Source organism: Rhineura floridana, chromosome 1 (assembly GCF_030035675.1).
Source record: "Rhineura floridana isolate rRhiFlo1 chromosome 1, rRhiFlo1.hap2, whole genome shotgun sequence".
NCBI classification, from domain to species: Eukaryota; Metazoa; Chordata; class Lepidosauria; order Squamata; family Rhineuridae; genus Rhineura; species Rhineura floridana.
In genome coordinates this window covers 180,963,120-181,035,208 of record NC_084480.1, presented here as the reverse complement: position 1 = coordinate 181,035,208, position 72,089 = coordinate 180,963,120, and the positions used below count along the sequence as shown (strand labels likewise).

At 41.5% G+C, this 72,089-nt stretch overlaps 1 long non-coding RNA gene across 3 annotated transcripts; it reads left to right on the top strand.

Annotated features, from left to right (window-relative positions):
- Nucleotides 1-51,484: 51,484 nt before the first annotated feature.
- On the top strand, nt 51,485-69,463 carry LOC133389997 (uncharacterized). 3 transcript variants are annotated; one of them, XR_009764299.1, is made up of 5 exons: nt 51,485-51,613; nt 57,477-57,597; nt 60,371-60,409; nt 62,923-62,984; nt 65,899-69,463. It is a non-coding gene; the product is annotated as an uncharacterized LOC133389997 (long non-coding RNA). The 3 variants fall into 3 exon arrangements; XR_009764272.1 differs by lacking the exon at nt 60,371-60,409; XR_009764290.1 differs by lacking the exon at nt 60,371-60,409 and having other exon boundaries at nt 57,477-57,608.
- The last annotated feature ends 2,626 nt before the right edge of the window (nt 69,464-72,089 follow it).

Genomic DNA, 72,089 nt, shown 5'->3' with positions numbered 1-72,089 from the left:
TTGCATGCAGAAGGTTCTAGGTTCAATCCCTAGCAACTCTGGGTAGGGCTGGGAGCCTGGGAGCGATCCTTCTCTGAAATCCCGGAGAGCCGCTGCCAGACAGTTTAGGCAATACTGACCAATGGCATGATTCAGTATAATACAGCTTCATGTGTTCTAACAAAATCTGGAGGGCCATATGTATTACCACATGACTGGAAGAATCTAGATGTAATGAGGAGGCTTAGAAATGGCATGTGAATGGCCTTTGTCCCCTAATTCATGCCTCATACCCCTGAGTTATTGGGGTGCTGATTGCTTTGCACACTGTAATTGTAATGTATTGCAGTTTAGAAAGCTCAAAGCACAGGCTTTGTGATATCATTTAGAAGAAGCTGGAACAGAAGTTCCAACTCTGTCTGTACTCAGAAACAGCCTGTGAGAAGAGCTATTTAGTTAATCAAAACAATGCAGCTTGTCCCACACTTCTGCTCTCAGGTAGGATTGTTTATGACTTTCTCAACCTTTGAAGGAATGGTGAGATAACTGGCTTACAAATGTTCTCACTTGGCTAATGTAAACAAGTAGCCTGATAATCAAACCAAGCAAATGACCTTGAGAATGCAGCTGCATTCTCAGTCCAAGATGTCACAAGGACAGGATCAGGAGACATCAACTGAGGTGGAAACCATCAATCTCAATGATGGGAAGATATTGATCTCATAGGTACAGGGTGCTCCTCCCAGGGGGGGATTGGGATATAAGTATGGGACCCCTAGGTCAGGGAGATTAAGACTTCAGGGGGCTGAACAAGCCCCAAGATACCAACAAGATCAAACCTTCGGGGGGGAGGCTGATATAGCCTCGGAGAATCATCAAGAAGCAACATCCAGAAGACAGAAGACTCAACCCCTCCCAGGCAAGAACTATAATTGTGCTGAGGCTTCTAGCCAGTGAACAGGGGGGAAAGCATAGGAGTAACTAAAGACAGGGGGGAAGCAGAGACACATTTGCCATTAGCTTCAGTTTAGCGTTTTATTACTTTTATTAGCTGTTTGTAAATCCTGCTGTAATAAAGCCTTTAATTTCTTCACTGCCAGCCATGTTCATGATCCTTTGAAATTCCGAACTTATTAGTCTTGTGCTTGGCAAGGGGCTAGGCATTTGGTGTTACACCTTAGGTTCCCCATCACTACAGAAAGATACAGAAAGGAGCAAATAAATGACCAAGGTGATGAAGCCCCTTGTTTATAAGTAAAGAGTAAAATATTTGGAGCATTTTAGTTTAGGGAAAAAAATAACTGGAGTGGACCTCATAGTGATTTATAAAATTATAAAGTGAATAGAAATAAATCTTTCACTTCCCTAAAGCTCCTTTGTTACTCCAACTTGGAGTAAGGCTCACCCAATGAAATTGTTTGATAGTAGGTTCAGGACAGACACAAATAAGTACTTCTTTACACAATGTGTAATTAGCATAGAATTTGCTATCACAATGTGGACTGTGGGCCAGAAGCTTTTTCTTTCTCTCTTTTTTATGATTTGGCAAATTCATAGAGGATAGGTCTGTCAACAACTGCTAGCCATGATGGCTACATGGAACTTCCAAATACAGAAGCGGTATCCCTCTGATGCTGGCAAAAGAGGAGAGCTGTTGCCTTCATACAGGGCTGATAAGCTTTCCAAAGGCATCTGGTTGGCTAACGATAATAGAATGCTGGACTAAATCAGTCTTTAGTCTGATACAGCAAGACACTTGTCAACTTATGACATGGGGGATTACAGTTCTCTTCTGCCCCCACTACAGCTAGGATTGCCAGCCTAGAACCCAGAAGTCCACGCTGTCCCTTCAAAACAATGAACTAAGCAGGAGATGAAGAAGCAGTCACTTCTCCCACACATTCTGCTTCTGGTCATTTCATCTCACCCTCTGTCCTACCTACTATGGAACAGTTATGCTCACAGCAACAGGCAAATGACGGGAGCAGATGGAAAGGTTGGGAAGAAAAGAACATGTAGAAGAAGCCATGGCTGCTGCATTGCTTGGGTAATCAGTAGTCTTAAAGACAGAGAACAGTTATTTGGGTAGGCTTCCAATCTAGCAACCCTGTCCATTGCTCTTTGGATCTATACAAAGAATCTTTACCTGAGTGAAGGCAGGAGGTAATCCCTTTCAAGGACAAGGAGAGGTTGGCAGAATTTGTGGCCTCACTGACCTGCAAAAGACATGGGGACATTTATAACATGAACAAAATAAACAAACCAATGCTGTTTACTTCTCCAGCATGCAGTTTTAATTGGCATGTCCTATCCGGTCAAAGTAAATGGAAACTCATTTTCACTGTATAAATTTTAATTGTATGAAAAATTGGGAAGGAGGATGCTTAAATTATGTGAGGAATTCATTCCCCAACAACAACAAAAAATACTGCCAGACCTCATATTGGGACAAAAATAGGGGCTTTATAGACAGTTAATTCAATTTGCTATAAGAAGTTCAGTTGTCTGCATTTCCCATAAGCAAAACTATTTAGTCTTCCACAGAAAAAGGCTGTCTAGTCACAATAACCCTGTGGCATAGTTTATGCAAGCATGTTTATCCAGGGAAATATTGTTTTGCTATACTGTCTGTGAACTAACCATATAGATAAGCACAGCATAAATTAAACCTTGTTTGCTTTGTTTTGCCAGTGAACACAACTGCCGGAACACTTTAGAAGTACAGCCTACAAAAAGGCTGACACTGTTCTCTCATTTGCAATGAACATCTTAAAACATAAAATGAAAGGCATGCTTCTTTAGTGCTACCTCTGTGTTTCAATTGATGTCTACATTTAAATTAAAATTTGGTAGAGATCTCCTGCCAAACCTCTAAAACACAGATTAAGTGAAAATGTGAGCATGTGCTGAGCTGTTCAGCTCTATACACTAAATCACTGTAAAAATTAGCAACCACTAAAAAGGTAACTAAGGAAAGGGGAGGAAACCTGACAGACCTCAGCAGGGAGCGCAGGAGTCCTGGATCAGGGCTCCCTCTTTGGGTAGAGACACCCTATTCTGTCAATTTTGATGCGTCTTCACCTCTCTTTTCTCAAAACAGGGACACATGATTCTAGTCAAACCCTTCTCTGTTTTACTGTAAAACCTGATAGGATCAGCTTGAGCGAGCTTTTTAAAAAATCAGCTTTACACAGATTTTGCAACTGATTGACAGATCAACCCATTGCCCCTCCAGGTGTGGCTAATGGAAACTCTTTGCTGTAGGTGAATAGTGTGCCTCAGACAGAGGCACGGCGGCCAGGTCGGGCCCTGGCTCAGGGCCCCTACAGCCCAGAGGGGCCCCTGAAGGGCCCCTCATTAGGGTGGTAAAGTAGTGTTCCCCTTCTGTGATCCGCGGGGGGGTCCATGCTGCAGATCTCAGAGACAGAACTTCCAGGCCGGTCGCCCGTTCACATGCTCCACCTACCTCTCTCCTGTGTTCTGCTGGTGTGCACGCTGCATGCGCAGGACTGTCATCAACAAAGATGGCAGCAGAGGCTTATTTAAGGGGTTGATGGCAGGCATGTGTGCGCACGTTTCTCTCATTATTCATCCTAGAAATCTGTGTCAAATTTATTTCTATTAATTTCCAAGTCTTTTTATTGGTCAACGTCATATGATGGTGAAGACAAGACTTTTGTGTTTCAAATTGGAGGTTATGCTTTATTTCCATTTTGGGTGCATTAACAGCTGAATCTGAAACTGCAGTTTGATGGGAAATCAGACTGATTACAATATGTTGCTACTTCAGCAATGACTCTAGCTGTTGGAAAAGAACAAACTTGGCCTACCCAAGATGCATGTTTTCAGACTGTTATGCTTAAAACACTCCACTTAAGGAAAGGTGGGCATGGTCAGTTAAAAACATAAAGCACACCTAGAATTTTGCTAGAATATGTTTCACCTCCCATTGTTTTATCTTGTGCAAACTGAGACACTCCTCATGCGCATTGGAAACCATTCTGCAGAGTAGAAATATCTGTCGGCTATAGGTACATTCTTAAACCACAAGGTTTTTTGCCTATTAACAAATTTATCTGCTTTTTAATCCGGAAGGTAAGAAATGGGATCCTGTGTAAATTTGCTGAGAATAGATTGATCATTTGCATACTTATTGAGTTCAGTGGGATTAACTCCCCTGCAATCATGCTTAGGATAGGTGAAACTGACCATGGGGAGGGAGGGGGAAGGGCTGGAGTGGACAGGGGAGGGGAGGGAAGAAGGGAGGAGGAAGGGAGAGGAGAAGGGAAGGAGGAGAAAGGCAGGTCTGATCATTTGTGTACTTATTGAGTTCAGTGGGATTTACTCCTGTGCAATCATGCTTAAGATAAGTAAAACTGACCATGGGGGAGGAGAAGGGAGACAAGAGAGAAGAGGGAAGAAGGAAGGAAGGGAGAGGGGAGCAGAAGGAGGGGGAGAGGAAGGATGGGATTGGAAGGGGAGGGGAGAAGTGAAGGAAGGGGTAGGGAAGGGACAACAGGGAGGTGAGAGGAGGAGGGGAAGGCAGGTTTGAACATTTGCATGCTTATTGAGTTCAATGGCATTTACTCCTATGTAATCATGCTTAGGATAGATAAAACTGACCATGGGAGGGTGGGAGAGGGAAGGAGGGGATTGGAAAGGGATGGGGAGGGGGTGAAGGAAGGGAGAGGGAAGGGGCAAGAGGGAGGGGAGGAGGAGGGGAGGACAGGTTTGATATTTTGCATGTTTTTTTGAGTTCAATCGGATTTACTCCAGTGCCATCATGCTTAGGATAGGTGAAAGTAACCTGGAGGGGCAAATAGGGGAGGGGGAGGGAGGAAGAGGAGGGAGGGGAGGAGATCAGGTGGGTGAGCACTGGGCAGAGGGGAAGCCCTTTTCCTTTCCAAAAGGAAAACATTGTGAACAGTATCGTTGTTTTTCAGGATTTCCCTCACCTTTTTATCCTACAGCAGGCACATGTAGCCTTCCTCCCAAATTTAAACCAAAGCTGTCCATGGCCACATCCACACCAGACCTTTATTTCACTTTGGACAGTCATGGCTTCCCCCAAAGAATCCTGGGAAGTGTAGTTAGTGAAGGGTGCTTAGAGTTGCTAGGAGATGCCCTATTCCCCTCACAGAGCTTCATTCAGAGCGGTTGACTGTTAAACCACTCTGGCCACTGTGGCTCTGTCAGGGGAATAGGGGTCTCCTCTCAGCACGATTCACAAGCTACACTTCCCAGTATTCTTTGAAGGAAGCCATGACTCTGTAAAGTGAAAAAAAAGGTCTGGTGTGGGTGCGTCCCCCTGATTAGCCAAACCAAACATCTGTGAGTCTGGCTTTCAGAACACTGACAGTTCTTACTGAGCATGCCCAACGTTATCACTCAGTTCAGTGCTAAATTTCTTAAATTAATTAAAAATTAGCCAGGCATTTTTTTAACTTTTAAACTGCAGAAGATGAAGGTCAGAGTATTGGGCAAGGTCAGTAATAGGATTACAGGTACTCTGTGAACATGGCTGATTTTTAATTAATTTCAACAAATTATGAGAACTCTGACAGTAAAAAGTCCAAAAGGGGTGTTTTCTTTCTCTCTCTTTTTAGACTTTGAACTCTCAATTCTCTCTGACTGTTTTGTGTATCGCCATGAACATTTAGAGGCTTGTTAAGCAAGCGTTTCTGAGTTCAGGACTATAAGTTTTGTAAGGTTTTGTTTTGAAATGAGCTTATGGGAAGCATCAGAATGATATGGGGGTATTTTCAATTTAACATTGCAGAATGCGAAAAATCCTTGCTGGCTATAGTATACAGCCACTGTTGTGACAGGAGTGTCAGATTGCCACTGCTGCTGTGCCCACACTTCACTGAGCTCCCCTTGCCCCTCCTTTCTCGGTAAGTGGCAGTGATGCTTGCCATTTGGAACCCAGGTGTGCAGTGCTGCCCTGCATTCAGCGCCCCACCAACTGCTACTGCAGATGACGTGACTGAGGAAAAACAAAGCCATTAGAGTGAGGGTAATGTTTCTTGGATCACCATTTCCCTCACTCTAAATATTGACACTTTTGCACTAAAAAATTGCTGAAAAGGGAAAAAACATTTCTCTTTTCTCCAAAATGTTTGCGTACAGCAAAATTTGAAAATGAGTTTGGAGATTCTGCTTAAGGGCAACATCATAGTCATTTCAAGAGAAATAAAAAGAATTTTAATAGAACTACATTTTCCCCCAGGACAGGAGTTTATCACATTTTTATCTGGAAATAACAAAAAAAATTAATACTATGGGTGTCACTTGCCTCACAATAGTAGTGGGTGTGTTGCTGGGAGTCCAGGGCTGGTGAAGATACTGACAACACTGTCACAGGTCTTGGCAGGGTGGTTTTCTTTTCTTCTTTTGATTTCTGAGGCAGGTCCCTACAAAAAAAAAAAAACCTAAAAAGACCAATCCTCCACAAACCCCATAATCCTTACTAGAAAGGTTTGTTAGCATTCAAAGGTGACATAACATTAAAATAGACATTACATCAAAGGCAAAGGTTAAACTCTACTACATTCTTTGTATATAGTAACAAAAACTCCATTATATCCTTTGAGCACTTGAGCTCACCTGTTGGAAACATTACACCTTCTTCTCCTGCCCCCACTATTTTAAAAAAATGTTGAACTGCCTTTTCTTTCCAAACTGGATGAATTCTTGACAGGCTTAAAGGCATTAACACCTCTAAGGAATGTCCCCTCCCACCTTTGCTTGCTAGTGCAGAAATTGGGTAATTTCCCATGTGATACAGAAGAGAGAGGAAGAACATGAAGAAATGGGAAATGATATATTGTACGGATGTGAACTGATACAACAACTACACCTTTGTACGAATGGGCTGGTCTTCTCCTTTGTCTTGGGAAAACTCATTATTAGAAAGCATTGGCATTCCTGCTTGAAGCTCTGCTCTTTGACTATCTAGATCAGGGATAGCCAAGATGTGCCCTCCAGATGTGCTGGACTCCATCTCTCATTGGTCCCAGCCAGCATGGCCAATGGTCAGGGATGATGGGAGTTGTGGTCCAACAACATCTGGTAGGCACCATGTTAGCTACCCTTGAATTAGATTCTAGTAGCAATGTTCAGTTCATGATGTGATCATCTGCAAGCGTACATAGGATTCACAATCCAGTGAGGATTGTGTGAAGACACCAGCTGTATAAACTAGCATCTGAGGGGTGGTGGGTGGTGGTATTACACATGCTGATGCAATTTGCTAGGAAAGCCCTCTCCAATGATACAAATCATTCTAGCAGTGTGTAAAAACCTCCACACTGTATCTTCATGAAATCTGAAGTGGGCAATATGCTGGCAGCCCCACATGTTCCCTCAAGAGATCACATCGAGGCTACCAATAATCTGAACTGGGTCTACATTATTCATAATGTTTCCAGAATGAAATAACGTTGGCTCTAGTGATGGCGCAATTGTTGTTACTGATCTCTAGAGTTGGAATAATTTATAATATAAAAGGATCTGTAGATAAAAGAGCAAATTCTTGAATTTATAAATGTAGTTAGGCAGTTAGATTAAATTGGTGATATTTAATTTGATTTAAGACAAAAGTGCATGAATATAAGGATGTTAAAAAGCTGGTTTGTGCTAATATGTATGCAAATCTGCATTCTACAGTCATGTATGAAATGTGGAAATAAAGCATAGAACTGCTGCTGATTAATTACAGTGTCTTTGGCAGTCATGATACTATGTCCCTTGTTCTTCTTAACCTCAAAAACATGGGATTGAGCATCGTATTAACTGTTTTATGTGCCATATTTCATATGGACTTTTTAAAATGGTGCTGTATAATCCCTCTGCAACTCCAGTGCATGATGGGAATTTGAGGGGGAAACCTTCTCAGTTAGGACAATTTACCTGCCAAACATCATCCATCATGGGAATTCTCCTATGAAGTCACTTTATTTGTCATGTGTCTGGCCGTAATAATAAAACATTCATAAACCATATTTATGTTAGGCACTTATAGCATGTTTAACGTTAGAGAACAGTTACTATATAAGTTTGTAAAGCTTTTGTCAATTGGAACTAAAAGATGTGGTTTTAACCTTGGTCTTCACAAATTATCTGACCTGAATCTTGATCCTCTGATGTTCCACAAGTACCTGCTGGAGTAAACATGAAACAGTGAAAAATGGGGCATTTCCAAATATGCTATAGGCATCCAGCAAGAAGATATGGTCACTCATAGCACCCCAACACATGCCCATCATGTATCCTTGAGTATTTGGTGATGTGTGTCTTTTTTTCATGCTTTATAACTATGTATTTCAGAAAACAAATTGGTAGGATACTTGTGCACATGGACTAATACTCAATGTGTGAAGGTGTGCATTTACATCCAGAACTTTGTACAAGTATTTGAGAACCTCACACAAAAAACACCATGTAAATCCATGTTCATTATTTTTATGTAGGACACAGTTGAAATCAAGGCAGATTGCACACACACACACAAAGTTCCCCAATGAGCAAGGCCACAAGGATGAAGTCTATTGTTGTTCCTACATCAAGAAAACTGTAATTTTAATCACAATGTCTTCTGAGGGTCAGGCCATTTCTTAACATTTTGGTATCATCATTTGCGACATTTATGCTAATATGCCAACTGCTCCCAATTAACTTAATTTCCAACTTCAGTGAGAGATTTTTTAGGCATCATTCAAAAATGGAAGGTCTTAATTAAAGAGTTTTATTCTTCTGCGTAAGTTTTCACACTTAGATCAGATAGGAAATAGTCACTTGCTCCTGATACATCCATTCACATTTTGATGTTTAATGTTACACAGCTCTCCATACAAAGCACATAATTACCTTTTATATGTCATTGTTGATAGCGTCCTTGAAAGAATGTTCATTGAGAAGAGAACATTTACATGGTGACAAAGGCATTATCTTCCACAAGTTAATCTAACAGGATTCAGGAGGAGTAGTATTCTATTCAGCACTGGTTAGGCCTCATCTTGAATACTTCATCCAGTTCTGGTCTCCACACTCCAAGAAGGATGCAGACAAACTGGAACAGGTTCAGAGGAGGGCAACAAGGATGATCAGGGGACTGGAAACAAAGCCCTATGAGGAGAGACTGAAAGAACTGGGCATGTTTAGCCTGGAGAAGAGGAGACTGAGGGGAGATATGATAGCATTCTTCAAGTACATGAAAGGTTGTCACATAGAGTAGGGCAGGGATCTCTTCTCAATCGTCCCAGAGTGCAGGACATAGAATAATGGGCTCAAGTTGCAGGAAGCCAGATTTCAACTGGACATCAGGAAAAACTTCCTAACTGTTAGAGCCACACGACAATGGAATCAATTACCTAGAGAGGTAGTGGGCTCTCCGACACTGGAGGCATTCAAGAGGCAGCTGGACAGCCATCTGTCACGAATACTTTGATTTGGATTCCTGCATTGAGCAGGGGGTTGGACTTGATGGCCTTATCGGCCCCTTCCAACTCTACTATTCTATGATTCTATGATTATTATATTGTATTCCTATTACTTTTGGAAGTCTGGGGAAGTTCTCTTACAGAAGCACCACTGAAATGAATGGAAGTTACACAAAAGTACAGAAATGTTCCATGCAGCTCCCATTCATTTCGCTGAAGACTGCACAGGAGAATGTGCTAATGGATTATGCCCTTTAGTGTTTTAAGGTTCACCATAAGATCTCCCTTGTCCATGATTTAATTGTGGACGAGGCTGCCGACCTGGTGTGTATAACTGAGACCTGGGTGGGCGATCAGGGAGGCGTTGCTCTTTCCCAGCTCTGCCCACCTGGGTATGCGGTTCAGCATCATGGTAGAACCGAAGGACGGGGAGGTGGGGTTGCTGTGGTCTATAGGAGTTCTTTCTCACTCACCAAGCACCCTGTCCAGGTGACGACTGGTTTAGAGTGTCTCCACCTTGTGTTGGGCCAGAGAGACAGACTGGGAATTTTGTTGGTGTACCGCCCGCCCTGCTGCCCAACAAATTCCCTAACTAAGCTGACAGAGGTAGTCTCGGAGGTACTGTTGCAGTCCCCTAGACTTTTGGTACTCGGGGACTTCAACGTCCATGCCGAGACTGCTTTATCTGGGGCGGCTCAGGACTTCATGGCCTCCATGACAACCATGGGACTGTCTCAGGTTGTTACCGGCCCAACGCATGTGTCGGGACATACTCTTGATTTGATCTTTGCCACTGGGCATGGAGATGGTGATCTGGTGGTTGGGGATTTGTCATCTACCCCATTGTCATGGACAGATCACTGCTTGCTGAAGTTTAGGCTCACAGTGACCCTTTCCCTCTGCAAGGGTGGGGGACCTATTAAATTGGTCCGCCCCCGGAGACCAATGGATCCTGAGGGTTTCCAAAGGGCTCTGGGGGATTTTCCGACTGAGAAGACTGGCGCTCCTGTCGAAGCCCTGGTTGGATTGTGGAATACGGAGCTGACCCGGGCGGTTGACACGATCGCTCCCATGCGCCCCCTCCTATGTAGAGCTCATACAGCTCCATGGTATACCGTGGAGCTGAGAGTGATGAAGCAAGAGAGGAGGAGGCTTGAGTGCAGATGGAAGCAAACTCCTGACGAATGCAATTATGCTTTGGTAAGTGCCTCTTCTAAGCGGTATATAGTAGCGGTGAGGGCAGCAAAAAAGAGATATTTTGCTGCCACAATTAAGGCATCTCTCTCCTGCCCGGCGGAGCTTTTTAAAATTGTACGAGGCCTTTTACATTCTGGCCGTCGGGATATTATGGATTCATCTGTAGCCCGCTGTGATGAGTTCACGAGGCACTTCCAGGATAAGATCGCATGCATTCGCCGGGACTTAGACTCCAATGTTATGACAGTGAGTTCCAACGAAGCATCCAGAACGCGGTCTTGTCCTTATTTATTGGATGAGTTTCAGTTTGTACAGCTTGAGGATGTTGACAAGATCCTTGGACTGGTGCGGGCGACCACATCTGTTCTGAACCCTTGCCCCTCTTGGCTGGTGAAAGCTGGCAGGACCGGAACCGCCGGCTGGGCCAAGGAGATAATAAACGCCTCTTTGAGAGAGGGAGTGGTCCCTGACTGCCTAAAAGAGGCGGTAGTGAGACCGCTCCTTAAGAAATCCTCTTTGGACCCAGATAACCTGAACAACTATAGACCTGTGGCGAATGTTCCGTTCTTGGGCAAGGTACTGGAACGGGTGGTTGCCGGCCAGTTCCAGGGGCTCTTGGATGACACTGATTATCTTGATCCATTTCAATCCGGTTTTAGGCCCGGTTTTGGCACCGAAACAGCCTTGGTCGCCCTGTACGATGACCTTTGTCGGGAGAGGGACAGGGGGAGTGTGACTCTGTTGATTCTCCTTGATCTCTCAGCTGCTTTTGATACCATCGACCATGGTATCCTTCTGGGAAGACTCACGGAGTTGGGAGTTGGGGGTACTGCTTGGCAGTGGCTCCGCTCCTACTTGGTGGGTCGCCACCAGAAGGTAGTGCTTGGGGAACATTGCTCGATACCCTGGACTCTCCATTGTGGAGTCCCGCAGGGATCGGTACTGTTCCCCATGCTTTTCAACATCTACATGAAGCCGCTGGGTGCGGTCATCAGGAGTTTTGGGCTGCGTTGTCATCAGTACGCTCTATTTCTCCTTTTCATCCTCCTCAGGTGAGGCTGTTAACATGCTAAACCGTTGTCTGACCGCGATAATGGACTGGATGGGAGCTAACAGACTGAAGCTCAATCCAGACAAGACTGAGACGCTGTTGGTGAGTGCCTTCTCTGCTCAGATGGTGGATGTTCATCCTGTTCTTGATGGGGTTACACTCCCCTTGAAGGAACAGGTTCGTAGCTTGGGAGTTCTTTTCGATCCTTCCCTGTCCCTTGAGGCCCAGGTGGCCTCGGTGGCAAGGAATGCTTTTTACCATCTTCGATTGGTAGCCCAGCTACGTCCCTATCTGGACAGTGACGACCTCGCTTCAGTTGTTCATGCTCTGGTAACTTCTAGATTGGACTACTGCAACGTGCTCTACGTGGGGCTGCCCTTGAAGACTGTTCGGAAACTACAGCTAGTTCAGAATGCAGCGGCCAGATTGTTGACGCGGACCAGAAGGTCCGCTCATATAACACCTGTTCTGGCCCGTCTGCACTGGCTTCCTATTTGTTTCCGGGCTAGATTCAAAGTGCTGGTTTTGACCTATAAAGCCCTACACGGCATGGGACCGCAATACCTGGTGGAACGCCTCTCCCAATATGAACCTACCCGTACACTACGCTCAACATCTAAGGCCCTCCTCCGAGTACCATCCCATCGAGAGGCTCAGAGGGTGATGACTAGAACCAGGGCCTTTTCAGTAGTGGCCCCCAAACTGTGGAACAGTTTCCCTGATGAGGTGCGCCTGGTGCCGACGCTACTATCTTTTCGGCGCCAGGTGAAAACCTTTTTATACTCCCAGGCATTTTAAAGTGTATTTTAAATAGCATTTCCGTATTTTGGATGTTGTTTGGTTCGTTATTGTTTTTTTTATTATTATTATTTATTGTATTTATTGTATTTATATATTGTGCTTGTTTTTATCTTTTTGTACACCGCCCAGAGAGCCTTCGGGCTTAGGGCGGTATATAAATTAAACTAAATAATAAAAATAAATAATAAATAAATAAGGCCATGAAAGTTACACTACACAGGGCACTACAGGTCAGCCTTCCCCAACTTGATGCCCTCCAGATGTTGTTTGACTACAACTCCCATCATCCTTGACTATTGGCCAAACTGGCTGGTGCTGATAATATCTGTAGTCCAAAACATTTGGAGAGAACCCAGTAGGGAAAGGCTGCAGGGTGGTGGTAGAAGGCAACAGCCTTTCATGTGTTCTGCCTCTCTTGCTTCAGCCATTTCCATCTTTCTCACTCCTCAAAAACATAATGCCTTCACCCAAAATGATAGTTACTCTGGGGAGGGGGCTAATACGTACCTGGTAGAGTCGTGAGCAAATAACTTCCTGAAATTCTCCACTCTACTTGTGGGAAGAGAAATTGTGCGCATGTTGGGGGGGGTATCACCAAATTTCTTTAAGTGGGAAAAAAAAATCTGGCAGTTTCTCAGGGATGGGACCGGGAGAGCGGGGCTCACCATAAGCAGTTCCACAATTTATTTTTTCTTGTAGTGTTTTGGCTGCTGCTGCTGCTAAAACGTTAGCAGCCTAGCCACCATTTTGCATCCTTTAGTCATCCCATAATATTGCAGTGAGGGGAGTAATAACAACAACAACAACAACAACAATAATAATAGTGGAGAATGGTCTAATAAATTCCTGCAAAATGGCCTTGTTTTTCTAGAGAATAAACTCAACTTCTGTAAGAAAAAATGTCATCAGCTCTAGATGGATTCAGGAGCAGCAGCAATTGATACAATACATCTATGAATGGGCTCTTTGCCCTCCCACCAGTATGTAAACATCTCCTGGGATGAGGGCATAAAGCTTCAGAAGCACATCTCACACCCCTCTTAAAACTAGGTCTAATGGAGCTGCTGCTACTTCAGTGCATTGCCTCGTTCAAGGAACACCTTGTTCTTTTAACATGAGCATGGTGGCGCAGAGCATAATAAAAAGGTAAAGTGTTAGGAAGTGGCTTTTATATTATTGTGAGTCTGAGGGTTGAAATGGATAATTTCTATGAGTCCCCTTCGGGCCTCCAATCTGGAATCCTGTGCCTTGGGGTGAGAAACTCGCTCTGCTGGTCAGATGAGTTTCTTTTATTAAGCTAATAGAATGGCCAGGTGGGTTAATGGGTCTGTCAGGTGTCCAACAACTGGTGAATGGGCCAGGGAGACCCGTTTGTCATTGAAACTCTTCAGGAGAGCCTCCCCTCCTCCTGGGGGCTTAGGAGAGGCTTGTGTTTTCAGTTGTGTCAGAGAAAAGGCTGGGAGCTGTAGGCAGGCGGAGAGACTGGCTCTCTGCACCATGGCTTTAGGATGCCTCCTGTAACCCTGATGGAAAAGCTGGATATTAGACTGCTGATGCCTTGAACCCCTCCATCCTAAACTCAAGTTAGAATGTGTGTAAATAAATAAACCATATTTCATAAAGATACCACAGTATCCGCTGACCTTCTTCCCAAGGAAACCAAACCCAGGACAAGCGCAGGGACCCCTGGAAATTTCACCACTTGGAGATTGGGGTGGCGCACAACACTTGTGTTAGAAGTGGGATTGAGTTTCCTGGAAGAGGCACTGGGAACAAAGTGTGTCTGAGTTAAAATGGAGGGAGGAATAGCAATCCTCCTGGAACAGATGAACTTGATGTTTCAGCAGCAAGCAGATCAAGAAAATTCAGCAGCAAAGGCAACAAGAGCACCAGGAGGACCAGCAGCAAAGGCAACGAGAGCACCAAGAGGAACGGGAGCACTGGCAATGAATGAGGGACACATTGGGAAGCACCTTTGGAGAGAAAAAGGAGACCCTATGTGAGGAAGTGACAGCACTGTCTGATCAGATGCTACAAGGGGTCCAGAGTGACCTGGGAGTCCAGCTGCAGAGCACCCAGACTGGGGTGGCTAAAGAGATCCAGAAAGTGGATGGGCAGCTGGTGGGTTTGGATTGTAAGGAGTTGCAGTCAGTAGCGGAGGAGGAAGAAGTTTTGATTGTCCAGGAGCCTGCCAGGGGAGAAGGCAGCAGAAAGCTGGAAGTAAAGCCCCAAGAGCTGAAGGAGGACAGGCTGGAAAATGAAGAGGAAGATGCCTCAGAATAAAGTGGGATAGAGCCTAGAGAAGAGATGCTGCTGATAGATTTCTCTGCTCCATGTGTGCCTGCTGTTAAAGAAGTAATGCAGGAGGAAGAAAAGGCCTTCGAGAAAGGTGAACTAGAGGCTAGTGAAGAGCAGCTGTTGATGGACTTCTTCGCCCCATGTGTGCCAGCTGTGGAAGAAAAAGCACAGGAGGAAAAGTTGGAGGCATGTGTGCGAGAGGAGCTGCCAGCACCTGGAAAGATGGCTGTGCAAAACAAAGTGCAGGAGGAGAAGCCTGAGGTGGGAGTGCAAGTCCAAATGGAGCTCCCAGTGCCTGGAGAGATGGGTGAGATAAAATCCCCAAGTGACTTTGCCCCTTGGGTGCCCCATAATGGTCTTATAGGATGGGATGCAGCTCCTATGATGGGTGCAGTCCCTGAGCAAATTCCAGTAATGAGAGGCACACAGCACCCTGTGAGTTTGGAGGGCAAGAGAAACTGGGAGGGTTACCTGCCTCTGTTTGGGCCCATGAGTCACACTGGAGATGGCGAGGGAGAACAGAGATTTCTTTCTGCCAACCTGGGTGGGCTAGGCCAGCTATTCCTGAAGAAGATGCCCCCAGATAAAGACTTGTGGAAGGACTTTGATTTGGAGTTTGGGGCAGGAGATGAAGCAGACTGGCTTAAAGAGTTTTTTTTTGTTAAGCTAATAGAGTGGCCAGGTGGGTTAATGGGTCTATCAGGTGCCCAGCAACTGGTGAATGGGCCAGGGAGACCCTTTTGTCATTGAAACTCTTCAGGAGAGCTTCCTCCCCTCCTAGGGCCGAAGAGAGGCTTGTGTTTGAGTTGTGTCTGAGACAGGCTGGGAACTGGAGGCAGGCAGAGAGACTGGATCTCTGCACTATGGCTTTAGGATGCCTCCTGAAACCCTGATGGAAAAGCTGGATATTGGACTGCTCATGCCTTGGACTGCTCATGCCTTGAACCCCTCCACCCTAAGCTCAGGTTGGAATGTGTGTAAATAAATAAACCATATTTCATAAAGACACCACAGTCTCTGCTGACCTTCTTCCCAAGGAAATCAAACCCTGGACAAGCGCAGGGAACCCTGGAAATCTCACCACTTGGAGATTGGGGTGGATTGCAACAATATGTATACTTGCAAAATCACTATCATTATGATGGATAGAAAAAAGTGTTTGATAGGGCAGCCTGTATGGCAGAAGGACTCCTTAAGGCACAGTATTTCCTGGCATAACCCACATGGTAACCCCTTGCAGGATCCCCATAAGTGGAGACCAGGCCATCCAAAGTGAATGGTGTGAAGGGCAGGTTTTGTCCCCACTGCATCATCGTCCCCACTGCATCATCATCCCCAAGTAGGGATGGACAGTTCTGTCAATTTTGTTTCTTTCAGTTTCTAATTTTTTTCAATCATAAATTCAGTTCTCCACATTTCTGCACAATTTGAATTTTTTTTAAAAAAAACTGTCATGAAAATTCTTCAGGATTTTAGAGCAAATTTCTCAACACATTTTTGTAGGCAGTTTTGACTAACGTACACATTTTTGCAAGCAATTTCTCATCATATAAAGCACTTTTGTATGTTATTTTCATTCATATATTCATTTTTATGCACATATACATTTTTGTGAACTATGTTTGGTTGGCAAACTGCACTGCAAAATTCGAATAAGTGCAAGTTTTGAAGGATTGTTGTTTTCAGTTCTCATATTGTTTCAGAAAGTGCAGCTTTGATAGATTTGGCTTCAAATGTAAACTGAATTAAATTTCTCACTGGTCTCTCTCCCCAAGTGTAGTGCTTTGCCTTGCCCCATAGGAATCAATGGAAACCATTCACTTTTATGCAAGAAAGGTGAACACTCAAAAACATCACTGGGTTGGAGACTAAACCAGCTCCTTGTTCCTGGTCAGTCTAGTGTCTTGGCTGAGGATTAGATTTCGACTCTTCCTAAACTGGATTTTATATAGATATTTTTGAATAACACACTTTTAAGGCAGAAAGCACTTTACAATCTTCATTTTATTTTTATCTTCACATTTATTCTGTTAGGTCACTATTCTTCCCATTTCACAGATTAAGAACTGGGACAGAGAAACAGTGACTTGCCCAGCTCCTAGGCACCTAGTGAGGATATTGCAAAAGTGAACACCTGTTTCCCAGATTGATATAATAGATGTTCCTATTGGATCATATTTATTTCTTTTTAGCTTTCCTGCTTGTGGTATGTGCCATATGTTTTTTAAAAAATATTAATAATATAAAACCAATAGATTAATCACCTATAATAATATATGATCTAAACAATAAGGGCTGTATGCAGTCTTCTTTGAAGTCACCCTCAATATTATATTCTCTTGTACAATATTATTTTCCAGCTTCTTAGTGAAATGTAATACAAGAGAACCCAGTCTGTCTCCTAAAAACCACAGCCCGCTTGATACCTTTGTGGAACATTAATCTTTTAACCCCTTGAGGCACACAGAACATCAATTATACTGTACTACAGCCCAGGGGTGAGATATGTGAGCTGGAACTGAAGACAGGCTACAACAGAGGCATCTCAAACAGAGATCATGAACAATCAATCTTCTTCAGGGTGTGGGGGCAAGACAACTTCAGAATGCCATTGGTGGGTAATGTGGTATTTGAGTGCAGTTGCAACTTGCACTGACTTGTCGCACAAGCCAGAGCTCGCAAATCATGCTTGACCCTCTTGACCCTCTGCAATGTGCTGCTGAAGAACGGAGGCTATTAAATAGCATTGTGAAGTCTTTATATACAGAGCTGAATAAGAATCCATACCATGGCCTTATGGTTGGGTTTTCTAAAATAAAACACATTATTCACATGCCTAGATTAGCAGCAGGATGGAAGTTGTAGCATTTAACTCCCCTGACTAAAAATCACCATTCGTCAGGGTGCTCAACCGACCTAAATCCTCCTTTAAATTTCCACTCATTGGAGTCTGATGCAGCCCTGTAGTTGATTCACAGTCTTATTCAGGTCTAGTCCAAGACATTTTGCTGCATGAGGTGAGGGACAAGATGCCACACACAACCCATTCCATGTACACTACAGTAGCTGATTGTACTGACATTTGAACCCTACTGCAACACTAGGCCAGGACAGTGTCCACCATCACACCTGAGGTCAGCAGGCTAGCTTTGGGGGAACAGGGGAGATTACATGATACATATAGCTTACAGCTGTTTCCTGTCCCTCAGCATTTTCTGTCTGAGGTGGCCACCTCACTCCACCTAATGGGAAGGTCACCCCTGCTTTAAATGAGGCCTTTCTGCAGCAGATGTTCAGGAAACAGCAGGAATATATAATAAAGGAAAGCTTGCAAGGGAACCCAGCTCTATGAGCTCAAGGGGAGCCCCAGGCTAAGTGAAGAAGTATTTTAGATGCAGTGTCAAAGCAAAGAGGTAAATGATTAAGCCAGTGGTTGGGTACCCGTTGCTGTCCTCCACCTTCCATGAACCCCAGTCAGCATGGCCAATGGTCAGGGATAATGGGAGTTGTAGTCCAGTAACATCTGGAGGGCTGTAGGCTTCCCAACCCTGAGTTAAGCAGACAGGTGAGTTAAGCACCTGTGTGAGTTTAACAGCAGGGCAAGGAGGCCAGCACAGTCAAAACTGTCCCCATTTTATTTTTAAAACTACAGCTTTCTAAACAAGCCTAATAAAGAGAAGGGGAGAAGAGCTATGAAGGAAGAATGTCATCAGGAAATGATTCAGTGTACTGCACCAACTGTCACATCTATAATTATCTTCCTATTGGTCAGAAATCATGGGCGTGTTGGTGCAAGAAGCCCTGGCTCTTAAGGCATAAGTCCATTCTCCTGAGGTCACAGTAGCTGACTAGAGAAGCTGAGAGAGGCAGAGAAGGTTGTGGGTGAGGCCTTTGGGGATGATAGTAACATCTCACTCCCAGGGTGACTGCGCCTCTGCTATCATGGAAAATTAGAAAAAGAACACCTCACTCCAAGGAAGACTGGTCCATGAGAAAGTGCTATTCCTTGGAGGATAAACTCTCATTCCAAAGACTCGGGGGGCAGGGGGAGTCCTAGTAGAGGGTAATTTCATCAGGAAAGACAAGGGGGGGCACAGAAATAACATGAAAAGGAGAAGTTAGGTCTGAAAAGTCTTCCATGTCGTAACAAATAGACAGCAGTATTTGTATAACCTATCTCAGATATTTCTGTAAGCCGTTCCAGAGAGTCCAAGATTGTTCCTGAAGAAGAACATTCAGTTATGAAATATGTTGAGCTACAATAAGTTTAATAAGTTGCACTTTTGAGACCTAATTTCTTCTTTTTCCATTCTTTCTCAATTTGATCATTAGAAACATAGAGAGATGGGATTGCGATGGGCATGCACTCCACGTAGTGACTTGCCTATCTGGTGCCAAGGGTAGCTATATCATACTTCATCTAGATAGGTTGGTAGGTAGTGGTGAGAAAGAGTCAGTGGTCATTGTGTGTGTTGACACCAATCATGTGGAGAAATGTTATTGTGGAGGCCTAGAAACAAAACTTAGGATGCTTCATAGGAAGTTTGAATCCAGGACCTCCAGGATAGCTTTCTCTAAAATGCTGCCGCTTCCATGCACAAGGCCAGATACAGTTGGAGCTAAGAGATCTCTATGCATATGGAAGAACAAGCCTTGCTGAAGAAGAATCAAACATGGCTTCTGTGGAGGTAAGTCTTGCAGAGTTCTTTGAGAGAGTTAATAATCATGTGGATAGAAGTGATCTGGAAGATACTGTATACTTGGAGTTTCAAAAAGCATTTCACAAACTTCCTCACCAAAGGCTCCTGAGTAAATTTAGCAATCGTGAGATAAGAGGATGGGTCATGTTATGGATTGGTAACTGGTTAAAGAAAAGGAAACAGAGAGGAGAATAATTGGACAGTTTTCACAATGGACGGTTGTAAGAAGTGGATTTCCCCAAAGATCTGTATGGCAACAGATGCTTTTAATTCGTTCATAAATTACCTCAACTTATGGGTGAGCACTGAGTGGTCAAGTTTGCTGATAACACCAAATTATTCTGTTTGGGGGACACAACAGAATCCAGCCTTCCTTGTTAGGTGGGGGAGCCACATTTCTAGGTGGGGCATTTGGTGGAGAGGTGCATGGTGCTACACAATCCCCCCCTCACTCACTGGTAGAGAAGATGTGAGGGCCAAGCTAGAGGAAGGGGAAGGCAGTGACCTTCCCACTCACCCCTCCTCCATGCAAAGAGTGTGTTAACTTACACAGTGGGCTATCTAATGTAGGACTGTGCACAGCCCTCTCTATCTGCCCCAAGACTCTGATCTGTGGCCCCAAGGAGGATCAATCTGCCCTGTCCTGAAGATGGGACCACCCACCCCACCCCAGATCCATCACCGAAGTTATTCAAGGGACAGGGGTGAGAGGTTTTTTTTAATTAAAAATATGGTTGGGGGGAAGGAGAAGTCACTACATCTCCTTCTCCTTCTCCCCTTCCCCCTGACTGAGAGCAGGTGGGTGCAAATAGCCCCACACAGGATGGAATTTTTCTGCTTAATAGCAAACAAATAAGCAGGACAATGTCATCCTTCATGTTGCCGGTTGCTGTTCCTTCACAAGCAGCTGCTCTGCACGTAGACGAGCCACCCACAGACAAGCAGCGACCAGCACCACACAGAATTAATCTTCCTGCTTATCAGCTGATAAGCAAGAGGATTCCTACTGCAAGGTGCTGCCCCTTTGCAAGCAGCTTCCCTGCATTCAAGGGATTTGATGTGGGGGACTTGGGGAGGCCTGGCAGGAGAGAGGTCAGGCAGGGAAGGCACCTACCTTCTCCCATGAAGCAGTGCCTTCTTTTCCAAATTGCTCTTCTATCTCACACGTGCCTGCCTCTTCTTTCTGCCCCACGCCCTGACCTCTGATAGCCATGGATCACTCTGGGCTGCCGTGCCCAACCCATAGAGATCTGAGGCAATCTGAACACAACTTGGCTGAGGCTCAAATGCCTCTGAAGAGGCCCAATTTGGCTTGGTTGTTAGCTGAATACAGAGCACAGCCCTAATGTAAAGGTCACATTAACTGAACATTCAGTATGAACACTAGGAATTGGGCATACTTTCTGTTTCATACGAAAAAAAGAATGTTAAGGATGCAGCAAAGAAGGATACCAAAAAGTGTTAACTCCTCCTTGAAGCTCCCTCCTTCTAGTCCTGTTCCTGATCTTTAGAGTTTCCTTCCTGTTGTACAATCAAGGGGAAACATTTTAACTAGGTGTTTTATAAAGGACTAACTAAGCAATTGGAAACTAATTGTGGAAAGCAATTGGATTTTTTTTATTGGTTGCCGAGTTGAGGCCTCATGCTGAGCTGCACACATTGGGAATATCAGAAATTAGGCCTGAATTACAGCCTAGGTGACAAGCCAGCCACTAACCGTAGCATGCACGGCATGCACAGAAAACAGTCTATGGCTGTTTTCATCCTTTGCCATCAAGTACTCAAAAAAAAGAAGGAAAAAATAGCCATTATGATTGTGACTATAGTGAGCTCTTTAAAAGAGTAAAGGGTAACAATAAGCACCCGATCCTGCTCTACTCATTATAATAACTGCAGAATAAACTCTTTTCTTCTTCTTACTGCAGGCAACAAACCTGCTTCTTTATTGCTGGCTGGGCAGAGAACAAAACTGAAAATGAAAATGAAAAGCAGAGCAACGGAAAGTCCAAGTGGTGGAGTCTAACCCTAGCACATAATACAAACTCCTAATATTTAATTATTCAAGGGTTATGTTATCATACAGGCTGTTTCCCCCCCCTTCAGGATCACTTAAGTAATTACAGGGTGATTGTGATCATGAATAATCCACCCTCAGTCAGGGAAAGTCTTGAGTGAGTAGACTTTGGGGAGCTATTCCAGAAGAAGCTTTTGTTGTATACTCACCCTGCCTTACTCACAGAAATTTTCAGAGGGTCCTATTCTTAAATTGCTTCTGTTCTTTAACTGGAGGCTGTCATTGTCTTCATGTCACAAATTAAAAAGATATTTTTTCAAAAAAAATCCTGGAGTGGGGAGCACAGCTCGGAGGGGTGCAGTACGGTAGGGGGAGAGAATGTGAAGTGCTCCCAAAGGACCTCTACTTGAATAGGTATTAAAATAGCAAATGCAGTTCAATGGGCTGCATTCAGACAGCACTTTATTCCATTGTTTCCTTACCTGTTAATATTCACATTTTATGTAATCTTCCCACAATGTAAAAGCCACTTCTGGATATTTAGCGGAATCAAATTCTACTAAATGAAGTTTCACACTAATTTCTGTGTTAATTTAATTGCTCCCCCTCAAAAAATCCGTTTGCAACCTCGTAAACTTGGAGGTTGATGTTTTATTTTCCCCACAGTATTCTTGGTATCATGCCACTTACACTCACATAACAAAATTTGGGTTGGTATTCCAGCAAACCAACATACATATTAAGAGTGGAGTTTGCATACACGTAAAGGGTGGAGGGGGTGACACATCCAATGATGTCTGATGTCACAGACATCCAATGATGTCTGATGTAGTGTGAAATGTTCTACAGTACCTGTTGCATTATGGAACTGTTTTTTTCATCAATATACAACTGTGTTATGCTAAATTTCATTCACACCAGTGGCTGTGATATCAGACATCATTGGATGTGTCACCCCCTCCACCCTTTATGTGTATGCAAACTCCACCCTTAATATGTATGTTTCCGTTTCTTGTGGAGGGTCATCCAGGTGTTTCTGGGAAGAGCACAAGCAGAGCATGAAGTGTTTTTAGTGCTTTTGTTTGCCACCCTGGGCTCCTACTGGGAGAAAGGGCAGGATATAAATCTAATAAATAAATAAATAAATAACAATACCGAGGACTCAAAGCAGTAGCTACCAATGGCACTAAGATTAAATTTGGAAAGCAGGACATATAGAACTGTTCAAGAATCCAGCATCAGACTTCAGCTATTGTTCCATCAGCTTCACCTAACTCCAGGACATCCTGCAGTCCATGAAACTTGAGCAGTGGCACATTGAGACATCGGTAAGGCACTTCTGATTTGGCCTCATCTCTAACAGATTTCCTCCATTCTATTCCATTATTGTTGGTGGGTTCACCCAGGTCTGTATCCTGCTCAGATTGCCCTCCAGTTTAAATAAAAGAATTTCTAGAATTAATTTCAACTCAGAAGTCTCATTAAATTTCATGAGACTTACTCACTGGTAAGTTGGCATAGGGCTGTAGCCTTAATTTCCTCTTTGCTCCACAGAGCTCAGAAGATATTAGAAAGACACACTGCCTTTGCTTCCTGTTCCCACTTGAGAGTTGCCATTTGGGTGGCAGGACTATGCAGGGCCGGATTATCCATTAGGTTTAGTAGGCTGAAGCCTAGGGGCCCAGAGCTCTTGGGGGCCAGTGATCTGCGGAAGCAGGACAGGAGCCACGGATCGTGGGACAAGAGCTTCCGAACTGCTCGCCATCCCCATGAATCAAAATGGCAGCTGAGGTACATGCACACATTGCTGCCATCAACCAAGATGGCAGCAGAGGCTTCAGCCCCTTAGGGAAACCTCGGAATGCAGCCGCAAAAAAGCAAAAAGTTAGATGAAGCGGGGGAATGGGATGGGATGGGACGGTGGGCGGCTCAGAATCAGCCTAGGGGCCCTCCTCAGCTTAATCCGGCCCTGGGACTATGACAGATGTAGAAATCAAGTGTCTCTCACCATCTGTATGGGATATGCCCCAACTGCTTGGCACTATTTGTAATGTTTCTGGTAGAAAATCCCGCCTTCAGTGCAGTCCATGGAGAATAGGTGTAACATGACTCCAATTTGGTGAGTCATTTAATTCTCTGCCACCACAAGCTGCACTTTCTGGACAGTCTCCAAGGGTAGCCCCACACAGAATGAATTACAGTAGTCCAAATGTGAGAATATCAGAGTATGGACTGCTGTGGCTATCTTGATACAGAAATGGCCAGAGCTGGTGAACCAACCATAGGTGGAAAAAGGCACTCCTAGCGACTTCAGATACCTGGGTCTCCAGTGGCAATGATGAATCCAGGAACACTCCCAAGCTACACAACTGCTCATATAGGGGAAGTGCAACCCTATCCAGAACTGGCCATCTCTCTACCTTCCAGACATGAGAACCATCTATCAAGAGTGCCTACATCTTGTCAGGATTCCATCTCAATGTACTGGCCCTCATTCAGCCATTACTCTCTCCAGGTATTGGTCAAGAGCTTCACCTGATACAAATGGTGTGGAGAGACAGAACTGATCCCAAACAATATAACCAGATGGTGTTCTGGACACCCCTTCTGATAACATATCAACTGTCTCCAAGTTCCAAATGAATATGAATAACTTCACACTCAAATTGCTTTGAAAATTCATCTCATTGGGCCTCACAGAGTCCTATTACCTGTCAGGGTTTCATTGTATCTGGATTTGTTTGTATGGTTCATTGTACCTGTCTGTGTATAAAAACAAAGACTCCTGTGGCACCTTAAAGACTAACGTATTTATTGTGGCAATGGCTCTCATGGACAATAGCTCACAAAAAAGTCCATGAAAACTTATACTATTGTAAATCTGTCAGTCTTTAGGGTGCCACAAGTCTTTAGTGGTTTACTGCAACAGACTAATAGTTTCCCCTTTGGAAGTTGTTTGATGCATGATGTCTGCTCTATTCACTTTCACTTAATTTATGAACCAAAGAAAGTGGCAGAGGTGGGGGGATGGAGAGGGACAGAAACATAATTAAAGTTTACTAGCATTGATCAAATGACATTCTTCCATCCGAAATATTGTGATCTAGACAGGCATCTCAGTTTCTGTCACTGTTCATATAGTACAAGTGCCAGCTATGTACTCCCTCTTCCAATAATCCACTCACTTTCAGTAAAAAAATTTGAAATCCAATAATAACATGGGTAAAATTCACAAAAGACAAATGATGAAAGAAAACTCATCATATCTTTTGATCATTAAACAATGAGAACTTCTTCCATATTCACAAAAAGAAAGGTACCTCACATGCACCAAATATGTTTGTGTCCACAGTGTCTTTCAATGGTATAATTACATATGCATTTTTCATTAGGACAAATTTACCATCCCTGATAACACAGTTCTGATTTACCTTCCCCATGCTCTTTCACTCTCTGTATTGTTTGTTCTGTAATACCAGCACCTGTTAACACCCTACTGAGAAAAAAAATCCAGTAACATAAATGATTACTGCAGAGGGTATTATGAAGAGCTGTCTTTCTTATATAAATATCTTTCCCATAACAGAGTGCAAAGTTATATTACTAGTGTTGGAAACAAAATAGCTCCAGAGAAATGGTAATTCCTAGATCAGGCCTGTGCAACTCATGTTAAGATGTGCACTCCCTCTTCCCCATCAATGAGCTGATTGGTTTGATTCCAGTTTCTCTTACTAGGCTACGCCCATGCTGCTTTTTCCACTGCAAACATGCTCCATTGGGTCAGAGCAATGGTATTTAACAATTTGCTGCATATGACAATAATATGAAATAAGTTACAGTGTACTAAGGCCTGGAAAACTTGTGATCCAGAAAATCAAACAGAGCATACACAACGTTTCAGACTGTATTGTGGACTACAATAAAATTTAGTGAAACCAGCTGTCACATTCCAGCTCTATACAATGCTCTGTGGGCTATGGCCAAACTACATGTTATGTGTTTATTTTAAATCTTTATAAATAGTAGCCACAGATGTGCCTGGTCAGGACTGGGACAGTGGCATGGGTGGAGAGTGGTTTCAGGGTGAACAGCAGGATGCTTACCTAACCCTCCCTACCCACAGCTGCTATTTACAAATAATAGTAAGAACAAAAAAATATGTAAGACCAAACTGCATTTTACATAAAATAAATCATTTGTGTATACAGAAAACTTCCAGGGTTCAATACATGCATTCATTATGAAATACGTGTCACTGTTATTTTAAATCATAGCAACATTTGAGAGCTTCTTATTAAACAAAAATAGCTGTTGAACTGTACAGTACAGTTCTTTCTGTAATGTGAGTAGGAACTCAAGTGAATTAGAAGTAATTGTATGGGGGAATCAGTTGGGGGCGGGACCAGTAGGAAAATGAAAGAGTTTTTGGTTATGCAGCAACTCACTGTGAAGTAAAGTTTGTTCCTTCTAACCAGCATTTGTGGTTCATTTCAACTCTTGTAAATATTACATGGTGTCAGAAGACTACCTAAAAACATAAGACAGTGAAAAATGGACCAGCTAAAGCCTCCAGGAATGTTGGCGTTTGAAGGAAATGCAGCAGAGAACTGGAGAAGATGGAAGCAAGGGTTTGAATTGTACTGCATTACAAGTGGAGCAGATAAGAAAGATGAGAGACTTTAGTCAACATTATTTCTGCATGTGGCGGGTGAAGAAGCAAGAGAGGTATTTAATACTTTCTAGTTTGATGATGATGCAGATAAAAATAAAATTCAAGTTTTGATGAATAAATTTGAAGCATATTGTGTGCCCAGAAGAAATGTTACTTATGAAAGGCACAGGTTCTTCACTAGAATACAGGATAGACCAATATGTGACTGATTTGAAGCTTTTGGCTCAGACCTGTGAATTTGGGGAGCTGTGTGATTCTCTTATTAAGGATCGCATAGTGTGTGGCATTCAGAAAGACAGATTGAGAGCCAGGTTACTGACAGAGAGTGATTTAACCCTTGAGTGTGCAGTGAATATATGCAGGGCAGAAGAAGTGGCTGCAAAACAGATGAAAGATTTTGGGACAACAGAAAAACAAATGGATGCCTTACAGGGTAAAAGTATCTTTGAAAAGCCAAAAGTAAGCCAGCCTCAGAGCAAATGGAGCCCTGGCACTACTACCAGCCCCCAAGAAAAGGAAATGCCACAGAGGCCTATAGTAGCAGCAAAGGCCTGCTACAAGTGTGGTATCAGTCATCATGACATAAATGTTTGTCCTGCACATGAGAAAGAATGCAGAAGATGTGGCAAACTTAATCATTTTGCTAAAATGTGTAAAACTAGAGATAGAAAACTTCAAGGCAGACAAATGTTCTCAGTAGCAGATAGAACTAAAAATGCTCATGATTTCTTCATTGGCACATTGAATTCTACAGCTCTGGAAGATGAATGGTGTGTGGATCTTCTCATAAATGATCACAAGTATGTGACCTTTAAGATTGACACAGGAGCACAGGCTAATGCAATGTCTTTAAAAACATACAAAGCCTTGTCTGATGCCCTTCCTTGGCTCTCCCTGTCAGGCTCCTACCTGCTCGTGGTTACTGCCTGTCTCTAGGCACCACCAGGGACTCCACCAGTCCGGACCGTCCTCTCTTATGGTTTCTCTCCCCGCTCTAGCACAGATCTCAACAGATCCCCCTGCTAGGCAGCACCACCAGTCACATCCTATAACCAGTATTCCCAGAGACTCTGCCTGAGTCTCCCTCAATCTGGTTACCTCTGTGACTGAGTGCTTAAGCTGTCCCCAATCCCTTTGATTTACTCAGACTGCTTATAATTCTGGTTTGCTCTGAATACTTGTGGTGTTATTCTTCCCTTCCCCGCTGCCACCATATTATCCTTCAGCCTTGGTATTTACCTCACCCTCCCTTCTGGTCTGTGAAACCCCAGCCAAGGATCAGGCCTTTGGTAAACCAAATTAAGTATTTATTAAATAACACAGATAACAAGCTAACAAGATTTCTTCATAAGGCACATAAGCATATGGTTTTATCTAATACTAATCCAAACTCCACCCCCCTCCTTCTCCACGCTCTCCTGACAAACCACTCTCTCAAACCCACCAAACAACCCACTCTTTCTCTTCTCCCCCCCAGATTCCACTGTCACTCTTCCTTTTATACTGTCAGCCATTTTAAACATTCAGCCAATCATCCAGCATTCTACTGCCCGTTCACTCCCCCTTCCTCTTACATTCCACTTACCATGTATCTCCTATACAAACAGCACTTACCATATATACAATAATAGAGGATCATCACACCTTGCAAGCTGAACCACTTCAGCATTCAAATGCCAGATTAATAACCTACTCTGGATAAAGACTACATGTGTCTGGTAAATGTAACCTGGATTGCAAATATAAAGATCAAAGAGCTGAGTTGGAATTTTACATAGTAGATTTTGATGCACAAGCTGTACTCGGTCTCCAGGCTGTGACTAATTTAAATTTGGTGCAAAGAGTTAATTTAATGAAAAGAGCTCCAGTAGATCAATGGGATATTGCAGTTGAATACAAAGATGTATTTGAAGGCTTAGGTTGCTTACCAGAGAAATACGCCATCAAAATCAACCCACAGGTTCCACCTGTAATTCATGCACCTCAGAAGGTTCCAGTGGCACTAAGGGATACAGTCCAAATGGAACTGACTCGTATGGAGCAATTAAAAGTCATAGTTAAGGTTTCATTTGTGGTTGTAGACAAGCCTGGCTGGGACCAGATAAGAATATGTTTAGATCCAAGAGATACGAACAGAACAATTTTAAGAGAACATTTTCAACTGCCTACTATAGAAGAAATTACCAGTAAGCTAGCAGAAGCAGAATTGTTTACGGTTCTTGATGCCAGTAGTGGATTCTGGCAAATTCAGCTAGATGACAACAGTTCCAGGCTATGTACATTTAATACACCTTTTGGCAGGTACCGATTTACAAGAATGCCATTTGGTATCTCTTCAGCTCCTGAGGTCTATCAGAGGATGATCCAACAGACATTTGAGAGTATTGATGGGGTCACATGCTACATGGATGATATCCTGGTTTGGGGGAAGACCAAACAGGAACATAATGAGAGACTGAAGAGAGTTCTGGACAGGTGCCGAGAGAGGAATCTGAAATTGAACAAAGTGAAATGCAAATTTGCCATGACTGAAATAAAATATCTGGGACACATCTTAACCAAAGAAGGACTAAAACCTGATTCATCTAAAATAGAGGCCATCACTGAAATGCCCAGCCCAAGTAACAAAGCTGATCTTCAAAGATTTCTAGGAATGGTGACTTACCTAGCAAAGTTTATCCCAAATTTGGCAACAGTAACAACCCCTTTAAGACAGCTGTTGGCCCAAGATGTTGAATTTTGCTGGATGTCAGTTCATGAAACAGCATTCACACAGTGGAAAGAACTATTAACAAAAACTCCTGTTTTGAAATATTATAATGTGAAAGAACCTGTAACTCTGTCAGTGGACGCTAGTTCTACAGGCTTAGGCGCTGTACTGTTGCAAAGAGGTGCACCTGTTACATATGCTTCTAAAGCAATGACTGCGGCCCAACAGAACTATGCTCAAATAGAAAAGGAAATGTTGGCAATAGTGTTTGGATGCACAAGATTCCATCAATTTCTCTATGGCAAAAAAGTGACTGTGGAAATGGGACCACAAACCATTGGAGACAATTTTCAGAAAACCTTTGCATAATGCACCTCCAAGAATCCAAAGATGGCAGTTAACACTGCAGAAATATCAATTACAAGTGCACTATAGACCAGGCAAAGAATTAATCATTGCTGATACCCTGTCCAGGGCATATCTTGAACAGGGTGGAGGAATAAGTTCTGAAGAAGCTGAGGTTGCTGTTAACCTCATATTATCTTATTTACCAATCTCCAAATCAAAACTGAAAGAATTTCAGGTGGCTACTGAAAATGATAGCATCTTGCAAATCCTGAAAAATGCCATTTTGCAGGGGTGGCCAGATAGAAGAGTAGAAGTTCCAGAGTGTATACGTGTTTATTGGAATTACAGAGAGGTATTAAGTGTTCATGCTGGACTCATTTTTAAAAGTGACAGAATCGTAGTACCACAAGCTTTGAGGAAAGAGATATTGAATATTATACATAAGAGTCATCTGGGTGTTGAATTATGTAGCGGGCACAACAAGTTGTATATTGGCCAGGTATGTGTGCCCAAATTGAAGAATTGGTACTGTCATGTACCACATGTCACACCTTCAGAAATAAAAACCAAAAAGAACCAATGTTACCTCATGAAATTCCAAGAAGACCTTGGCAGAAGCTAGGAATGGACTTGTTTGAATTTGAAAGAAAGGACTATCCACTTTTGGTTGATTATTATTCAAAACATATGGAAATATGTTTGCTTGAAGACACTACAAGTAGATCAGTAATTTTACACTGCAAATCTATATTTGCAAGACATGATATACCTGAAGAGGTTGTCAGTGATAACGGCCCTCAGTTTTGCTCTAGAGACTTTAAAATGTTTGCCAAATATTGGGACTTTGTTCACACAACATCCAGTCCACTATTTCCTCAATCTAATGGAATGGCAGAAAGAGTGATCCAAACAGTAAAGAGGATTCTTAAGAAATCTAGTCTGAATAACCCAGATCCTTATCTTAGTTTATTGGATTACAGAAATACACCTACAGTAGATACAGCCTCACCTGCACAACTTTTAATGGGGAGACGTTTAAGAACCAGGTTGCCTACCTCAGCACCGTTGTTACTACCTCAGCAGGTAAAAGGTGACATACAGACACATCTGAAGAGAAGACAAGAAAAACAGAAGCTTTACTTTGACAAAGGTTCAAAGTCTTTACCACCTTTGCAGATTGGTGATTCTGTTAATGTTTGGCAAAATGGAGTGTGGAAACCAGCAAGAGTGACCGGACAAAACATGACTCCAAGATCATATTTGGTTCAGACTGATGATTTAGCTGTCTACCGAAGGAACAGAAGAGATCTTCAAAGCACTCCAAGTTGTGAACCAAAAATTGATGAGACTACTGAGGTTGCAACTGCACCTCCATCAGAGGTAGACCTATCAGAGTCTCAAGACAACAAAAGTTGTAGCACAAAGTGCCAGTGGTATACCAGAGAAGATTTTGGACTCTGAGTTACCTGTTACTACATCAAGAGGCAGAGTGATCAGAAAACCAATTTGACATAGACACTAGTTTCTATCTTTTTCTTAAAAATAAAAAAGGGAGATGTAATGTGAGTAGGAACTCAAGTGAATTAGAAGTAATTGTATGGGGGAATCAGTTGGGGGTGGGACCAGTAGGAAAACAAAAGTAGAGTTTTTGGTTATGCAGCAACACACTGTGAAGTAAAGTTTGTTCCTTCTAACCAGCATTTGTGGTTCATTTCAAATCTTGCAAATATTACACTTTCTTCACCCACTTTCCTGTAGTATTACACTTAGGGTTGCCAGGTCCATGGCCTGAGACTGAGCCTGTATCTTTAGGAGAAGAGAAAGTCAGCCAAGTGCAGGTGTTCATACAACACTGTAATGGGAAAAACCACAAGGTGGAATTCTCCCTTCCCCCTCCACAACTTTTAAAGATACAGAAGACCTCTAGGAGGCCGGGCCTGGCAACCAAGAGGTCTTCTGTATCTTTAAAAGTTGTGCAGGGGGAAGGGAGAATTCCACCTTGTGGTTTTTCCCATTACAGAGTTGCAAGAACACCTGCACTTGGCTGACTTTCTCTTCTCCTAAAGATGCAGGATCAGTCTCAGGCCAAGAACCTGGCAACCCTAATTACACTGCTCTTTCAACTAATGCTGTGGAACGTCCATGTCCCTTTGGGATGGGTTATAGGGGGACTTAATGGCTCCAAGGCTAGGACACTACCCCTCCCACCGTAAAAGTTTGATTTTTAATTATTTTTCATTATTTGCATATTTATTGAAGGGGGATCTCCCTCATTAAGAAAGCAACAGCTGATAGGGGAAAAAACGTAACCCAGAAAAATTCTGCCCTAACAGAAAGTGGAGAAAACACCTTTTTTAAAGTGCAGTCTTGCCATATGGCATAGTATATAAAACAACTCCAACTGTGACAGTAAAGGTATATTGCACTTTTCTAAAGATATATTCCAGTTCTGTCTTTTACACTGTGTGTATGCATGAAATGTATGCATGAGCAAAAGAAAGTGAAGGACTGATTTGAGTGGCAGCAAGGAAGAGGCCAAAAAGCTCTTATCTCCACCCACTATTCTTTCCTGTCAGGAAGACAAGAATGGTACTTTCAGGCAAAGTGGAGCATCCTTCCTCTGTTGTCACAAGAGACTGTGCAGCCCTTTCTGATGTAGTTTCCAGTTTTCTCGTCTCCTTTGCCTTGTCGGGGCACCATTGTTACAAAAGGTACATAGCATTTTTTTAAAAAAAAGGAAAGGGGAAAACAGGATATGGGGATAAGATGAAACTCTGTCCTTTAGAAAAAGTGAGGTGAGACAGATGAAAGAGGAGATGGAGAGCAAAACAGTAATGTGTCAGATGCTAAAGGGCTGTTCAGGAAGAATGACATATGCAAAGGAAACAACACATTTTAGTACTTCAATTCCTGTGGAGCTGTTTTCAAGTAAGGATAACTATATGACAAATTTACACCCAAAAGGGAGAGTGTTGGCAAGTTACGTTCCGGATCCCCGCTGTAAAGCGAAAACTGCTGTAAAGTGGAACGCATTGACTAACATTGACCAAAATGGTGCCTTACAGCCAAAAAATGCCGTAAAAGTGGAACAAGTGCCGAAGGACCGGGGCCTTTCTGCAATTGACAACCACTGTATTGGTGGAATGCTGCAAAGCGGAGCGCCGCAAAGCTGGACCCTACGGTATATTGGACTACCCCTCCAGTTTGCATGTGCACTATCTTTGTGGATTTGACTTGTTTATTATGAGCTTCTGCGGCTTTCCCTGTTACCGGATTAAGAAAAAAACTAGCAGTGAATATAACAACATGATTATCAATTACATCTTTAATATAAACAACTTCTGTGTCATTGAGGTGACGATGATAGCAATTAACAGTCACTGTTTGATTCTTGGCCTGTCTCCCCCTTGTTTGTGTATTTTTTAATTTCTGTGACTTTCTTTAGTAATCTGTTACCTTAGGCAGGCAAAAAGTATCTCATCACCAGCACTCTAAAAAACTGACCAAGGCTTGGAGGGGAGGAGGAAAATAACTTGGTTAACTGTTGGTCAGACAGGCTAACTGCAAAGTCAAGAACTCATGTAGACAGCAGTACTCAAGGCTTGAAGATAACTTGGGTTCAGTTTTCAACTTTCAAAATTACATCACATACCTGAGCTAGAAAAAAAAATCAACTTCACAAGCCTCATTTAATTATGTGTGTGTTGGGGGGTATCTCCTCTCCTCATTTAGACAATAACCCTGAGGCAAGATGCCTACTTTATGGGCAAGTATCTGGCTTATTTACTTTTGAATAAAAAAAAATTGCAGGCCATCTTTAGAAAAAAATAACATTATTTTTTTGGCAATAGAAAAACGATGAAACGGGAAAAGCAAAAGATACTGAAGTGCTAACTACAACGGACTGTAACCAATTGCCAGTTTGACAAAATGACAATTGAACCAGGATCAAAATGCAAACTAGATCCCTGTCACTAACTCCATGTATTTATTCTTTATTTATTGATCAAAATATTTATAAAACACCCACTCATATAAAATATCAAGGTGGTGTAGAACAATATATGCAGGTGAAATAAAACATGTGATTCCATAAAGTGATACAAAATAATCATCGTAATACCAAATTGTGCTGTTGCTGAGAGTATGTGGGTTATACCAACCCTGCATGCTGCTGCTGCTGTGCTGCTATACCCATTTCGCTGGTGGGAGGGGGAAGTTACAATAGTGTACGACAACCCTGAAGTCCAGTGTTATTTATCATGTTGTGGGGTTTATTTTGTGGGGGGGGATGTAGAAAGAGAATGTGAAAGTGATTATAGCAGTAGGGCAATTAGTTAATGGTTAGAGGAAGCTAGCAAAAGAATAGTTTCAGCTGTGGTTGGACAATACAGTCTGGATGCCATATCTATCCCTTTGTTGAGAAACAAAAGAGGGGTAGATCTTGAATATTAGTTTCAGAGGCCAAGTTTGCCCCCTCCCCCTAAAAAGTGAATTGTGTAACTTTTTTTTCATGTTGTGAGCCACCTTCAGCATAGATTGCTATGGAAAGGTGGCATACAAATAAACAGTGATGATGATGATAAAAACAAATTCCTGCAGAGGGCCATGCTTCTTCCCCTATTCCTATCCAGCTGTGGTTTTATTAGCAAGATGTTCACTGAATGGTGGGAAAGTGTATGGAAATGAGTAAGGCCTTGTATAACGGGAAGTGTTTGTGTGTCCACACAATTTCATATACAGGTATTGTCAACAGTCTTGAACCTCTGTCATAGGGCTGATTATATATGTAAATAAATAATACCCTTTCAAATCCCCATAGCCTTTCAAAAACTCTAATTAAGCACTACTGAGCACTGAAAAACAAATATTCGGAGTCTGCAGAATTAGAGGCCTAAACTGTCATTTAATGGACGGTGCTTAGCATAGATCTAATGTGTAACAGTAATGAGGAAAGCCTATCCATGTAATGAGGACTGCCACTCAAGAAATTCTGCTGGATGTTGCAGACTGTCATCAGCAGTTCTGATGCAGACAGCTTATCTACTGTGCTCCGCAATCCTTTCACTTTGGGGTTATCTAAGTAAAGAACGATCCAATTAGCTGCTTCAAACTATAGTAATGTTATGCATGACAAGCAGGAAAATTGCCCTGATTAGCCAAAAGTGCAGAGTCAGACCTCTGAACACTTCAAGTGCACTTCCTTATGGATGTAGAGACAACTGAAGTCAAGACAGCTCTTCCCTTTGAGTGTACCTGAAACATGTATGTGATACTTTCATTAAAAGTTAGATAAATGGGATTTATGCATTACTAGGGTCATAGAAGCCAATCTATGTTGGGGGGGGGGAATGACCTGGCCTTCTGAGAGCTGGTGTAGTGTTGTGGTTAGACAATGTGAGAGAGTGGCACCAACAGAACTAGCATGCTATATGCCCTATTGTACCATAACAGCTAAGAATGAGCTCAGAAGTGTATGGTTCAAATCTCATGTTAGCCATTACCTCTCTAGGTGGGCTTAGGCAAACCACCATTCTCTCTGCCTCAGCCTGTATTTGCATTATGTGGAATAATGCCACAGGCCTACCTTAGTGGGCTGTTGGAAGAACTACCGAGATAATATACGTGGAAGGCTTTGAGCAAAAAATGCTATTATTATTCATGATCAATCACTTTCCAATTCTCTCTTAAAACTTCCTCTATAACTAATTAGGATACACCCATCCATTTAATTGTTTCATACTGACTAACTGAAATTATAGCAGCAATTATTTTTCCTATCCTATGGCCTGTTTCATGATGGCAAGCAGCATGAATAAAAGAGGCGAGATGGGAATGTGTAAATATAAATGACCCTTTGCCAAGCGATAACTTATCATAGCATTCTATCACTCCCTTTCCTCAGTCAAATTTTCCTCAGCAGAAAATGTACTATTAAAAAGCAAATGCCTACACTACAGCCTGTTGGTCAGGACATTAGATGCCCCCTAACCACCCCACAAACAGCTTTAGTGTGTAAAATGCATTGGGACATTTTATCATACTCTATACAATACAGAATCTTGAACTCATTGTAGATAAGATCATCTTTCTGATAAACAAAGTCACACTGTTTGGCAAGTTGTTCCAGACAACCAATCTCCCAAATGATTATATCAGGCCTACAACATTTGTACAACCTGTCAAGACAAATGCAGTCCACCAGCCATGGATCACGGCCAAGCTGCCATCGATTAGTTATCATGCATTACTTTGGGACTACATTCAACTTGCTGGGTGGTAACTTGCAAGTGGCCTAAGATACAGTCTCACTGTGGTGAATTACCCTTTGGTAAAACAGGTATCTGTCTTCTTCACCAGCGAATTAGCACTTTCTGACACTGGATAAATTTTTTATTTTTTTGTTCTCTGTTTCTATTTTTTTCTCTTAAAGAAGTTTGAGAAATATTTTCCTTTAGCTCCTTTGTTAATCGTAAACTTTATCATTTATGATTAAGAGCTCCACTGGCTTAATAAAAGCTATCAGGGTGTTTGTTCTTTTGGATAAAGATATACTGGGGTGGGGCAGGGGTGGGGGAAGATTGCCCTACAACGTTATCAACAGTTCAAAACAAACCTCAGGATCTGTGGTGTTTGAAAGTCCCAGCTATGCCCTGCATGGTGCCTTAGTGTCCATGAGTGCATGAATGTGCACTAAAACCAAGATGCACCCATTTCCCATTGAAAAACTGAAATTCCAGAGCACAGGGCAGAGAGAAGTCTTTCTAAACCAGCCTTGTTTTTAACCACTTGCCTGCTCACCATTGGCAATAAAAAAATATATCCAGGTGAGTGAGTGGATTGCTGGAGGAAGGGCGCTGCATTTCTATGCTGAGCATGGAGAAGGAAATTTTGCGTCCTACTCAGTGAGCATAGAAACCCAGTGATCTGTCTCCTGTCACTCCAGAAGCCTGCTGTATTTACATGCTGCCTGAAGAAGTGGGTAAGCCCCCTGTGCATTCAGTATATAAACAAAGAATGCGAGCGGTAGAGAAAAGGGACATGTCTTCCCTTTGCCACCAGCCTGCTGTGTTTCTATGGTAGACGTGCAGCAGGCAAACCTCCTGCACATCTAGAATAGGAGGGACAGAGTGATCCATACCTCCACCACCAGCCCACTCCATTTTTAGGCTGGATGCACAGAAGACAAAGCCTTCAAAGCAGTTGGCAAAGGAGGGACCGAATGATGTCTCTCCTCCACCAGTTTTTTTATGAACAGCAAAAAGGCTAATTTACAAGACTACATTAGGCTTTGAACATGTGTATCACATCAGCAGCATTCATCAGGGCCTAGAATCTTCCACACCTGCATGAATGAAGCTCTCTGCTTCCCTAATAAATAACTCAGAATTCAGCACTTTATGTAGTTTGTTACCAGGATGGCACAAATCCCCGAATCCCTTCACTGATGAAGGGCTCAACCCATTCTGTGAAGTGGATCTAGTGTGATCTGAAACATCACTAGAACTTGCCAGGCTTACTTTACATGCTATTTCCAGAACAAATCCATAACCCATCATATGGTGGAATCCAAGTCCACCCTGGAAAACATTCTGCTCAGGGGAACACTGGTTTCCATTTTGGAGTTCCTTTAATGTGAACTGTCTCCCCCCCCCCATTTGTAGCTGAAGCAGACTCTTGAGAGCAGTAGGCGGTGAAAACTGAACACCCTCTTTTCTGTGGTAAAGGTGAATATTTTACCCTTGAAATCTACTGTTGCAGTTATTAGATTTATTGGATGTTCATCTCCTATGTGGACTGAGCAAATTGCTTATTTGAAGAACCACCTCTTGAAGGTTGGGTATGTTAGAAGTGTGACAAGAACAACTTCCATTTTGGTCCTCTTTGCATGGGGAGAGAGATAGTCCTCTTAGCTGGCTAGGCTGCCACTGACCTGTGCTCATCTTTTCTGTCTGTCTGCCTTCTGTGTACACTGATATGTTTCAGGGAGCTATTCACACCTCTGTAGACCACCAGAAGAGAAGGAGCCATGTTCTCTTTGTGTCCTCTCCTCTAACATGAGGGGCAATGTCCAGGCAGTCTCCAACTGAGTTAGCTAGACAGAAGTAGCACCTTTCCTATCCAGTATGTATTTCTAATAATAAAGTAGTATTTTCTTATTTTGAAACCAAGTCTAAGTCTGAGTGATTTAAAGCAAGGTAAAAGCTCGCTTTCTGTTAGGTAAAATCACTCCCATGCAGCACAGAGTGCTAAGCAAGCTACACAAAGCTAAACTCTGCTAATTTACTAAAACACTAATTGGTCTAATAGCCATTGCAGAGCCATGAAAGTAGACCCAACTCAGAGGTTGCTTCCCCCCTCAGTGATGGTGATGCCATTGGGCAGATGGAAGATTTCCCACAAGGCAAATATCAGCTTCAGAGGAGGAATTTTCCTTAGAAATTCCCTCCCTCTATACCTGCTGCAGTCCCAATAATAATTAGCATCTCAAGTTGATGTTATTTGCATTTTTAAAAACAAAAAAACAGAATCCTGCACAATAGATGCATTTAACACACCAATTTTGGCCCTGCATTAGAGAATATAAGAATACATAAAGCAAAACAACCACAACAACTGGTTTGGGGGTACAAAACGCTTATATCAAAGCCAGTGTAATTCGAGCCCAGGAATTTGTTTTGAGAAATTCTGAAGCTAGGACAACAGGGAGTGACAAAGCATTTGTTACTTTAATTCTGCAAGGGGGTTGTTAGGATCGGCTGTACGGTTCAACAGTTGTCTGTCTTCGTGCTTTCTAAGCTGCAGGGCCAGAATAGAAGGACTTGTCCTCTTTGGAGGCCACTGTTTCCCCTGCAGTAATTCTTCATGATTAATGTGCTGGCAGCTAGTGTGTGTCTCCAGTGAGAATGGCCTCAGGCTCCCTTCAACTGCCATTTCTTGTTGTTACCCGTGTTTCAATTACAGTAAACCCTAGCAAAGCTCAAACTGGATGCACCACCAGGAATAATGCATTAGACACTGCCCTCTGGAACGTCTTTTAATCGCCTAGCGTTTTCTCTTGTATTCTGTGCCCTGCCCACACCCTCCCTGAGGCTAGCTACCTCCTACTGTTTCCCAAAGGCACCTGTTTGCTTTCCTTTCATTAGCCTTTGTTTCATCTGTCACGATTTATAACCTTAATTTGTTCACGGGATTCACCTCTTCAGTGTTTTCTCTCATGAAAATACCTATCTCAGTTGATTTAGGTACTTTAATCTTGGCATTTCCTTTAATCTGCTGCATGTGTCGCTGCACAAAAGAGAAAACAGGGGAGCTTTACTTTTTTGGTATGTGCATGTCTTGCAAGTATCTGTCCTTGAGTGCTGACCTTGTTATGCATTCATTATTTTGTCAGCTTTGTTATTTAGGAGAAAAGTCTGCATGATGGTAATTTGGGAGGCGTGTGCGGTGGCTTGAGTACAAAGGCATGATTTCTGCCCTACAGGGATGCCACAGCTGTTGCTGCTCTTAAGGTTCCATCCCATGGCACTCTGCCAGGTGAACAATATAGAGGCCACATGCGAGTTTAGTTGTTCATATAACAAGAATCCCCAAGTACCCCATGGTTACTCCCAAGGTCCATATGAAGCTTCCTTATACTAAGACAGTCGTGCCCCAACTTTTTTTTCCCATGGACCACTTGAAAATTGCTGATGGTCTTGGCAGCCCACTTAATGATTTTTCTGCCTGTTGTATTTTTATTGCTACTTTTATTTTTTATATTGTATTAAATTGTATTACAGTTTGCGTTCCGCAGAATTCAAACGGTAATACAATAAAATATAAAAGAAGCAATAAAAATGCAATTAAAATCGACCTGAGTATTCAGTGTCACAGACCACCTGAATGAAGCTCATGGACCACTGATGGTCCATGGGCCACAGGTTGGGAATCCCTGTATTAAGTCGATACATTGGCCTACCTAGCCAAACACAGTCTACTATGACTCACAGGGGCTCTCAGGCATCGATGTATCAAGAACACAGGAAGTTCCCTTATACTGAGTCAGACCATGGTCCATCTAGTTCAGTATTTTCTATAATGACTGACAGCAGATCTCCAGAGGTTCATAAAGGGTTCTCTTCCAGACCTATCTGGAGATACTGGGGACTGAACTTGGGATCTTCTGTATGCAAAGCAGTTATTCTACCACTGAGCTACAGTCCTTCTCTGTCCACTCCCCATTCCTGCCACTTCCTTTCTATGTTCTCACACAACTGGATTGGTGTGAGATGGAGCCACAGAGGAGTGACAGCCACATCACTCACATGAGGATTGGGCCACATCACACACAAGTGACTAATGGCTGTAAATTTCAACACCACAGAAATTGCCAGCTGAACAATTTACATGTTTATAAATGAGGGAAGTTGGCCATTATTAGCACAGAAGCACTTGCCTCTACTTGGAGGATGTAATCAGAGAAGGGTCATGGATCAACAGCAAAGCACATGCTTATGTATAGTCTTAGATTTAATCCTGGGCAGTTTCACCTTGGAATATAGGCCTAGGAAAAGTTCTTGTGGACCAGTACCTTTTCAATCCAATGTATTTCATCGCATCCACTGTCTTTGAGCTATGAGAGAAGCAGAAGTGGAATGCTGGTAGTGCATGGTGAGGCAGGGGAAAAGCAAAACATGTGGAAAATGTTTTATTTGCTCTCATGATACCTTGAGCAGGACCCTCCATCTGTTTGAACTGGGCCTTAGAGTAATCCAAAAGTTGCAAATAATACAGTCACTTCCAAGCTTAGTGCTTGGAAGTGGTAAACCTCTGTCTGGTTTGTGCCACTTCACAGTGTGGGTGGAGAGGGGATATTCACATGATTGAATGACTCTCCATGCACATAAAAATCCTCAGCATAGAAAACTACATGTCAGGGACAGATCTTCTCTCCACTGCCTAGCTGTCTACATTGGGGGGCTATGGAAAAGTGTTCAGTAATGTGTATAGTCCAAGCACAGGTTACCTCCTTAGTGAGAACTAGGGCTCGAGATGCTAGCCATATGTCTGAGAGTTAAAGATGGGATCAGCTGCTTGTTGCCAATACAATCCTATTCTGGTGGACTGGAAGGCCTTTCCATCCCAAGGAACTTTTTGTTTTCACTATCTTCTCTATCCAGTTTGGTTTCTTCCTTCCTGTGAGGGTGGACGGAAACTGAAAAAGTTAATATCACAGAGATCAAAAGCCAAGCTCAGAGAGTCTCCTCAGCTTGGCCACTGTCTGACTTAATGCCTATATTAAGGAGCACTCCTTTTTTTTTTTTTTTAAGAAGCACATAGTGCTCATTCAGCTCTACATTTCATGGGGTAGGGAGTAATTTACCTTGCCATATCAAGGGAGCAGCCAGTGATGGGGGCATAAGCAGAATTCTCGCCCAGTGGATTCCGATGTCAGGGAAGAGCCGCTGAGTTTGCAGGACCCGTGCTCAGTCTGAAAAAGGATGAGCATGTGAATTATTATAAAAAATGGTTTCAAATCTGACTAAACCAGAATTATTGCCCATCCCTATTGAGAGTAATCTCTAGGTGGATTTTAGAAGCGGTACTGCTTTAAGATATCAAATGTTTTAACATTATCAAATATTCAAATAGAAACTGCGTACAGAGTGGCAAACTTTAGCATACTTACTCAGAAGTAAGTCCCACTAACCTCAGTGGGATCTAATTAAAAATAAACATACCAGCCTGGCATATTACAATGGAGTGGTAATCCAAATGATCTGGAATGCACCAGGTTGTCTAAGGCTGAAATATGCTTAGGCTCTGGCTGAAAATCACAAATCACAAAATCATTTGTAAATCACAAAAAGTGTGCTTGTAGCAAGCCTCCCCTCCACACATTCATCTGTATAGTGGCTGGACATCTACACAGAGCATTTAGTATCGGCCAATATGTGTCTCAAGTATCAGCAAATCAACTGACAGTAAAAACTGCACTGAAGTGCAGGACGGGAGAGACATGTGCCTACTCCTCTCTCATACAAAGATGATTGCCAGCCAAGTAAGTATATGACTTAGGCCTATATGTTTCCATTTCTGTCTACCATTTTGCTGATGAAAGGTCCTTGGAAAGTTGAGCTATTTTAAAATTAATCTTTAATTAACATTATTAATTGCTTTCCTAATATTCCCTATCATGTGACCAATGCCAATTTTTACCCAGACATGTATGCTGTTTATTAGCTGTCAAACCAATTATAGTCAGTTTACTGATACATTAATGACATGAAAAGCTTTACAAGTTGTGCCAAAGTATATAAAAATCCACAGTCTTGGGACAGGTGACCATTCTTAACTTTCCTCACCCATCTGGGTAACTAGTAAAGGAAAACAAACATCCGCTCATCCATTGGTACTACCATGTCCAGGCCATTTTTAAAAGAAATTTTAACTAGGTGTCCTCTATCCATCCACAATCTGGCCATGTTTTCTGTTTTTCTCCTAAAATTCCCATTAAGGAAAACTATTTTCATCCCACAAAAACAACTTTTTTTCAAGAAAACCTTGTCACTCTTTTCCATCAAATTAAAACACAAATTAGCAAACACCAAATGCAAGCCACTATCTCATTCAAATTTACATGATAGCATTTTTCATCTCACTTTTGGGGTAATGTTGATTCTTTCGCACATCTGAAATTTGTCCCATGTAGGGCGACCTTCTTAAAGGGTAGTCAGTAAGGATGTGGTATGCAAGCTGACATTATTTTGTTTCATGTCATGTGTTGGGAGATTTAAAAAAGAAATTAGTGTATGCACGAGAAATCTCACATGTCCTGGCATCACTCAAGCTTATTCACATGGACACATGCTAACTTTTGTCGTTTGTACTGCAACATCCTCCCTTGTTTATGTTTTGGCATTACAACTGCATATGCATTAAGTTTTATGTTCACAACCACACACAAATAATTACCATTTTCATTCTAAGTTTTACAGGTTCTTTTTAGCTTTAAAGATTTGTTTTGTTTCGTTATAAATAATTTAAAACCACTTTGACTTAAATGTGGCTTGTACAAATACTTTACTGAAGGGTCACATTTTAATTAAATTTACTTCAAAAATGTAAAGCAATAAGTAACTAAACTGGTATACGCACAGACTTAACTGCCCCCTACTTCTGTCTACAAGGCATCTTGTTATTTCTATACTGTATTTACTTTTCTGTCAGATAGTCAATGGGGTGTATCTATATATTTATTGAGTTTATACCGCAAATTAGTTTTCAGTATTTAAATAGGCTCTCTCAAAGTATCATGTATGTGTTGAATAATGTTCTTTATATGAAATGTTCAGATTTGAGTGATTGCATTAATAACAAATGGGGAAAAATAAAATTATGGAAGGAATCTCAAAAACAAACAGACCTGTGTTTATTTAATGTAACATTATTTCAGCAACAACTAATGAAAATCCAGTGTCAAAACCATTAGAGAGATCAACCAAATCTATAACCACCTACTACTTCAGAATATGCTTTAGAGACACAGAGCTATTATTACTTTGGCTTCTGCTACAGATACATAAACTGAAGAAACTAAAGGGAAACAATAGTTAGTACTAATGTTATAAAATGTGTTTGGACTGGTTATTTAGAATCAAAAAGACATAAAGCTGCATCTGAACTAAGTAAAGCTAGACAATTATAGGAACAACAATCCAAGAAGACTCTGATTCAGCATCAAGCAGATGTTGTAAAAGACCTTATTTTTTATGTATTGACTTCTGTTCTCCACTAAAAACAACCACTGGTCATTTATGGCCAGCATATTCATTAGCAACATAGCAAGCACAATCAATACAAGCACATTAAATGATATCACTGACAGGGATGCTCAACTCAACAACTTATAAACCTCTGTTTCAGCTCTCTGGCTTCAGAAAGCCAGTTGCATACAGGGAGATGCTACAGATCATTGGCAAACTAGAAATAGAGAAAGAAGCTCAGATCTTGAAAACAGCTATTTGTCTCACCCTTCAGATTGATGTAAGTCTAGTTCGACAAGGTAAAGGAAACAAATTTGTCATTGCTAGGTACATCTTGAAAGAACATCTAGCTGAGATTCATAACCCCTTCATTGGAGTGATTTATCCTGAAGAATCAGGAGCAGAAGGACTACTGGAAGTGGAGATAAAGACATGCTAGTCCACTGGTGTCCAGTTGGTATTCCTAGTTAGTGTCTGGCTGCGACAATGGATTGGATGAGGGCTAATAAACTGAGGCTCAATCCAGACAAGACTGAGATGCTGCTAGTGGGTGGTTCTCCAACCTGTCCTGGATAGGGTTGCACTCCCCCTGAAGGAGCAGGTTCATAGCTCGGGGGTTCTCCTAGGACCATCTCTGTCACTTGAGGCTCAGGTAGCCTCGGTGGCACGGAGTGCCTTCTACCATCTTTGGTTGGTGGCCCAGCTATGCCCCTATCTGGACAGGGATAACCTGGCTTCAGTTGTCCATGCTCTGGTAGCCTCCAAGTTAGATTACTGCAATGCGCTCTACGTGGGGCTGCCTTTGAAGACGGTTCGTAAGCTGCAGCTTGTGCAAAATGCAGCGGCCAGATTGGTTACAGGGACCAAACGGTTCGAATATATAAAACCGATTCTGGTCTGCTTGCATTGGCTGCCTGTATGTTTCCAAGCTCGATTCAAGGTGCTGGTTTTAAATTGCTTTTTAAAAATGTGTTTTTAAATTTGTATATTTGTTTTTAATGTTTTTAATTGTAAACCCCCAAGAGAGCTTCAGCTATGGGGCAGTATACAAATGCAATTAATAAATAAAATAAATATAAATCAAATAATAATACTAATAAGATATTGCTAGCTAGTCTAATTTGCTTAGTGACATACTCCAGGTTTTTTTTAATAGCTCCTTCAAAATTAAAAAGATTGCAACAGTTTTTCCACAATGTTGAAAATTTCCTGCATTTTTCAAATGTGTATTGCTGAACACCTGAGAAATCTTATTGTTTCTAACGCATAATGTACCTGGATGCAGAAGCTTCTTGGAGGAACTGTCTAATTCTGCTGAAGTTCAAACTGAAAAATATTCTCCAACTGGAATGCTAAATACATGGGCCCCATCATCACAGCAAGCAATGATAACATGGTTAACAGCATGCATTACACTTGTATTTCAAGAACTTTTAAAAAATCCAGAACATCAACTTGATATTGTCTTATATTTTAAAAGATAATGCACTTTGAAAATGTAACACTTTTAACAGCCCTTTATTAGCTGATGAATTATAGAATGGTGGCATTGGAAGGGGCCTATAAGGTCACAGAGTCCAACCCACTGCTCATTGCAGGAGTCCAACTTAAAGCATACCTCAGATGGCTGTCCAGCTGTCTCTTGAATGCCTCCATGTCCTGCACTCTGGGTTAATCAAGAAGAGATCCTGGCCCTCCTCTGTGTGACAACCTTTCAACCTTGAAGAGTGCTATCATATCTCCCCTCAGTCTTCTCTTCTCAAGGCTAAACATGCCCAGTTCTCTCAGTCTCTCCTCATAGGGCTTTCTTTCCAGTCCCCTGATCATCCTCTCCTCTGAACCTGTTCCAATTTGTCTGCATCCTTCTTAGTGTGGTGTCCACAACTGGATGCAGTACTCAAGATGATGCCTAACCAGTGCCAAATAAAGGGGAACTTGTACCTCATGCAGTTTGGAAACTATACTTCTGTTAATGCAGCCTAAAATAGCATTTGCCTTTTTTGCAGCCACATCACACTGTTGGCTCATATTCAGCTTGTGATCAATAGCAATTCCAAGATCCTTCTCATATGTAGTATTGCTGAGCTAAGAACCCCCCCATCTTATAACTGTGCACTTGGTTTCTTTTTCCTAGGTGTAGAACTTGCACTTATCTCTGTTAAATTTCATTCTGTTGGTTTCAGCCCAATGCTCCACCCTACCAAGAACCCTTTGAATTTTTTTTCTGTCTTCCAGGGTATTAGCTGTCTCACCCAATTTTGTATCATCTGCAAATTTGATAACCATTCCCTACACCTCCTCGTCCAAGCGATTAAGAAAAGTGTTGAAAAGCACTGGGCCCAGGACTGAGCCCTGCGGTACCCTGTTCAGTACCTTTCCCCAGTTTGAGAAGGAACCATTGATAAGTACTGTTTGAGTATGATTCTGTAGCCAGATGTGGATCCACCTGATAGTTGTTCCATCCAGCCCACATGTAGCTGGCTTGCTAAACAGAATATCATGGGGCACATTGTCAAAAGCTTTGCTGAAGTCAAGATATATTATGTCCATCCACAGCATTTCCACAGTCTATCAGGGAGGTTACCCGATCAAAAAATGAGATAAGATTAGTCTGGCATGTTGGGTTCTAGTTATCACTGCATTGTTTTCAATGTGCTTTTAGACTGAGTACTTCATAATTAGCTCCAGAATTTTCCCAGGGATTGATGTCAGGCTGTTCCTTCCTCCACTTTCTGTAAGAGAAAGTTAACTCCAACACAAGGCAGGGATTTCTTCTAGGGGCCTTGCTTGGTAGAATTTGTCTCCTAACAGATATTGAGGTAATTGAAATCCCCTATTACCACTACATCATGCCTCCTCAAAACATTGGCAATTTTGGTTTTCAGTCAGTTCAGGAAATAACTGAAATAAATGTTCCAGTCTGTAGAACTGTGTTTATTCAAAATGCTCTAAAAACTGTGGAAGCTTGCTGTCAGTGCCACGTTAATTGCCACTGCATTTTTTAAAAAAACTAGCCTACTTTTTAAACATAAGAGGGCCTGGCAGAGAAGGGGCCGATTAGGCAGAGCTTGGAAAAGTTACTTTTTTGAACTACAACTCCCATCAGCCCAATCCAGTGGCCATGCTGGCTAGGGCTGATGGGAGTTGCAGTTTAAAAAAAGTAACTTTTCCAAGCTCTGAGATTAGGGTAGCAAAACTATTTATGGCTGCCTCCTCCACTAGCCTACTTAGTTTCTATGTTGGATGCATAGTAGGTGTTTGGGGCCTCTGTGTGTCCAGCATAGAAATGCAGCAGGCTGGCACCAGAGGATGGATCACCCAGTCCCTCGGCTGCCATCTCACTTTGGGTAGTCCAAATCCAAATCTTTATTAATACGGTCAAAGACCAGCAGTAAAACAATATCCAATAATACATACATTTAACTAAAATGAACAAAATTTTGTTCGATTTAAGATATTTTAAAACTATCAAATTATAAAACACCATGTGGGACCAGCAAGGTGCGTTGCTTTATTACTGCAGCACAATATTTTGCAACTGGGAATGTAACAGAAGGGTCCACATCTGCTAAAAGGTATTTTGTATATAATGCAGAGTCTCGGCCTGGGATTCGTTGGAGAAGAGGAGTAATAAATCGCTGTCTTAACTCATTGTAAAACTCACAATTTAACAGGACATGGTCGATGTTTTCTAAAGAGCCACTGCCACATGGGCAGACACGCTCTAGGAGTGGTATTTTTTGATATCTACCGTTTAATAAGGTAGAGGGTAGAACATTGTATTTGGCCTTCGTGAATGCTTTTCTTATTCTATAGTCCACTAAGATCCTCAAGTGATTCGCAGGTATATAGGGCGAGCTACGTGGTTCCCCAATTGTATTAATATGTCTAAAAGAGCGTTGATTTTGTATTTCCGTATCCAAAATTCTTTTGGTAATTAATAAATTAGCTTGTTGGAATCCCATAGAAAGGAGAAAGGGCGGGGATAGGCCTAAAGATGTAAGTTTTAGTACTAGGGAATTTCTCCACTCCGAATGGAAGGAGTCAGTAAGTACTAAAGGAGCCAATCCCACCGGAAAAAACACTAATTTTAACCAAAATTTTAATTTAAGGATCCATATACGTGAATCCAGTGTTGGAAGACCAGCTTCCAGGCGTAAGATGTTATTTGATACACAGGACGGAACTCCTAAAATGGACCTAAGAAATTTTGTTTGTACTATTTCTAATAAGGAAAAGTTTGTACATGCGCTAGCCTGGGTACCATATAGTAGTTGTGCGACAATTTTGGAGGTAAATACTTTTAAGACTGATGGAATATGTTGGTCACCCTTAGTATAGTAGAAAGAAAGAAGGGCATTTACACTTCTTTGGGCAGTTATCCGCGCACATTTGGCCTGAGCTTGCCAGGTACCTGATGAGTGTAATATTATGCCAAGATATTTATAGATAGTTACTTGGTCTATAGCATTACCCTCCAGATTCCATCGGTGTTTTGTGCATTTTTTGGTAAAAACCATCACCTTGGTCTTTTCATAGTTGATTACCAATGCCTCAGTCTTACAGTGATTACTAAGAGCTGAAAGGAGACGCCGAAGACCGACTGGTGAAAGAGAAACTAACACAGCGTCATCAGCATATAACAATGTTGAAATTGGCCTATTTGAGAGCGTAGGATGGTGGGAAGGAATTTTTGCAAGGCTTTTAATTAAGGCATTCACATAAAAATTGAATAGCGTTGGAGCTAATATGCAGCCTTGTTTTACTCCATTTGTCGTTGGAATGTGCCCTGTTAAATTGCCAACACTATTATATCTGATGCGAACGTAAGTATTTGAATAAAGGGTACGTATAAGCAATAACAGTCTCTTATCAATATTTGCAGATTCTAATTTAGCCCACAGTTTGTCTCTGGGGATAAGGTCAAATGCAGATTTAAAATCTATGAAAGCTGCATATAACACCCCCCCCCCGGGCGCTTTGAGTATTTGTCTATTAGATGTTTTAGAACAAGTAGGTGGTCAAGTGTAGAACGATTTACCCTAAACCCAGCTTGTTCATCTTCGAGTATATTTTCCTGCTCAAGCCAGAATTGAAGTTTTGCTAGCAGATGTTTAGCATATAATTTGCTGATCACACTCAACAGACTTATGGGTCTGTAATTCGATGGATCAGCTCTATTTCCTCTCTTAAATATTGGAACAATAATAGCTAAACCCCAGTCTTCAGGGATGATGGTCGTCTGATCTATACTCGTAAAGAGTGTAGCTAATATAGGTGCCCACCACTTGGGATCAGTTTTGATCATTTCAGCCGTGATATTATCAGCACCGGGGGCTTTTCCTAATTTCAGGGAAGTAATTAGTGTGATCACTTCACTCTCAGTCACTGGGGGCCAGGTAGGAAGGTCTTTTAACGGTATTTCGACATTACTGGTCTTAGTCTGATCACTTACATAGATCTTTTGAAAGTGACTTTCCCATAGGTTTACTGAAATATGGGAGTCCAATTTTGATATTGAATTTGGCCATCCTCTAGCAACTAACTTCCAGAATAGTGTAGTGTTCTTAATCCTAGAGGCCATGATCAGCTTTTGCCAGTATGATTTCTGGATTTCTAACTTTTTCCGTTTAATTAGATTTTTATAACTCTGTTTTAATTCTCTATATTCCACCGGTATTTCTGTCAGATTTTGAAACCTATATTCTCTATATTTACAGATCAGAAGATTCTTATGGGCCTGGCACTCCTGGTCAAACCATTGTTTATGACAATTAGAACCTTTATTCCCTCTGGGAGTAGATTTCATGGTCAGATTTGTTTGGACCTCAGAAAGCATCTTCTGATAAGCTTGTATTGTAGGCTCTCCCTGTATTGCTGATAGTAATGTTTCTCTGAGCCGGACCATGGATGGAGAGTATATTATCTCTCTAAAGTGTTTTTCTACTTTAATTGTCCAACGTACCCTAGAGATGGACTCAACAGGTTCCCAGTTTAAAGTTGGGGTATTTACGGGGCGAATCTCTTGTGATCCCCATATAAGTGACAATATAAGGGGTAAATGGTCACTTTCTGTTCGGATATCAACAGAACAGGAAGCTACCATATTGAACCAGTCCCTATGAATAATAAAGTAGTCGATAGTGGATGATCCCGCGTTTGACAGATATGTATATTCACCAGACCAATCACCCTCAACAGTTCCATTTACCAGGGTAAAGTTCAGTCTATAAGTCATCTGTATAAGAGAAAAACCTGCATAATTTACTCCTTTATCTTTCGAGGAGCGGGAAGGAACTTTGTAATTCTCGTATGACATAGGGGGAATTTGACGGAAATGCTTATACAGTTTCTCATCACTACGGCCAGTTCTGGCGTTAAAATCGCCGGCTATTAATATTATGGCCTCTGGATGAGATGCTAATAGTTTAAGTATGTATTCCTCTAATAATTGGTATCTAGATTCAATTTGTTTCTTCTGTCTAATGGGGGGAAAGTAGACATTTATCAGTAACAGACTTGACTCCTTCGTTTTAAGAACTAGAGCCATGGCCAGTCCTGGCAAACATGGTAGATTTTTCAATTGTAGTCTTAGTTTGGTGGTAACCATTATACAGAGGCCGCCTTTAGGGCGACCTCCTTTATCGCTATGTGTTGCTGGCATGGTATAAGTCATAAATCCATCAATATCTATTGGATCTATAGCCCAGGTCTCTTGTAAATCACATCAAACTTTTTAAGATAAATCAAAAGGGATGGATCAGTAATTTTAGATTTTGCTCCCGCAATGTTCCAGGAAAGGAGGGAAAGATTTGTAGGGAGTTGAGTACTACTCCATCATGGTTTCAAAGACTGTAACGTTGCTGTTGGTGCCGTCATTAAGCTTTCTTCAACTGATTCCGTTAGTCTGTCTGATCCCGACAAGGAGGTTTCTGATGGAGACTTTCCTTCTAAGGGTTGGTTAGGATGTACGTCGTTTAAAGATTTGTTAGTAAGTAGCGATGTCAAGTTTTGCAATCTTTCAACTATGTCAAATTGCGCCTCACTTGAGAGATCTATATAAGCTTCCAACAGTCTTACTTCCTCCTCGATATATGGGCCACTTTCTTCCTCGGTCGCAGGTATTTGAGTCAATTTGGATCGTTGAGGCTCAGTTGTAAAGACGCTAAGATGAACTTGTTGGTCCGGATGTGTGGAAACATCCTGGCTCGAGTTTAACTCTGTGTGTTTTGCTAAATGCTTCACGTCAAAGTTTTCTGTCAGGTTTTTAGTTGGAATTTTTAGGCAAAGGGGTTGTGGCACTGCTACGTTCATAAAAAATCTCTTTATTTCAATGCCATGGTGCCATAGACTGAATTTATGTTGCAGCAGAAGATCTGCATGCTCCCAGGAGTCAAACTTCACCACTGCTCGCGCCATGTAGCTATTGTAGTATAGATATTCCACTGAAGATATATTTGCTGGTGAGAACCAGTTGGGCAAAACGCTGTTGAGTAGATGCAACAGATGAATTCTGCGCTCCCTTTGAGTTAGATATCCGGACGGTTTTGGGTAGTTTGTCAGTACTAATTTCCTACGGATAAGTTTTAATTGCCATTTTGAGGTGGGACTCTGCATCTTGACCTCCCTAGTATTGGAATAAGGGCACATACGTTTTAAAGTATTCTGATTATATTTAGGAGATTTTGAATCCTTTAGATGAGCAGACACCATTAGAATCTCGGGTTCAGCGGTTCCTTTAAGTTGGTCACTAGTTATGGACTGCTTTGGATGATTTACATGTTGTTTTCTTTTGGAGTCAGTGAGTGACTCTAGAATTTTAAAGAGTTTGGAGAAATTCATTTTAACATATTGACGAAATTTAGGGCGCTTGATGTTTTTACTCAATTTAGATGGTCTGGCCATTTTACCATGGCGTCTTCTTAAATTGGTCACCTGTTTTCCCTTGTCCTTTTGTTTAGCGTTTGCTTGGGACATTTGTTGCGGTTGAGCCATGTTAGATCGAGATAAAGGGTCAGAATGGAGGGGGAGTTTACTATACGCCTCCACAAGTGTAGTTAACAGCTTATTTGCCTCACAAATAAAGTTTTTGATGTGTTCAATGTCCTTAGTCAATGTAAAGAGCCAACAATCTAAGGGTAAATAGCTGGTTGTACTCAGTACACTTTTCCCCTCCAATAGTTTGGTGGGACTTGATGTAATAATCGGAGATTGTGCCATGAGGTGTAGGCTGTCAGAGCCAGCCCCAGGTGATCCCTTTTCCATATCCCTCAAATCTGTAGTTACCACCTGTAATTTGTTTGTTATCAAGGAGCTTGCCGAATTTTCTGCTTGCGCAATCTCCTGGGCCAAAGAGGGAGTTAAAAAAGCAGGACTTTCCAGTTGGATTGCTCCATTTAAATCCAGAGACCAATCCATAGGTGTATCCAAGAGAAGGCCCTTTACAGTCTCTTTCCTTGTATTGCTGCTTTCAACATTAGTCCAAGTTTTAGCAGACTCAGGGCCCTTTTCCTCCAAAGTAAGCTCTTGGCCTTTTTCTTTCATCGTACCAGATAAATTTGTCTGCTCTTTGGGAGAGAAATACTGGGTGATTTTCAACTGTTTGGGCTTTTTTTCTACTGTTGATAGTTCCAGAATATCAAGCCCCTGAGTCAGGTAATCTCTTCTCGTGTATACCATGTTAGAGTGTTTGGGTATCACCCCAGTCTAGAACTGAGTTTTTGGCCAATTCTAGTTAAAAAAGGTTTAACTTCTACTCACTTTCTGGTGTCTCCAAACCTTCTCAGAGCCGGAAATTTCCTTTATTTTCCTTTTCTGTTCGTCTGTTGGTTAAGTCCAGATTTTTATTTTCACAGTCTCATTATTTTCTAAAAGAGCAGCTATCTTTGTTTCTCCCAGACAGCCGGTTATAGGAAGCAAACAAACACCAAAGGAGATAACGGGAGGCAGACCTGCAGAATCTAAACGCCCAGCCAACAAAAACATCCCATAGAAAAAAGCAACAAAATGAGTGGGACAGAGATTATTCCCCTAGTTTAGTTTGGTTTAGCTTGATGTTTTATATCAGAGTTGAGAGCGACCAAACTTGCTGTTATCTGCCGGACGCCATCTTCGCTGCCACTCACTTTGGGTAGTATTCTACAAATGTGTTCTGTTAGCACAAAGCTTACCCCCGCTCCTCTCCCATATGTACCCTGCACCCAGGGCCAGCTCCAGGAATGCCTGAATGCATCAGCTTGACCTGGGCCCCGGCGTGTGTGTGCATGTGTGTGCGCATGCGCGCCCATGCCCCCCACCTGCCTGTCTGCTGTCTTTTACCATTGCCCTTAACAAAGATGGTGGCCATAGTTTCCCTAAGGGGATGACGCCTCCGCCGCCATCTTTGTTGATGGCACATGTGCATGCTACACGTGCGAATCTCTGCCATCAACTAAGATGGCAGCAGGGGCTTCAGTACCTTAGGGAAACCGCGGCCACCATCTTCGTTAAGGGCAATGGTAAAAAATAACAGACAGGTAAGTAGGGGTGTGGGGGGCATGGGGGGCCTGCGGATTGCAGAAGGGGAGCAGAGGGGTGGCTGAGGGGCCCCCTGTAGCTCCAGGGGCCATTGGGCCAGTGCCCCACCTGGCCGCCCTTTAGAACCAGCCCTGCCTGCACCCTCCCCAAATCTGCTCCGGAGATGCAGGAGGCACACATGGGGAGGGGATGGAGGAAAGTCCTAGGTGGGCTAGTGGTAATTCTTGTGCTGATAGGTCCTTGACTTAGTACTACATTGGATACAACCCTATGTTTTTATGCTAGAAGCATAGGAGGTTCACCTGCTGAATATCTAGCATAGAAACCAAGCAGGCTCAGAAAGTGCGGGTCATAGCTTTTGTGGAAAGACTTGCTTCCAAGCTTAGGTCAGTAATAGGGCTTTCCAGAAAAGATACCTTTATTGATATCTGGTACCCCTTTATAGTTTACATTAGCCAAGCAGAATATGGTCGGGCCTCACCAGCCCATTACATTAATATTTGGAATCCTTGACAGAAAGTGCTTCTAATACTTGGAATACTTAGGGAGCAGCACTAGCTGACCAGACCTATACACCCTATATTTGGAAACTTTCCATATTTGCCATCCAACACAAATTTACTCTTGATGTTTAGATATATCTTCCTTTCATTACTTTTATTGTTGTTAAACATTTCTTGTGAATATGGAAATAGGATCGCTCTATTTCTTTTTTTCCTACATGCCATTGCGAAGAGAGGAAGGGTTGGGGTGGGGGTTGTTGCTTCTTGGTTTTCCTTTCTGGGACAACCTGCATGTGGTTTCATGTATGGGTATATTTTTGTTCTCTCTTTTTGGTATTGCTGTGTGATGTGTCCTATTCTATCTATCTATCTATCTATCTATCTATCTATCTATCTATCTATCTATCTATCTATCTATCTATCTATCTATCTATCTATCTATCTATCTATCTATCTATCTATCTATCTATCTATCTATCTATCTATCTGTCTGTCTATCTGTCTATCTGTCTGTCTGTCTGTCTGTCTGTCTGTCTGTCTGTCTGTCTGTCTATCTGTCTATCTGTCTATCTGTCTAATCTATCTATCTTATCTATCTAGTCTATCTATCTGTCTATCTATCTGTCTATCTATCTATCTATCTATCTATCTATCTATCTATCTATCTATCTATCTATCTATCTATCTATCTATCTATCTATCTATCTATCCCTCCCTTTTACCCTACAATAGGGCACTCAGGGCAGCTACAATAAAATTCCACACATCTATAATAAAATACACCATAAAAACACAAACATTACAGTAAATTAAAATGCGTAAAATACAATAAAAATACATAAAATGCATTATGCATAACATACACACACATACATACATACATGTATATATGTGCATACACATATAAGGGAGTGAGAATAAAAGAACTTAAAAGATAAAAATAAAAGATTAAAAAAACTTAAAACAGTGTCAGGCTGACCCATCAGTCCCAACCAAACCCATCAGGGAGGGAGCAATGCGGGCTTCTTGGGGCAGGGAATTCCAAAGTCTGGGAGCCACAATTGAAAAGGCTCTCTCCTGCGTGCCTGTCTATCTTCTTTCATTCCAGGCACGCAGAGGAGACCAGAGGCAGATGATCTTAAATCCAGGGCAGGAACATATGGGCGTAAGCGGTCCCTCGGGTACATTGGTCCAAGGCTGTTTAGGGTTTTAAAGGTCAAAACCAGCACTTTGAATTGGGTTCAGAAACAAATCGGGAGACAGTGGAGTCAATAAAGCACAGGAGTAATATGCTACCTGCGCTGTGCTCCAGTTAACATTCTGGCTGCTGCATTTTGGACCAAGTGTAGTTTCTGAACCATTTTTAAAGGCACCCCCACGTAGAGTGCTTTACACTAATCAAGCCTCAATATCACCAATGCATGTGTCACTGTGGCCAAATCAGCTGCTTCCAGGAACGGACACAGCTGGTAGACCATTTTGAGATGGCCAAAAGCACTCCTGGCTACCGCAGCCATCTGATATTCCAGCAGCAGGGCAGGATCCAGAAGAACTCCCAAACTGTGGACCTGCTCTTTCGAGGGGAGTACAACCCCATCCACAACAGGTTGCAACCCTATCCCTGGGGCAGTTTTCCCCTTGGCCAGCAACACTTCCATCTTGTCTGGATTAAGTTTCAGTTTGTTAGCCCACATCCAGCCCTTCAGAGCCTCCAGGCATCAGTTTAGGGTGAGCACTCCCTCCCTGCCAACTACACTGCCTTAAGTGTTCACCAGATGATCTATATGTTGTATCAATGGTCCCATAATTTAAGATTCAATAAAAATATATTTTTTTAAAGAAACCAAGTGGGCTGGTGGTGAATGGAAAGAACACTCCTTCCCTTTGTCACCAGTCTTCTTGGTTCCTATGCTACATGCACAGGAGGGGGCTTACTCTTCTCTGTGGCCTGCATGGAAACATAGTGGGCTGCCAAAGGATGGATGGAGTGGTCCATGTCTCCCCTTGTCAGTCCACTTGCTTTCTACACTGTGCAGGGAGAGGCAAAGGGCCCTCGGCAATACCTAGCATAATTCAGGGTGCTGGTAGCGGAAGGATGGAACATTCCATTCAGCAGCCCACTCATTTGCCCGACTGAAATTCTTTGTTGCCTATGGCTATCATGTGAGTAGTTAAAAATAAGTCTGGCCTAGTGAACTAACCCAAGTCCAGAACAACAAACCAGACTTCCAGCAAATTTCTAGGAAAAAATAATCTTCCAAGTCTTAATTATTATTGAAATATAACCAACAGGGTCTCCCCATACCTAACATATAGCAAAAATGTACGTATGGCAGACAGAAGGCATCTGTAGTTTGCCATGTATGGTATGTCAGTTTAGCAGCCTCAGTACAAGTTCTAACAATACCTAAGAAGCTGTCAATTTTTAAAGGCTATTGGGTATTTCTTATATATTCATACTATTATTAGTATGATAATTTGTGACTGGTTTTCTGCCATTAAGCAATGAACATTTTGACTAAGGAATGTCAAAATCTCTAGTTAAGGAGAAAACTACAGATTCATATTCCCCCACCCCCATCCCAAAAATTATAACGAGCGCCTAGCTAAAACATAACGTCAGTGGGATAATCATTTAACAGTGTAGATATTACACACACACACAAAAAATCCTTTTGGGGTTCCAGCAAATTCCAGGGTAATTACAATAACCTAAAACAAGTTGCAGTAGCCTCATGATTCCATCTTTTTTGCAATCCCAGGCAGCTATCAAAATGAGGGCATTTAACAAGTGGGCTGCCATGCAAGGTTGGTGTTGCATGGTGGTGAGTCCCAAATGGTGTTAAAGGAGGAGCGGTACAGTGTTTATGGATTGTAGTACCCAGGACTGTGGAGTTGGAGTCGGAGTCGTGGAGTTGGAGTCGGGAGCAATTTTGGGTGGAGTCGGAGTCGGGAGCAATTTTGGGAGGAGTCGGAGTTGGAGTCGGTAGAAATGTACCGACTCCGACTTCCAAATAAATTTTGATTGACAAGAAGCAATTTTGGGTGGAGTCGGAGTCGGACAGTAGAAAAATAGAGGAGTCGGAGTCGGAGTTGAAGGTTTGGTGTACCTACTCCACAGCCCTGGTACCGCTCCAGGGTGGTTGTTTAACTGAGTCTGCAATTCTGTACCCACTTTGCTGCGAGTAAACCTCACTGAATTCAGTAGGGTTTCCTTCTGAGTAGATATGTATAGGATTGCACTGTGAAGATTTTACTCCCCAATTTATTTATTTATTTTTTAAAACCTCCTGGCACATAGAAAGCTGGATATGAGGAAACAGTGTTTTAGGCTAGCCTTATGCTAGATGTGCTAATTTTCTATGTGTAGGGATTATTTTGCTTAGGGAATTCAATTGAATCCCTTGTCTGCAGTCTGGAAATAGTTATAGCACATGATGAGCTATTGAACAGCTTAGATTTGTCATTCAAAGTGGCTGATTTTTCACTGAGGATAAAAGGGCTTAAAAATACATATGTTTAAAAGGTTGGCATGATCACTATTAAAGGATTCAACCTGGCCTGGGATGGAGATAGAAAATGAAGTTTATTAACCTAAGGGTTAAAGTTAAATTTAAGTAGTGAGTTAACTGGGAGTATTGATAACACTCTTCAAGTAATAAAATCGATCTCATTTAAAGTTTCAGTTCAGACCAGAGGGGTTTTCTTTTTTCTTTGAACTTGCTTTGTTCTCTTAAGCCAATGCTGGTCTTTTTCTAAACAGATTTTCTATAATTAGAGGCTAGGCAGGGGAAGATCATTAAATATTTCATCAACCATATGGTCACCCAACTGAGAAATTCAGAAGTCCCATTTAAACTCCATCTGTGCCAGTAACAGTTTACTAACAATGTCAAAGACTCCATGGATCAGCACCAAATGAAAACTAAATCTGAGCTGACATGGTGCCAGAGGTAGTTACTGGAGAGATCCTGTTCTTTGATGGGCAAACCTTGACCTGAGTTGGACATATGTAAGACTGGGCATAATATAGGAAACACAGATATATTTTGGTCTGAGCCAGACATATGTAAAATTAGGATACCTGTAGGAAATTTATCTGGGCTAAACTAGGAATGAAATACTTTTTTGGTACCAAAGATATAGGTGTGAAATCCATTTGCTAATCCCCTACCTGTATTTCTTTGAAGGCTGAGGCAAACCTGAGCGAGGGTATTTTGTGAAAAACATTATCCATCGTAAAACACTCCCTGCATTTCTGGTAATAGATTTGGGGATTTTAAGGGGGCAAAATCACTCAGAGCAAGGCTGGAAGTGTTGCCCTTACCCTGATTTCACTATGTGATGTTGTTGTGTAACCAAATCAGTAATCAGATGGTACTGATATAGTGCAGGCAGTTAATTGAGGTTAATGTTTCCTACCTTCACTCTAATTTGGCTTCATGATATCATGTACTAGCCAAAATGGCTAGCTAATGACATATCATCATATTGCCTAGGACTATGTGATTAATTAATGATTGAACAAATGCCTCAGGAAGAAGCCCACTTTAAAAAAGTGCCAAAACTGCAGGTCAGGAAAAGCACCTGTGAGCAGACAGCAAACACTATATGGAAAAGGTAAGCAAAAGGTATGCGTTTTGAATTTTTTGGCACACAATCCAAAAGCCCCTTTTTATTCTCTACGCTGTGTAAAAATTAAGTACAAACCTAATTCTGTAACCATTTTGATGATAAAACATATATGAGAATACTAGGGACTGCGCCCCTGCTTGCTCCACTCACCAACCCCATCACTTGCCCTCTTCCCACTCCATGCAACAACTAAGCTCTTTTTTCACCTTCCCAACCACATTTCTGAAGCCACTACTATTTTGCAGACTCGATTTGTACCCAATTTCACCTTCACCCCCATATCCATGCCTCCCCCTTCCCCTCCAAAGAGCTCAAGGTGGCATACAAGGTTCTCCTCCCTCTTCCTTTTATCCTCACAACAACCCTATGATGTAGGTTAGGCTATGACTAGCCCAAAATTACCCAGCAAGCTTCATGGCTGAGTGGGGATTTGAACCCTGGTGTCCAAGGGCATAGTCCAGTGCTCTAATCACTACACCACATCATCATCATCATCTTAGGGACCACCTGAACCCTTACATCCCAGCTTGATCACTGACATCATCTGCAGGAGCGGCTTTGGTCATCCCGAGTTGGCAAAGCTCATTTAACATCGACACAAAATGGAGCGTTCAGTGTCATTGGCCCAGTTCTCTGGAATGCTCTGCCAACAGAGATTCAGCAGGCACCTTCTGTTTTGACTTTCAAAAGCCTGCTGAAAACATTTCTGTTCTGCCAGGCTAATGCCGGCAAGAAGATGTATTTTTGCAATAGTTGGTTTTTACTGTAGTTTTAAAAAACTTGTAAACCACTTTGCTGTTTTAAATGTAATAGTGGTATGCAAATAAATTTATTATCATTATCATTATTTACTTGCACCCTCCCATCAGAAGATCCCAGGGCAGGTCACAACAATACAAAATACAATTTTAAAAGCAGTTTAAAACACATTATTATGGTCATCTGGAAAAGTTAATCAGGTGTACAAGTTTAACTGCCAAAGAAATACCTCGATTTCCTTGATTATGTTCTCCTGGTTAAGGTTAGTTGGTTTATTGTTGATTATACAACTCTGGGTCCAGCTATACCTAACCGCAAAATCAGCATTTCCATATTCAGTTTGTGGCCTCGGGATCCATACATATCCCGTTTGTGGTTGGATTATTGTGAAAACCTGATTATCAAGCGTCCATATGTGTGGGCTTTTTTCTTTTTTTTTTGGTTTTTCATTGGACATTCCCCTGAGTCCACCCCTTTTCAGTGACTGGTTCATAACAGTCACTAGATTTTTGCATGCTTTTTCTGAAGAGAGCAGAAACGTATATCTTTTCTTTAATTCCCACGCATGCACAGGTTTGTGGATGTGCAAAAGGGCAATGTTAGTGCCCCCCCAAGAGCGAGCAAAATAAATGCCTGGCTTGTTACATGTAACATAGTGCACACTAAGGATGGGAGCTGCTGGTTACTCCAGATTCCACATTTTTAAAGTTTCAGGCTCTGAGGAAAAGAACACAACTTATAGTTTCTGTGTGGGTGCATGCACAGAGAGAGAGAGAGAGAGAGAGAGAGAGAGAGAGAGATCTGGCTGCCTGGAGAGAAGCTGATTAGTCTGCCCTCGTACTGTGGCTGGTGTTACAGCCCCCAGGCAGCAGCTCTCACCGCATCCTGGGGTCAAAAGAGATGACTATTTCCATACCCTCCCCCCACCAGCTCCCTGCCCCTCCCTACCATGGGTGCAGGTGGCACAGGGGCTTCTGCATGGGGGCCATCCCCCACTCCCAGCACAACTGTCAACCAGGGCGGACTATCCTCAGTGCACCCCGATCATGTAGTGCTGCAGGGAGCAGAGGTGCCATGATGGGCGCCTGGTGCTGTGGCAGTGTTGGCCACCCATCTGGCCCATCTTGAAACATGGACCTCGCCTTTCCCCCCTTCCCCCTATCAGCCCAAGGAAGCTCAGTTAAAAACCTCCTCTAAACTCTGTGTCTTCAATGAATTGTTTGTGTAATATCACAAAATAGCTTTTGTGGAAATTTAATTCATGAAACATTTGATTTTACATTTGAAACAAAAGACAGTGATGATTTCCTAAATGCAATACCATACCAACCACAGCAAGATTCCCAAGGGTAACATAGAAAACTGAGCATCCAGCAACCAGTCATGATTCCTAACCAAAATCCAAAACTAAAAGAACCTGGCAGCCAGTCAGCCTAGGTCACAGAGATCACACAGCACAACCTGACACAGAGTTGCAGTTAGTGCAGAATGCTTCAGCACAATTGCTGACATGAGTGAGACCCTATCAGTGCATAATACCTCTGCTCTGAAATCTGCACTGGTTGCTGATTAGCTACCAGGCCAAGTTCAGCATGTGCTTTCCATGTTACAGGTGCCACATAGTACTTGTTCTGCTCTTGTAAGAAATCAATCCTCGGCACCACCTACACTTTGGAACTCCCTGCCTATTGGCATTAGGCAGGCACTTTCATTGTACTCATTTTGGCACCTACTAAAAATATTTTTGTTTAAGCAACCCTGCTGAGGCATGTAGAAGCTATTATGGTTTTTTTCTGTTTTTAAATCATTGTTGGTTTGATTATTTTGAATGTTTTTAATGCCTATCTTTAACTGTTTTTGCCAATAATTTTATTGTTTTAATTCCTTCTGTAAACTGCATTAAGGTTTTACACAATAAAGTGGTATATAAATGTCGTAAGTAAAATACATAGATAAATTTCAGAGTCACTGTGGCCCTTTGGTCTCTTTCCTCTTTTAGGAACAAAGGAATCTGCTGAATACCAACTCACACCATTTGGTACTATCTAGCTCAGTACTGATGACATGGACTAGCAATTGGTTCTTCTGAATTCCAGGCAATAGTCTTTTCCAGAGATTGAATTTTGGACCTTTACATGCAAAGCATATGTCCTACCACTGAGCTACAGCCCTTCCCCTGTTTTAAAAAAGTATCTTTTAAAATTGTTATTTTCAGTTCATCAATGAATGAACAGCATACCTAGGGCAGATCCACACCATGCATTTAAAGCAATTCAACATATATTTAAAGCACATAAATCCCACCACAGAATCATGGGAACCGTAGTTTGTTGAGGGTGGTGGGAACAATTAACTGTGAGGAGGAAACTACACTTCCCAGGATTCTTTGTGGAAAATAATATGCTTTAAATGCAAGTTGGATGTGCTTTACATGTATTATGTGGATCTGCATTACTTCATAAACTTTGTCTGCATATAAATCATTTTAATTATTTTTTAAATGGAAATAGCTACAAAGTTTACTGGATGACCATGGGCACCATCTCTCAGCCTAATCAGCCTCTCAGGGTGAAATCAGAGGGGGACTATGACCACCCCAAGGCAGAAGGGCACATGTAAAATGTCAAGGAAATAATAATGTACAACCATAGTGTGAAATCAGATACATATTGAGACATAGTATGAAGAAAGATATTTATTATTTACACAACCCGTAGATATTTGTAGTGCAATCCTATGCATATTTACTCAGAAGCAAGTCCCAACGAGTTCAGTGCAGCTTACTCAAACAGGAAAGTGTGCACAGGACTGCAACCTCAAATGATAAGGAACTTCACTCACCCAACCCAAAATTCAAAATCATGCCACTTTAAGCTCATTTGCAACTGTTTTATACTTGTTTTATGGTTATTGGATTTTAAATAGATTTATTTCTTGTGAGCGGCTTTCATTTTCAAATCTACTCACAGAGTTGTTGGAAAGATTCCATATACACACACACTGGAGATGTAAAAATACATACACCCCATATAATAGTTTATTGTCAAAACCAGTTGGTAACTGCAGAACATTTGTTTAAAATAAATCAGTATTAGTTTCATGCCAAATAAAAGCAGTGACACCTAAGAAAGCCCAGCCTAATTGCAAAAAAAAAAGGACTGATGGGAGAGAGAAAGATTTACAACACAATCATTTGCTATGTTCATTCAAAAGTTCCATTGATTTACAGCACAATCCTAACCATGTCTACTCAAAGTAAGTCCTACTGAATTCAATGGGGTTTACTTTCAGGTATGTGGGACTAGCATTGCAGCTTTACTTCCAGCAAAGTGAGTATAGGATTAAAGGTTCATATTGGGAAGGTTTTCAAAACAGGCTATGAATTAGACAAATAAACTGCCCTCTTCAACAGCCCAGGAAAATTTAAATTTGTTTGACTCCTTATAATCAGAAAAGAATAATGCATTGCAATGCCATAAGCTGCAGCATGTACATTTTCAAATTTCTGTTCAAGATATAATCTATAATATGCTATTTTCTTCAAGTAATTTAAAATAAACCTGCATGTATACTTTTATTATAAACACTGCTGAAATTATTTTTTTCTAATTTCTGTTCAAGATAAAATGTATAACGTGCTATTTTTGCAAGTATTTTTTTAAAAGAATTGCATGTACATTTTTATTATAATTGTAACGGAAATTGTTTACTTTGCAATGCCTATCAAGATACGGCTGTGATCTTGAGTTCTAGATTTCCTGCTATTATTGTAGAGAGAAATGCAATCTTGCTGTTGGTGAAAGTTATACAATCACTCAACTTCTGATGTGCAGAGAAGCAGGAAAAGGAAACTTCTTTTCAGGATTGGCAATGGGTTCTAGCTATTGCCAGGAGGCTAGCAAATCTCTCGACAATCGCAGCCCTGACTTCACTTATTGGCTAAAAACCTGAAAGGGCAGAATTAGAGCAGCCAACTGCTAACAGTATTTTTTTAGGGGGGGGGCTGACATTTTGACGTATATCTCTTGAACCACACCACCTAGAAACTTAATTTTTTTTTAAAAAAAAGAAAAAAAAAAGAAAGCTAAGAGTCCAGAGATTGGGGTGACTCACCCAGAGACCCGGACAAGGCCTCCAAAAACCGGGGTCTCCAGGTGGAAACCGGAGACCTGGCAACCCTAGTTCTAAACAAGGCCAGCCAGATGTCTCTTAAAAGCTCGTAAGCAGGAAAGGAAAGCATCAGCTCTACATTTTTGTAAATCCCCAACAGGGATGAAAGGATCTCTCAGTTTCAGTTCTCTCAGTTTCTCATTTTCGCAATCTGAAATTCAGTACTCCACAATTCTGCAGCAATTTGTGATTTGTAATTATTTGTTTATTTATTTAAAAAAGCAATCCTCATGAAAATTCTTCAGCATTTTAGTCCAAATTTCTCCTAATAAAGGAATTTTGTATGCAGTTTTAACTAATGTCCATATTTTTGCAAGCAATTTCTTGTAATACAATACATTTTTGTATGTAATTTTTGCTATTATATTCATTTTTATGTAGACTTCCTCCTGCTATATGAATTTTTGTAAACATTAGTGGGAGAACTGCATTGCAAAGTTCAGGTAAGTGCGAATTTCAAAGAATAGCTGTGTTTTGGTTCTCATATTGTTTGGGAAAGTGTGGATTGGATAGAGTAGGCTTTAAATGCAAACTGAATTGAATTTCTCCCCCATCCCTTACTTCTGATGGACATTTGTATAGGACTGTATTTTCTATTTTCATGAAACTGTCTAATGTTTTTTTAAAAAAGGTGTCTCTGCTAATGGTTATAACTACTAGGAAATTAATTCTAAAAGATAATTTTCTCAACAACGATGTCAGTCCTGGAAAATGGAATCCTAGCTATCTAGCAAAGCTGGAAGTGGGTGCAAATAAAATTGTTCCATGTCCACTCCTAGGTTCAAGATACATTAGTCATTAGCCCCTACTCTTTCTTATCCTCCCCCCTTGATAATAACAGGTACACACCTAATTATCAGGATGCAAACAAAAACTTCAAGACAAATGCTGTATTAGAACAGAAACAGGGCATATTCCCCCGAGTATTGTAGCAGGTCATCTGCCTATGTGATGTGGAGTAGCAAAAGGATAATGTTCATCATTCTATGCCTCCAATTACACATCTTCCACCCCATTACAGAGGCTCTCAAGAGGGATCTTGCATGAAGGTATAGAGGCAGGGCTAGGGCTGGAAAATATAGTGGTGAGTGTTACCATGGGATAATCACACTCATGGGTATAAGATGAACAAGTGCATCTTAAGCTTTGTAACACCATAAAGTGTTATAATCTGCTGTCACATTGTAATTTTTAATGAAAAGTAAGACACAGCAAACATCTGTGAGAAAATGCATAGTAACTAGTGAGATGTCTGCCAGAGCATAGGAATGTATGTGTACAGAACAGCTAGAGATGGATAAGTCCTTGTATAAATAACAGAGTTTTCCTTTGCCTTTTCTTTCCTTGGGAAAATGTGTACTGGTTCTCTAGTCCTCCTGCACTTACTATTAGTTGTATTTCCAGAAAGTAGCTCTGTTGGTTTTTATTCACTCTGCATGCCCACATTTGATTTTGACCCTTTGCTTAAAGGCCTAAGAATTGCCTTTTTTTTTTTTTTACTTCTCCTTGGTGTCAGATGTGTGGATAATTGCTAGTCATGACTAAGAAGAGGAGGGCAAGGATTAGGATAACTGTTGCTAATGTCACAAATGCCTCTCTAAAGGGAAAAATGGCGTTGCTTAGTCAGGGCACCCCCATATTCCATTTTTGCATGTGGCTAGTTTGCATGCTATTTTTGATCCTAGCTGATATGCAATAAGCTGAGCAGCATGCTATTTCACCAGCACTCCCCATTCAAAATAGCAAGCAGGGTTGCTATCATGCATAGCTCTGGGCTGTTATTTATTAACATAGCTGACATGTACAGATCTATTCTGCATCTCTCCCCATTCTCAGGGCACGCCCTCCCCAGTGCCCCCAAGTGGTCCTGATAGATTTGAACAACTTACTTCTTACAAACACTTCAGGAAGTAGTCCTGCCCATGCTGTTGGTAAGAAAAGGTATTGCACGGCATCTTCCTCATGCTGTTCCTCACTTCCTTTTTTTAAAAAAAGCAGGAATCAGGTTGCCAAGAAAAGCCCACAGCACAGAATCAACTCTAAAAAAAGAGAAAGTGCCTGAACAGTAGAAAATGTGGAGTTGCTTCACTTGTGTTTGCCTCTGGACAGGACAGAAGTTGCCGTATAAGCTTGGCATCAATGAACAACTTTCATCCCCAAACATGAAATGGATGAACAATTGACAGAATCCTGTGTGAAAGTGCTTGGCCTACAACTATCACACCCAAGCAGAGCTTGGAAAAGTTACTTTTTTGAACTACAACTCCCATCAGCCCAATCCAGTGACCATGCTGGCTGGGGCTGATGGGAGTTGTAGTTCAAAAAAGTAACTTTTCCAAGCTCTGCACCCAAGGCTTGAGTAGCGAACTTAAAGAGCTTTTCAGAACTTTTCAAAAGACTTATTTTCCTTTGCAATTTACTTATGATAAATGTTGCTAAATTTGAGTTATTAGAAAACTCAGTTCTCAGGTCTTGTAAGTAGAATGTGCAAACAAACTCAGACAACAACCCACTCATCTGCAAACAGAACAGAATGGTAAAGATTTGAATCTGTTACTCATAGACTGTTGCACTCTCCAAAAAGCATTAATGTTGTATTAATTTAGGGATATGAGCTGCATGAAAACAAGTTTTAAAATATCTAACCAGCTGTGCTTGTATGTGTGTGAGAGACATTAATTACACACTAAGAGTGAACAGGGAGCAGGTATTGACCGTAGGGGAAGGAGCCCAAGACTCTGTTTTTTTGGATTTTCACATGTTGGCAGGAGTGATAAGATAGCTGACAGAGAATACCACAACAAAGCTTAGCTATATGTTTGTTTGTTTTTTTAAAAAAACTCTAAGTATGTGGAACCTCTGGCACTGGGTGGCCAAACAGAGACCCGAAGGGTGTTGCAATTCATCTCTGGGCTTAGAGCATTCACCTCTGTCTTTCCCCTAGACTCATGATATCCACCATAAATATTCACTAATAGTAAAATAAATATGGAATACAATGTGTACAAGTGATTGTTTCACATGTGGAAACATAAATCAGGTGACACTTTAATTGTGAACAGGATACTGACAGCTCATTCCTACTGATAAGTCAACTCCAATGTATTCAATAGGGATTACTCCCAAGGAAGTAAGTGTGTATAGGATTACATTGCAATTGGTGGAACTTTGCATATCTCAAGATGAATTTCTGGGCATTTCAGAACGAGTAAGCCCTAAGGTGATATTTTTAAATTTTATTTTTTAATCAAATATTAACCTGACTTAAGCTCTCTTTTAAAGGTTACATTTGCATTTACAAAGATTCTCCAAACTATTTAACTACAATGAATTTTAACAAGGCAGCTTCCTTCCTAGGTGCCTACGTTTTTTTAAATTTTATGAAGCTAAAGCTCTTCTGGCTGAGTTTTGAAGCTCTTAAGATGAAAGACGGGATGCCTGCACACTTTATAAGAAGAGAGAAAGAAGAAGAAATAGAAAAAGAAGAAAGGAAAATAATCAATTTGGTATCAAATTTATTCCAAAGCTGAAAAGTGCATTTTTTTTCTTATTGTGAAGGAAGACATGCAGGGAGGTCAAAGGTCAAGCAAAGAGGAGACGGTATTGTGTAGGAACTGTCACGCATCACCACTTATTTTGACATGCATAGGGCCGTTTGTTGTCTGTCGAACATGCAAATTAAGTGCCTGCTGTCATAGCTAGCCGATATCTGAAAGTGGAAAATGAGACCACCTGTAACCAGTGAATGGAGTGATGGACAAGCATTCAGCGCTCGTCATTTCCAACGCCATTCACACCACCTCCGAATTGCATATGACATGTAAAAATCTTTTCTTAATATTCACAACCGGGAAGTTTGGGGAATTATGGAGGCTTCAACTGCTGCATCTAATGGGTTCTCCAAGCAGACAGCTGTGACTGCGAGCTGGCTTAATAATTAGGTGTCCAGGAAGATTTTATGCTATGAATCAGTTAAAAGGGAGAAAAGGGAAAGGAAAAGAAAATAATGGCAAGCAAAACTCACCGGAATGGAAATAATATTAACCCTTCAAATATCTGCTCAAACATTCAGCTTTGGAAAAATAAAAATAAAAATATAGTGGATTTATAAGAAGTTGCATTCCATTGCACAGTAAATCTGTAATAAATGTGATGTTTCCTGGAGATGTTGCTATTGTAATACCCATTGTAATTGATTCCTCATGGAAAACTGGGAAACATATGGAATTGACCTTTTTTAAAAAATGTTTTGGAATGTTCAGAGACATTTCTTAGTATACCTGAGTGAAGAGGTTATGAATTTTAAAAATGAAGATTTGCTTTTTTTTCACCATATCCTTGCACTACAGCTGAAGCATATGCAAATCCCCAATAGCGTATTCACAACTGGCTGGCTGTCATTGTTATTGGGGGGTTCTATATGCACTAAATACTCAGAAGCCCAATTTTAGATTTTGGGGAAGGGATGCCAAGAGATTTCAGTGAGGAGGGGAAAGTTTTGAAGGAAGCCTCAAAGCTCTGCTGTTGGATATATTTAAGATTAAATCACAAAAATGGCAGTTTTTAAATGAACATTTGTTGCTGTTACTGTTACTTTTGATCCTTTCTAATAATGAGAGAGAGATGACTTCTGGCAGAATGGTGATCTGAAACAGATAGTGTTGCCAAGTCTGCATCACCCTCTGTTCCTCTCCCCTTAATAGTGACTTAATCTGATGACATAAGCAAGTGATAACACATCTCTGTGCTATGGAAAGCTTCACCTGGTGATCTCTGCAGAATAAGCTTATGTTGGAGCAGGCTATTTTTTTCCTCATCAGCTGTAAATCCTAGAAACAAGGAGGGCCCCATTGCATTAACTAATCCTGACAGTATTGTTCTTGCAGGCAATCAAAATTTTAGCAGTGTTTTGCACATCTTCTGCTTCCTCATTTCAAACTCCTTACTAAAATTACAGCAGTCAGTTCAAACATGCTGCCCTTTAATTGGCCCTTACTAGATTAATGCTAGCAAATAGAAGGGAACCCCCATTCCATCATAAAAAATCCAAACATTCCAGTGTACCATTTTTGTTTTTTCCTTGTGATATGGAAGGCATTTTCATTAATTCAGTCTGCAGCACAACAGCACACAGACACGCTGCAGCGTATAACCGACATTCAGATTGATTATTCACCTCACCGAAGATGAATCACAACTTAACAATAGGATATTATTTATGAAGGCTTCCAAGCAAACTTAAGGGTTTGTGCTTAGGTCTTACTTAAACAAGCATAGCACCTGCTATTCTTGACCCCTGTGGTGTGAAGGTAGCACCTTAGAAATGATCAAATATACTGACTGGATATTAGCCAAGTGCTTCTAAAACCAGACTAGCTGGTTTATAATCCTTGAAACTGTGCTTCTTTCCATTTCTTCACGACACACTGCTTTTTATACAACATTTCCAGGTGGATGTTCACAAATCTGGCCAATCTGATAGGTAGGTGGTAAATGAAAACTAAGCTGCGCCCCCCCCCCAAAAAAAATCCAGCCAACTCCACCCTCTATCTGGTTGAGTATTGGAAGATAATTAGGAATAATTTTTAGCATTTCCATATGTAACTAACTATAATTATGTTCATTAAATGCCCTGTCCCCACCCCCACCCCTACCCCTCAATGTCCAGCTCTCAGTCATCATTTTGGTCACTAAGTGTGGCTATGGAATCTTAATGAAGTCAGCTAGGAATATGGCAATCAAATATGGAGAATTCATTGCACACGAATGAACGCTGAGACAGACATTACTTGGACTCTTACGTTTAGTACGGCAATACAAGATAAGTACTAATTCCTTTCCTTGAGTCATGCATGTACGCAACATCAATGACATGATAGGACAATATCACAATGATAACACAGTTAAAGTGAGATAAGATGAAAGTCTGGGTGTTAGAGACAGAGATGGAGAAATAACTGAGAAGAGAGTAGAAGAGAAAGTTGTGCCTCTAGTACAGCATAGTGTGTTATACACATACATACCCCAAAACAAACTCTCCCAATTTAGTATTTCCTAACAAATTCTTATTACACTCTTTTGATTACCCAGAAGAATACAGGCACATCAACACTATTTGTACTAATCCCCCTCCCTATATCAGGGGTCAGCTATTGACTTTTCAAATGCAGTACATACCAAGATCCCCTGGCATTTCCTATGTTGTCTATCAAATATGCAAATTTAGTGCACTCCATGCAATGCACTTTGGCATAATTCTGTATCTTGAAGCTCTATAGCACAAGAACCCTTCACTTACATACTGAATGCCCCACCCCATCCATCTTGGAATGCAGCCAGTTAAAATGTATTAACTTGGAGAACCTCCACCAATCTGGGGCAGATCTTAGAAATCCACTCACTCACTCTCCCAACTGTACCCCAGTTTGGACCTCACTAAATTATCCAAAAGAAGACTAACAAACTATCAGAGCAGATGATGCTACTAGGGATGAGGTTTCTTGAAATGAACAGTATTAAAATCAAACAGTCCTGAAAACTCATTAGCCCTGCTCAGATGTTCAGAATCAGTTTCTGATCAATTCCTGATCATGTGGAAGATTTTAAGGGCATTCACCAGAACGTGCTTAGAATCCCCCTTAAGGTCTGCATGCTGATCATGGGAAAGTCTGAAGTGGGGGCAGTGCATGCAGGAGCATTAGAGGCAGAACCTGGCTATGCACTCCTTCCCCAACTTTAAGCCCATATGCATTCTCTCTGAAGACTGAAGAGGGCTACTGTAAGGTTGTTACAGTTAGAATTCTCTATTATACAACAGAACTTAATAGGAAAGACTCTTTTCCATTCAAATTTATGTACAGCAAGGAAGTTAATGCTACTTAATAGAGAACAAAATGAACTTTAGGTTTATATATAAAAAACACCTCCTTATTAATGTTTATCATGTTGTATGAGTATTACTGATATGATTGATATATGCTAATAAATAAGAATACATATACTGAAGATATGTCATTAATATTCTTATCCAACCCTTCCTCCAAAGTGCTCAGGGCAACCTACAAGGTTTCGTCCCACTGTCATCCCCCCAAGGACCCTGCTACACTTGTGGTTAATCACAGGCCTGTTGCATAAGATGTTGCAAAGGCTTCCAATACTGGGATGTCTGTCCAGCATTGCAAGGGCTTTAGCATGTGTTGCCTTGCCAGGCTATCAAATGCAATCATTTTCCCTTGTGCTAGAAGGTTTGTACACCCTGGACAGCTAATTGACATATGAAAACTAGCTGTCTGTGGATTGTAGTCCCTGGATGAGGATAATATTGTTGATATAAATTAAGTTGTTCCTGGACTGCACTATTTCAGGCTGAAGGAGTGGGAACTGCAAAAACACCCAAAACACAAAAAACCTCTCGCCAAAGAAACTCCTTGCATAGAAAAAAATAGCATGTTAAGCAGCCTAGTTCAGCATAGTCATTTCCCTCTCACACTATTTTTCTCCCCATATACAGGAAGCTATTTTTCTCTCCATAGAGCAACATGAAAACCTCCAACTGCAGCCTGAAATGATACACTCTGGGAGAAAGAACATTATTACTTGATTCTGCTACAAAAACAGATTGGATCCAAGTCTGCTGGATAATTTTCATAACTTTTAAAAATATGAACAGCTGCTATAAATTTTTAAGAAACTGCCTGAGAACATATCCAAGGGGGGAAATCTTATAAAGTATTGAGTAAATAATATTTAATATTTTATAATGGGTAAAGAACTGCAAATACAATTGCCAGTGTGATTTTGCAAAGACCTGGGCTTGTATTCAACGCAGTGCTGAGGCGAACGTTCCATCAGCACAAGGATTTCTCCTTGAGCAACAGAACATTCTCCCCCTCTCCTCCCCCTGCATGCTCCTAAATCTGTTTTGAGGGTTCCCTCAACCCTCTGGTGGGGGGAGGGAAGAATGGGGGGGGAGTCCCATTGTGCTGGCTGCACTCTCCATGCTCATGGTTATTTAATTTAATACTGCCCTTAATCAGTAGGTAGATCCAAGGGGCACAAAATGGGCCACAAACAATGCCTGGAGAAGCTTTGGGAGGTTGGGAGTGAAGTCTTGGCTTGTGTGGGAAACAGATGAGTCTGCTGGGGTTTGGGGGGAAGTGCCTGGTATGTCAGATGGCAGAACCTCATGGACCTTGACTGAGGTCAATAAAAAAGTAACAACCCCCCTAGCTCAAAACATATGCTTTATTCAACAGGGAGTGCCGAAGTCAATTCTGAACCTGATGCAAAAATGCCAAGTGATAAAACTCCTGATGATGTACAATTGTTATGAAGGATTGCACATTTTAGCATTTGTACTGGGAAAGCTAACCACAGTGTTGAATCACTGTATTAAAATTCATCCTACTTGTTATACTCTCTGCTATTAAAACTACTTTGTATAAAATCCTTTCCAACAGCAACTAATATGGGAAAGAAGGGAGAAAATGTGCAGGTTTCTGGTGAGCTATTTACCTCATCTCCTGACCTGGCTCATTTTTTCACATCAGTGTTTGTTTATAACTTTAGAATAGATCAATTATTTCCAGATAATTTTTATTTTGCCATCTCTAAAGTGGCTTTCTTGAAACCATCCAAAATTTGTAAGGCAGGTGTGAACGAAAGCCAGAGACGAAACAGTGGGAATGCTTCCTGTCTGCCAAAATACGCTGTCAAAGCAAGTTAATTGAACTAAATAGTATCAAGTAAAGGCGGGTACAGCACATGCTGATGAAGTCTTCAAAACAGTTTTATGATGGCAGCTCAAAAGTTGTGCTTTAAAAAAAACAAGAGAGAGAGAGATCATTGTGTTTTAACATTCAGCAAAGCTGTAACAGCTGCACCAATTCTCCATAATTAGTCAAGGTCAAATGTTGAAAACAGAAGACATTCCCTGTTTGTCAAGTCAACAATGGAAATGGACCTAGCCCCACTCAGCTGGGGATGAGTGTTAACTAAATTCATTCTATTGGTGGGAAAAAATTATGCATCCCCTTTTTGTGTATAGTAGAAAGGGATAACCTGTCGGGACAATTCAAGTGCAAGAGCTAACAAGGCAAAGGAATAGCACAACATCAGATTTTTGTTTGAAATACTAAAAAGCATATGCTTGTTGACATAGATTAATTTTTCTGACGCTTGAAGGGTTGTTTTTTTTAAAAAATAAATAAAGTGAAAGTAAATATTTAAATATGTACTGACATACACATTCCTCATTGACAGCATGATGGAATGCTTATATCTTTCTTTTTCTTTTAGTTTGATAAACATTCTTCGGTCCCAGTCCAACTAAAGTCAAGGTTGTTTAAGTTCCACTGATTTCAGTGGGATAGATTTCAGCAAATGCTGAACTCCTCTGCTGAAATGCATGGAACTTAACATGCTCAATGCTGGCAAGATTGTGCCCTTAATATTTTGTCTTTGTCTGAAGTATCAGATCCCATTATTTTTAACTGAACTCTAATCAAACGCCATAAAAACATTGGATCTGACCAAATTATACCAAATTT